Below are 72,089 nucleotides of genomic sequence, written 5' to 3' on the forward strand. Positions count from 1 at the left end.
AGAGGATAAGATGGTTGGATGGCATCACTGACTCAATGGACATGGGTTTGAGTAAACTCCAGGAGTTGGTGATGGACAGGGAGGCCTGGCATGCTGCCATCCATGGGGTCGCAAAGAGTCTGACACGACTGAGCAACTGAACTGAACTGAACTGAACTGAGATTAGTTCTCTTTCTTTTTGTCATCTCCAGAGATAGTCATTATTATTATTAATTTCTAGTGTTTCCTTCCCATGTATTCTATACATATCTAAATAGAAATGTGTACTGTTATACAGATCCTTATTTAAGACACAACACATTTATTGACAGTTACATATTGTGCTTTTTTTAACTTAACAATGAATCTTGGAGATCATTTCACAGTGGCACATATAGATCTACCTCATTCTTTTTAACAGCTGCATACTATTCCATTTTGTCCAAATGCCCCCATACTGAGGCCTATTTAGATTGTTTGCAGTTTTGTGCTGTTGCCAACAATTCTGCAACAAATATCCTTGTATGAATTTATTTGTACATATCAAGCTGCTTTGACAAATACTTGAAAAGTAATTAGAACCATATAAGAACAAGAGCTTTATTTATTTATTTATTTTGGCCACACCACATGGCATGTGAGATCTTAGTTCCCCCGCCAGGAAAGGAACCTTCACCCCCTGCAGTGGAAGCTCCGAGTCTTAACCCCTGGAGCCCCAGCGAAGTCCCAAGAGCTTTTATAATTGGGATGATTGCATTTATCTTCTTTCATCCCTGCCTTCTACTTTATCGAACCTGAACTCCAGACCATCAGTGCTTTTTAGTGGGCCGGAAAGTTCTTCATCACTTGCTCATCACTCAAACAGGCCATGACCTGGGCTAAGGGAGGCTGAGTGTAATGATTGTAAACCCATCAGGACAGTGCTGTCCACGCCAAGCCAGAGGTTCCCAGGAGATGTTCTATTCCAACTGCTAGAGCAAGTGGTGATGTGCAGCACCCTGATGACTGCAGGGGTAGCCAAAAGTCCTGATTCTGGGATGACCTTGGCCAATCACGATGTGACTGATGTGCTGTTTAGCTAGATCAGAACTGCCCTGTTCTGACCAGGAGAGGGCAGTAGTAAGCTGCCTTGCGTTTCTGCCAGGCTCATGGAAGGTTCCCCTCCCTGAACAAGGAGCTTCTGTCTGGAGCAGCTCCACAGAGCCGGGCAGCCAGGTATGTCTCCCTGTGCATGAAGAAGAAAGGCATATTAGAGGGAATCTGGTAGAATATGTGTTGAGGACAATAGAGGAGAAAATAAAATCAAGGTAACTCCCTCCCCTTATGAAAATAGCTTCATTTTTTCTCATAAATATCAACATAATATACACACATTATATACATTTCAAACAATACATGACAGTACAAAGAAGAAAAAAACACCTGAAATCCCATGACCTAGGATAACCATTGTTCACATTGTTGGCAATATTTTTGTAACCTGCTTTTTTTTTAAGCTCAGAAAATGATGTGAACATCCATCTTTGTCAATACCTCAAATGTTAGAGAGGCCTCAGAACTTGAACTTACATAAATGCTTCTTCAGTTTTCCCACCCAAGTTACCCCAAAGGCAGAGAAGATGAATGCATTGCTGGGCGAGTGGTGTGTGAGACAGTGTGTGTGATGCTGGGATGAGCAGGAGAATCTTCTTTGAAATATTGTGCTTTTACCTTAAACGTTCACATTTTGTGTTTTACATTATAATATTTGGCAAACTACTCCATGTTTATTTTAATTTAAAAAGATTGTGTCTTCTGTGCTTCTAGTCTTTATAATATTCTGTTGTATATATGTACTATCATCTATTAAACAAAACACAGTGTTGAACATGTCAGTCATTTCCAATTTTTTTCCCAATATAAACACTACTGCAATGAGCATTCTTATCCAAATGTATTTTTTTGGTCTGAATTATATCATTGGAATAGAGTTCAAGAATAGGCATTTACATACCCTTTTTTTAAAAAAATAATTAATTTCACTCTGTCAGGCCTTAGTTGCAGCACACAGAATCTTCCATTTCAGCACTTGGACTCTCTAGTTGTGGCGTGCTCAGTACTTGTGACATGTGGGCTTAGTTGCTCCTCAGCACGTGGGATCTTAGTTCCCTGATCAGGGATTAAACTCAAGTCCCCTGCATTGCAAGGCAGATTCTTAACCACTGGACCACCAAGGAAGTCCCCAGAACTGGCATTTTTAAAAATAAAGATGCACTTTGCCTCCTCAATGCTTTTGAAAATTGGGTACACATGATGAAAAGGGTGCTGATGGGAAGAAGCTTGTTCCCTTAAACTTTCTCTTGTAGTTCTTGTTGTTGTTGTTCAGTTGCTAAGTCGTGTCTGACCCTTTGTGACCCCATGGACTACAGCATGCCCCGTCTTTCACTATCTCATGTGCACTGAGACGGTGATGCTATCTAACCATCTCATCCTCTGCTGCCCCCTTCTCCTTTTGCCTTCAATCTTTCCTAGCATCAGGGTCTTTTCCAATGAGTTGGCTCTTCGCATCAGGTGGCCAAAGTACTGGAGCTTCAGCATCAATCCTGCCAACAAATATTCAGCATTGATTTCCTTTAGGATGGACTGGTTTGATCTCCTCGAAGTCCAAGGAACTCTCAAGAGTCTTCTCCAGCTGGCACCTTTTAGTGGCCTGGTTCTAGGCTTGGACCCAACCCCTCTTTTGCATTTGGCACAAAATGATTACATGGCTGCTTGGTGCCCAGCACTGTGCTAAGTAAGATCTTCTTTCCACCTTATCTCATTCAGTCTTAACTACCTGGTAGGGTAGGCATTATTATTCCTGTTTTATAGAGGAGGAAGCCAGTTCAGTGAATCCATGTGTTCTGGCCAAGGTTACACAGCTAATAATTGAATGTGTAGGTGTCTTGATTAGGAAGCCTAGTAAAGGGACTTTATCAGCCTAGTAAACAGGACACTTTGACTGCAGACTTGTTCCTAAGATGGTTGTCTAAAAAACATTTTAGGTATAAGGAAAAACAACCCCCACCCCACCCCCACAAACCACTAAAGCTATTTTAAGTTTGAGAAAAAGCAAGGAGGGTAATGGTGGAAGAGAGAATTATATGAACACAGAGAAATCTCTTGGAACCTAAAAGGAGAAGTAATTGGTCTCATGAGAAAAGAAGCAACTCTTCTGTCTCTCTCTTTTGTTCTCTCTTTCTCGGAGAGGTCACAGCCTCTGTTCCCATCTGAGTCAACCTCATTCTTCTTGAGTAGATCAGTTTCTCTGGTCCCCCATGAATGTGACTTTCTCCCAGCTCCCAACTTTATATCCCCTCAGTTTAAGCATGTAGTTCAGACAGAACTAGGATCTCTTCACTTCTAAACCCAAATCCCCAGGAGAGAGAATCTGATCTGATTATGCTGCAATACACATCTACTTCTGGTCCAACCAGTTGTATAGTTGGAGGGCAGGGTTCAGTACAAACACGGCTGTTAGGGAAGGGTAGGCGTCAGTTCTTACAGAAAGATCATTGTTGCTGGGCAGATTCCTATAAAGATATATGTTTATGTCTACTATGACTCTCTATCTATAGAATCCAAATATTAATCTGCTCTCCTTTGGATGTGTGACCAGAGCTCAACTCAAGGTGACTTAAACAAAAAAAGAGAATTTATTGTCTCTAAGAGAATAGGCAAGGGGTTAGATTTAGGTACATATAGATACACTTGCTCAAAAGTACCATTAGGAACCTATCTCTTTCTGTTCCTCAGGCCTTTTTCTGCTTTTGCTTCCTTTCTAGGCAAGCTTTCTCCTCTTGGCGGTGATGCAGCCACTAGCAGCTCTAGGCTTGTATTCTCATGACTTAGCTTCCTCTGAGGAAAGCAAATTTTTTCTTCCCAATCCTTTCAGCTCTGATTGGCTTTGATTGACTTACAAGCCCATCTTGAACCAATCACCGTGGCCTTGGGATAGTTGCCTCAGATTGGCTAGTCCTGGGCCACATGACCATTCCTAGAGTTCAGATGGGGAAGCCACCTTGAGTGGGGGAAGGACAGTTTCCCAAAGGAAAAATGGGAAGCTCTTAACAGAGATTCCAGAACCTACTAGTTTAAAACAGCAGATTGGATTTGCACCAATGACCTCCTAAGTATGTTAAAGAATCCTGGTAGAGGGGGAAGAGATGCCTTTCATTCTTTTATTCAATATATGTTTATTGAGGGTTCCATATGTGCTCAACATATACGTAAAAAACTAGGCTCAGGGGATCCAATAGTTAATGAGATGGACAAGGTCCTTGCTGTCACGGAGCTTAAATTCCAGCAGTGGACCAACAAATAAATGTATCTTGAGCACTCACTATGTACAAAATAGTTTCAACTACTTTCTTTCCCCTCCCTTCCATATAAAGAGAGAGAAAATGTGGCCTTTCCCTCTAAGAGGAGTTTACAATATAACAAGGCAGATGAAATAGTGATAAGTAATAAGGGGGGATGAGCATGGGGAACACATGTACACCCATGGCTGATTCATGTGAAGTATGGCAAAAAACCACTACAATATTGTAAAGTAATTAGCCTCCAATTAAAATAAATAAATTAAAAAAAAAAAGTAATAAGAACAAATGGTAAGCGCCCAGAGAGTTACACAAACAAGAAAGGGCTCTGAGACAGGGCTGTGCTGAGGCGGAATACTACTACAATGGCAATAATAATAATAACAATAATGGGTAGCACTCATTCAGTGTGTGCTGGATGCCAGGCACTATGCTAAGAGCGTTCTGAGCACTATCTCCTTTAACCCCAATAACAACCTTATGAAGAAAGTACCCTGTCTTACAAAGGAAGGAATTGGGGCCCAGAGAGGTGAAGTCAGTTTCCCAAGAGCACGCAGCCAGAGGTCACAGAGTCAGCACTTGAACCCAGGTCTCTCTGACTTCAGAGCCCATCACTTTAACTATCATATAGTTCTGGGCCTAGAAAGAAGGGCAGGGGGTTTAGGGCCAGGAAATGGGGGTCTGTAGTGTTCCTGGGGTGGGGGTCGGGGCAGAGGGCAAGGAGCCAGCAGGAGCAGGCTTTGTTCTTCCGGCTACACTGAGGGCTTCTCTGAGTCTCCATACATGGCAGAAAGTGGCCGTCCCCAGCTTTGGGGCTGGTGTCTGACTCCCTGGTGCTGATTACAAACTGGCAGCCCTGTAGGTCAAATATGATGCACAAGATATTCTTAGTCGGTGGCATTAAAAAATGAATTATTGCCCAATATTTGAAAATTGGGAAATCTCACATGAAAGTATGGAAAATCACAATATCTGACAAGTCTGGACCTGTATTCCCATGGCAACCATCTGTTCGAGTAGAGTAACAGCTGCTGTCATAGACAAGGCCCACAGTCTCCATGAGCCACCATCGCCCATTCCCTGTTGTCTCTCCTTGGGCTGTTCCACTCATTATCATTACTGATGTGACCCTGGGGTAGTGTTTGCACTACAGTCACTATGCCCCAGTTTCAGAGTCCCAGAAGACAGAATACAGCTCAGCTTGGGTCAAATGTACACCTCTGGTTCAAACACTGTGAGGATTTCAGGGCAGGCTTTAGTGAGATCGTGAGCCTAAGGGCACCTCTCCGTGAGGTCTGTGGGCAACAGTGGTCCTCAAGAAAAGAACTGCAGCTGGACAGACACTCCCAGACAAATCTAGTACAAAGGGGGAAGAAATGAAGCCTGAGAGCCTACTTGTGAGACATGTAATAATCTAGGCTGCAGGTCATGATGAAGACCTGAAGTGGAGCAGAAACAATGGGAATGGAGGAGAAAGGAGGCAATTGATGAGATGCTAAGGGTATGGTGATTTGTGGGCAGGGCAGGAAGATGGCAAAGACAACGTTTGAGCCTCTGGCTTGGATAACAGGGTAAAAAGTGGTGTCATTCATCAAGATGGGGAACCCAGGAGGAAGAGCAGGTTATCGGGGAAGTAGAGCTGGGTTTAGGGTGTGTTGAGCCTGCTGTGCCTGGGGTCATGCAAATAGAGCTGCTTGGTGGCATTTGGTAGAAGATCTAGGCTGAAGATATGATCTGGGAAAGTGTTAGTCGCTCAGTCGTGTCCGACTCTTTGCGACCCCTTGGACTGTAGCCTGCCAGGCTCCTCCGTCCATGGACTTTTCCAGGCAAGAATACTGGAGTAGGTTGCCATTTCCTTCTCCAGGGTATCTTCCTGACCATAGGGATTGAACCCTGGTCTTCCGCATTGCAGGCAGATTCTTTACTGTCTGAGCCACCAGGGAAGTGACCAGCGAAGAGGTGGAAGTTAAAGACCTGGGAACAGATTAAACCTGGGAAGGGGCTTGAAGATAGGAAGGGAAGACAGCTAAGAGCAGAGCCATGAGGAGCAAAGCTGAACAGGGAGAGCAGCCAATACCCAGAGTGCTGGTCTCAGGGGAAGGAGGAGAACCAGGGGGCTGTGGTCTGACAGAAGCCCCAGGAGGAAGAGTTTAAAGAAGGGGGTTGTCAAAGTGCCAAGTGGTCAGAATGTTTGCAGAGGGCAAGAAGGAATGGCCTGGAGACAGTGTTTGGGATTTGGCAACTAAGAAGCCACTGATGACTGACGGCAGTGGAGTGGTTGGGCTGAAGGCAAGGTGCAGGGGCTGAGAAATGATTGGGCAGGGAAGATGGGAGGCAGGGTGTCAGCTCTCCCTGGGACTGGGGCGTGCCAGCAAGGAGAGAGTTTGTCCCAGAGCGAAGAGTTTGTGTCAAACAAGATTCCATGGGAAGGCCTGGCGGCAGGCTAGAGACCCAGGTGTAGCTCTTGTCTTATTCTGAGTGCAGAAGGGTCTGGAAAGGACTCAGATGCCCCGCGCTGTCTTGTTTATGGAGCCTGAATGAAAGCCTCTCCTAGGGGCCAGCAGAGGGAAGTTGCCCTGAGAGGAGGCCCCGGTTTTGAGGTTGGGTTTTGCTGGGTTTCCCCCACTCTGCATCTAGTTTCCTTGATCCACTGATTATCTCGGGCCGGTTTTGCTGAATGACTCAGGAGTTTAAGCAAGCTTTGCTTACTCGGTTTCACAGCTCTGGGGGAGGGGCGGTCGGATGCTTTCCTGATAACTGGGAAACAGTCATTGGATACTGAAAGGAGGACAATTAGGCCTCAGCTTCAGGGGCACAGAGAGAGAGGGAGGGAGAGAGAGAAGAGGGGAAGAAAAAGAAAAAAAAAAAAAGGGAAGGCTCTCTAAACAGGAAAGAATTTCAGTGCCTGGGCCTGGAAGCGAACAGTTGATTTTGGGCTCCATTGCCTCTCTGCCTCCTGCTGTGTCTTAATGAAAATAACAATATGCAACAGGTAGCGGCGGCTTTCACCCTCACCAGACAGACACTGTTCTAAGGGCCTAGGGGCTTTATCTCTGAAGTCTATTACTTCGATGATTCTGTTTGACACAAGGAAGTTGAGAGTTAGGGAGGTGAAGTCACTTGCCTGGGGCACCCAGCCAGTAACTGGAAGTTCTGCGACGTGACTGCCAAAAACCTGTGTTCTCTACCCCATGCGACTCTGCACTTCTGAGGCTGTGACTAGGTGACCCACAAGGCGGTGGGATTGGCCAGGGGCCTCTGCAGTGAAGCTCTCAGCAAATGACTGGAAAACAAGCTTCTCTCCGGCTCCGGTTTCTACTGGGAAGAAAGGGACAGGATCCTCTCAGCTTGTTCTGAGGCTCCTTGTCACCTGAGACACCCTTCAGAGCTCCCTCCCCTGAGCGTCTAAGCTCAGGAATAAAGAGCCTATTCACTGGGCCTCCCATAGCTGGTCTGGAAGTGGCCAGGCAGCAGCCTGCGGTTAGTCCCCCTCCTCCAGCCTTGCCCCTCCCTCTGGACACCTGGTACCTCTTTCTTGCGTCCCTGAGCCCAGGGTGCCTGAGGCCCACACGCGGTATCGCTTTCTGTCTAAACTGTCCCCCAAGCAGGCAGTTTTGTGTGCTGCCTGCCCCCCTGTCAGTGCCCTGTTCCAAGGGTTCCTGTGGAATCCAGGCTCCGGTAAACACCCAAAGAGGAGGAAGTGGGCCAAGCCATGAGCCTACGATTGCATCAGGACTGACGCACTCCCTGCCTTTTCCCCCACCTCGGTCTCCAGAGGAGCCCTTGGGGCCAGGCCCAGGCCCTTTCCACCTTCATTCAGCCCAGGAGAGAGGCTCAGGCCAAGGTGAAGAAGGGGTTGCTGGGGAGGGAATGTAGATTAAACTGCCCTCTCCTTAGCTTGGGAGAGAAACAGCCAACACATGTGAAAGATAGAGGCGATGCAAAGGTGGAGTGGTCAGAGGAGAGGGTCCAAAGAGGCTGGGAAAGTAATGTTTACAGAGTTTCTACGGAGTGCCACGTAACAATAACAACAGTACTATCTGACTTAGGGACACATCAGGCACTAGATCAGGGGATTCCGTAATAAAAAGTAACTAGCACTTTTTGTCTGGAGGTGCTATATGGTTCATCTGTCTTATCCCATCTAATTCTCACATCACTTATGTGTTGTATGATTATAATGATTCTTTTTTTTTTTAAATCGGAGGATAATTGCTTTACAATGTTGTGTTGGTTTCTGCTATACAACAACGTGAATCAGCTGTAAGTATACATATGTCCCCTCCCTCTTGAGCCTCCCTCAAACCCACCCCCACCCCATCCCTCTAGGTCATCACAGAGCACCAAGCTGAGCTCCCTGTGCTATACAGCAACTTCCCACTAATTAGCTGTTTTACACATGGTAGCGTATATACATGTCTGTGCTACTCTCTCAATTCGTCCCACGTTCTTCTTCCCCCGCTGTGTTCACAGGTCCGTTCTCTACGTTCTCTATGTCTGCGTCTCTATTCCTGCCCTGCAAATAAGTTCATTGGCACCATTTTTCTAGATTCCATATATATGTGTTAATATACAATATTTTTCTCTTTTTGACTTACTTCACTCTGTATTTCAGAGTCTAGATTCATAGGATGATTCTTTTACACGTGAGGAAAGTAAGACTCAGAGGGTTTAAAGTCCAGAATTACGTCACAGTTGGGCACTGGAGCAACAGGCTTTGGATCTGGTTCTGTCTGTTCTTTCATTCATCATTCTATAGTAATTAATGTAATTTTTCTCAACAGGAGTAGGGCAGTTATTGTTAGCTTTGGTTTATAGATGGTGAAACTGAGGCTCAGATAAGTGAGTTGACATGTCTGAAACCCACAGTGCAAATCTCAACTCTTGTCACCCTTAATTTCAGGCCCTCATGCTGAATTCTTTGGGCCCAAGAAGAAGGAACTCTTGCTAGAGTGTCTCTAAGAGTCCTGGTCAATGCAGTGTGAGCTTGTTTCTGCCCTCCCTACAAGGTCACCTCTCTGGGCAGTGATAGAATCAACACCCGCCTTGGTGAAGTCACTTGTCACACTGGCTTGTGGTCATCTGCTGACCCAACTTTCCCTCTGGACTGCCAGCTCTCTGAGGGCCAATTCTGGCTATTCGGTCATCTCTCTGAACTGCTAGTGCCTGGTCCAGAGGAGGGTTTGTTGGAATGAATAAATGGATTCAATTGAGGGGCCGAGATTTGAACCTAGGTCTTTTGGGCTCTGGCAGAGCCATTCCCACACTCTCACCCTGCTGCAGGCTCCCTTCAGCAGTGAGGCCTCTTTACACAAGCCTAAAAGCAAATACCCAAGGCAAGAGGTCAGCTGATTTAGAATCCTTTCCCTCTCCTCCCCTTTCCTTTTCCAGAAGTCAAGGAGAAACATGAAAAACTCCAATGTGCCCTGAACCAGTCTCAACCCGCCAAGTCAAGGAATGTAAAGGTGAGGAGTTGCCATGGTAACATCAGAGCCAGGTGTGCTGGTGAATACTCAGTTCCTGCAGGGAAGTCATGCCCGGTGCTTGTCTGAGGATTTTATGATTTCTGGTTATAGGGGAGCCGCATTTCATTTGTTTCTCTTAATGGGACCTTACAGGAGACTTTTGTTTCTCATTGCTTCCATTTACTTCTAAGTGGAAAGGGAGAGGAAAGAAAAATCCCCTCCCCGCCTGCTCAGAGAAATGCCAAAAAACACCAGCAGTCCCATTAGAGGCTCTGCCACCGCTGGTCATGAAACTCCATCATCACTTAAATCGCTCTATTTTAAAGGTTTGTGAAAACTGCACCAAATTGATTTTTCCCATATCACTTCTATCTGTTATTTCTGTGGTTTCTCTTCTTCAGTGCTGCATTTCCTGGGAGCAAGAGAGCAAGTCTACATGGAAACTTGAGGTACTCTGATGTGGTTTGGGAACCAAAAAATAATTGTTTAAGAGGTTACCAAATTGTTTTTTTCCCCCCCGCCTTTTACTTACTGACATACTTATTTTATTTTATTTTTTAACCTTGGGTCTGTTGAAAGGGCTTTGGCTCACAGAGTGCAAACTTAACTTAGCTTCTGGTCATGATCACTGCTGAGCAGAGATCTTATAAACACAAGGATGGAAAGAGCCTTAGAAGTCACCTGGCTCAGAGGTCCCAGAAGTTTAAAAAGTGGGGAAGGGGATCCAGGTATGGTTGCTAGCTTTTAGTTTGTCCAAACAAAAACATTAAAGAAAAACAACTATCATTTACTACAACCACTACTTCATGAAAGGAAGGATATTTTATTACCAAAAAAGGTAGGAAGAGTATACTGTCAGAATGAAAGCCTGTTCCTTAAAATGAATAAATTTAGCATATGAAATTTACCTTTTATGTTTTTGAAATTTACCTTTTTATCCTTAATTTTCTGCAGTCTCCATCCACAAGCGCCAGTCTTAGCACAGACATTTGAGAAACCACTGGTTTGGTTTACTGTTTCTACCAGCAGTTCTTGGCGATAGTGTCTTGGGCTCTGCTTAGTTATTTCTAGTGGCTGGAGTGCTCATTACTTTCCCTTTTTGGATAACTGAACCTGTTTCTTCTTTTTCCTCTCCCCTCTCTTGCCTGCCCTTCTTCAGGTTGGTTATTCTCCTTCTTATATTCTCCCTTATCTCCCCTGCAGTTACCACTTTTGTAGCATTTATCTTATACTGTTGTACTCCCTGGGTGATACATCCATGGACAACTAGACTGTCAGTTCCTTGGGGGAAGGGTCTACATCAGTTTGCTGCTGGATCCTCTGGCTCATCACTGGTAGAAGCTCATTACTAATTGTTGACTGAAGAAATGAACTTCTACCCACCAGACTAATGATATCATGAAATAATGGTAATAATAATCATGAAAATAACACATTAATTGGGACTTCCCTGATGGTCCAGGGGTTAAGACTCTGCTCCCAATGCAGGGGGGCCAGTTCGATCCCTGGTCAAGGAACTAGATCCCACATGCCACAACTAAGAGTTTGCATGATGCAACTAAAGACCCAGTGTAGCCAAATAAATAAATGGTGGGTATGTTTGCATACTCATATGTGTCCGACTCTGTGACCACATGGATTGTAGCCCACCAGGCTCCTTTGTCCATGGAATTTTCCAGGCAAGAACACTGGAGTGGGTTGCCATTTCCTATTCCAGGAAATAAATATTTTAAATAAATATTTTAAAAAAGTGTACTATAGCCTAAGCGCTTTGTGTGATTTAAATCAGGGTCAGGCTTTTATGTTAGGGCATTTGGAATAAGATGAAAATGATCATCTATGCGGCATGGTGCTTTAAAAGGAACTGTTTCTCTCGGAATTTATCCTACAGAATTCCTCTAAGAGGAATCCAAGATGTATGTGCAGAAATATCCATTCCAGTACTGCTTGTGTTAGCAAAAAAATGGAAACAATCCAAGTACCTATCATTAAGGAACCTGTTAAATTATAGTTTAGCCATACTACATAGGCAGCCTTTAAAAGAATAATGTAGATCTAAATGCAACTGACATGGGAAACTGTCCAAGGCATATTGCTAAGAGAAACAATCTCATTTCTATTAAACACGCACACACGTGCGTGCATATAGGAATACACCAAAAAATATGAATGTACAGAGAAAGATAGGAACAATATAATACAAATTGTTAATGGTTTTCTTTCTTTAGGTATGATTATGGGGGACTTTTACTTTATTAAGCATTCATCTCTATAATTAAAAAAAATTTTTATAAGAAGCATATATTATTTTTTAACAGCCTTATTATTATTATTGACCACACCACTAAACTTGTAGGATCTTAGTTCCCTGATCAGAGATTGAACCTGGGCCCTGGCCATGAAAGCACTGCCTCCTAACCACTGGACTGCCAGGCAATTCCCTTAGCAGCCTTAAAGTAGAATTTACATATTATAAAAGGTGCATATAATTTTTAAGGCTGGGGTTGGGAGTTAGAACAAAGCTAGAAGGAAAGGCTTCTGACACTGAGGCTTATCTAATATTTAGTTCTTTTGCTTGTCCTGTTCCCTTCCCCACAATGGGTCCTCCCACCCTCCTCAGGCCCTCTGGTGGCTCAGTGGTAAAGAATCTGCCTACAATGCAGGAGACTTGGGTTCAGTCCCAATCCCTGGGTTGGGAAGATTTCCTGGAAACCCACTCCAGTATTCTTGCCTGGGAAATTTCATGGATAGAGGAGCCCAGTGGGCTCCAGACCATGGGGTAACAAAGAGTCAGACAGGACCAACTGACTAAACAATAACAACCTTCCTCAGGCCCTCAATATCTTTAAGTGGCCTGGGAAACTTGTTTTCTTTATCTGGGCCTATGAGAAGATACACTAGGTGACTTCTGAAGTTCTTTCCAATATTAACTCTGGTAAGTTTGTAGCCCTTCTGCCCTTTCTCTCTCTCCTACCAAAATTGATTTTTAGGGAGGGGCTGATAATCCCATTCTCATTATTTAATACATGCAAATGGCTGGTAAGACCCAGTTTTCCCTTCTTGTGATATTTGCATTGTAATAAAAGATAAGCTATAATTTTGGCTTTCAGCCAAGAAGAAACCTTCAATTGTGTAGTTTATATGTACACAAGTTGAGGACAGAGTAGGTGATATGTTGATGGAGGCAGGGCAGAAAGCCACTGTGAGGGCAAAAAGTCAAGATTCTGGCCATGGCACCTGACAGAACTAAGACAACTGTGCACCATCGAGGAAGGAATCCTCTCAGTTTCACGATGTGACTTTGGTGGTGGTGGTGGTTCAGTCACTAAGTCGTGTCTGACTCTTGCGACCCCATGGACTGTAGCTAGCCAGGCTCCTCTGCCCATGGGATTCTCCAGGCAAGAATTCTGGAGTGGGTTGCCATTTCCTTCTCCAAATGTGACCTTGATTACCCCATTTAACCTGGTACTTTGAAGTCTCAGTGTGTAGAAACATTATCATGGTCAGAGACCATATATGAAACATTTATACACAGGCTTCCCTGATAGCTCAGTTGGTAAAGAATCTGCCTGCAATGCAGGAGACCCCAGTTCGATTCCTGGGCCGGGAAGATTCCCTGGAGAAAGGATAGGCTACCCACTTCAGTATTCTTGGGCTTCCCTTGTGGCTCAGCTGGTAAAGAATCCGCCTGCAATGTGGGAGACCTGGATTCAATCCCTGGGTTGGGAAGATACCCTGGAGAAGGGAAAGGCTACCAAATCCAGTATTCTGGCCTGGAGAATTCCATGGACTGTATAGCCTATGGGGTCACAAAGAGTAGGACACGACTGAGTGACTGTCACTTTCACAGACAATCTAAGTCACTCTGAAAGAAGTTGCCATAATAAAAGTTTACACCGTTAAACCAACCTCCCTCATGGAGGTAGATCATAACCACATTTGATCTCATTTGAGAAGCAGATGGTGTAGAGGTTGAGGGTATGGGGCTCAGGACAGATACTCTTCCGGTTCAAATCCTGCCTCTATCACATACTCCCTGGGTGACTGGTCAAGTGGCCTCTCTGTCATTCACTTCAGATAATAATTTCCACCTTCTAGGACTGTTGTGAAATTAAACTACTAAAAACCTATAAGCCTTCCCAGGTGGCTCAGTGGTAAAGAATCCGCCTGCCAATGCAGATGCCGCAGGAGACCCAGGTTGGATCCCTGGGTGGGGAAGATCCCCTAGAGTAGGCAAACCCACTCCAGTATTCTTGCCTGGGAAATCCCATGGAGGTGCCTGGTGGGTTTGCAAAGAGTCAGACATGACTTAGTGATTGAGGACGCAATACCTATAAAGTGAAGTTGATCAGTCGTGTCTGACTCTGTGCAACACCATGGACTGTAGCCTACCAGGCTCCTCCGTCCATAGGATTTTCCAGGTAAGGATACTGGAGTGGGTTGCCATTTCCTTCTCCAGGGGATCTTCCCGACCCAGGGATCGAACTCCGGTCTTCTGCGTTGCAGGCATATGCTTTACCATCTGAGCCACCAGGGAAGCCCATACCTATAAAGGGCTTAATACAATGGTGCCTCAGACATAGTAAGTCTCAATAAGTGTTAGCTGTGAGCATCATTACCTCCCAATCACTGCGTTCGCTGTGTAGGGAAATTTGCTACACTACTTCCAACAGCACTTGTTTCACTTCTTAATAAATTCTTTGGTATTTTCCAACTGCCCATCGGGGAAACTAACTCTCGAGGTTATCAGGAAACGCTGTGAACTGAACCGAGCAGTCAGAGCAGCGCCAAACTTAAAGTGCTGGCTCAGAGTCCTCCCCTGACTCTCAGCACCCCGTTCCCGGGGCCTCAGTTGCCCCATCTTTACTAAGATAAAATAAGGAGGTTGAGCCATGTTTCTAAACTTTTCCCTCTCCCTCGCTGCCAATCCTGAAGTCCTTTTCTTTCTGGATTTCTGACTGAAATCCAGTAACACCTGACGGCGGTGGAGAGGGGGATCCTGACAGCTGATGGGCCGCGGAGAAGGATCCAGAAGGAGGCTGGGGCCTTGCAGAGCACCCAGACCCAGCCTTGATTCCGCGGCAGCTTTCCCGCTCTTACCCGCACCGGGGGAGGGAATTTCTGACCCGCGGACCCATCCCGGGAGCCAGCCTGGACATCTCCCGGAATTCATAGCTCCTCTCCCTCCACACCGCGCTCCCCCTAGCAGCACGCGCCCAAGCTCTTCTGCTAGGAGCGGCCGAAGGCCGACTGCAGTCCAAGGGCCGACTGCCAGGTCTGCGCTGCTCTCGGAGGCTTCCCGCAGAAGCTGACTGACAGGGGCAGGGGCTGGGGAGTAGGTGCCCGCAGCCTGCGGTAACCCGCGCCCTGCCCCCTCGGCCTCCGCCCCTGTAAAGAGGGCTGTAAAATTCCGGAAGAGAGATTAGAGGCAGGGGATGGGTGGGGCGGTGAATCAGTACATTCTTTCCTCCTCCTGCCTCCCCTTCCCCCGTTATCACTTTGGGGAGGGTTGAGTCCTCTCTTGGCCTTCTCCTGACCGGTCCATTGGCAGGGTCCAGACGCGCTAAGCAGTGCTGGGCAGGGACCTCCTAAGCTCAGCTGAATTTTCAGGAGCCCGGACCGCTCATTTTGCAGCTCATAACCCCGTTTGGTTTCGGGTTGGGAAATTGGTCGTTGCTTCCCACTGGGTCACCGGCCTATCTGCATTTGTCAGTAGCTCGCATGTATTATTAGGCAAGCCCCGGCTCTGTCTTTTCTCCCTAAAACTTAGCAGTGTAAGCATACTTTATCTCCCGATAGTTAGGCAGAGAGGTTAGGTAACTTGCCCAAGGTCACACAGTGGCAGAGTCAGGAATAATCCCAGCTCTGTTGGTTCCCTAGATTTCCTACCAAACCCTGTAGCTTCCTTAACTTGAAGATTTTGAAAGGCAACATCTATTAGGGGATAGGGAAGTAACATGTATGGACTACCTCCTACCATGCTGGGTACTTTAAATATGTCTTTAAGGACTGAAAGCCGTTCAGTCTGTTGGACTCTGCGACCCCATGAACTATACAGTCCATGGAATTCTCCAGGGCAGAATACTGGAGTGGGTAGCTGTTCCTTCTCCAGGGGATCTTCCCAACCCAGGGATCGAACCCAGGTCTCCCACATTGGAGGCAGATTCTTTACCAGCTGAGCCACCAGGGAAGCCTTTACTGCTGCTGCTAAGTCGCTTCAGTCGTGTCCGACTCGGTGCGACCCCATAGACGGCAGCCCACCAGGCTCCGCCATCCCTGGGATTCTCCAGGCAAGAACACTGGAGTGGGTTGCCATTTCCTTCTCCAATGCATGAAAGTGAAAAGTGAAAGTGAAGTCGCTCAGTCGTGTCCGACTCTAGCGACCCCATGGACTGCAGCCTACCAGGCTCCTCCGTCCATGGGATTTTCCAGGCAAGAGTACTGGAGTGGGGTGCCATTGCCTTCTCCGAGGGAAGCCTTTAGGATTTATTTTTTCACAGCAACCCCCTGAGATAGATGTGATCATCACTGCCCTATCACACAACAGGCAACTTTAAGTTTTTGTGTTTTTTTTTTTGATATGGATCATTTTTAAAGTCTTTATTGAATTTGTTACAATATTGATTCTATTTTATGTTTTGGGGTTTTGGCCAGGAGGCATGTGAGATCTTAGCTCCCTGACAAGGAATCAAACCTGCACCCTCTCCATTGGAAGGTGGGGTCTTAACCACTGGACCACCAGGGAAGCAACTTTAGAAGTTGGGAATTTGTGGGGCTGAGCTGGGATTCCTGTAGAGTAATAGTATAAAACCACAGTTAATGTCTGTGTAGTGCTTGGCAATTTACAGAGCACTTTCAAGATCTTCATTTCAGAGCTACCCCATTTCACAGATGAGGACAGAGGTTCATTCCTGAAGTTAAGTCATCTGTCCAAGATCACAAAACTGTAGAGCCTGCAGTTTTGAAATAAACTCCATAGAGTCAGTAGTAGCGAAGCTCATGCCTTTGGCTCATCCCACAGTTCCATGTACCACTCTAACAATTGTAATAATATCTAACGTTTATTGAACACTTACTATGTGTCCAGTATGGTGCTACCTGAATTATATACACTAGTCCTGTAATGCTCAAAACTAGGTCATGAGGTAAGTACTGTTGCCTTTTCCATTTTACAGATGGAGAAATTGAGACTAGATGAAGTAACTTCCCAAAGTTACACAGCAATAAAATGGCAATGCAAGGATGCCTGATGAAATAGTCTAGGGTCTCACGGTGGGAACCAGGCACCTGTGTTGTGCCCCCACTTCTATGTAAAACCACTTCCCTAAGGGTCTCGGTTTCTTCGCCACACTACCGTTATTTCTTTCTCTAACCCCTCTGTGTGGCAGGCCCACACGGCTCCTGCTCTCAAGGAGCTAATGCTTCATAAATTCATTTGAGAAGACCGCCAAATTTGCCTCACAGGGGCGCTGGAAGGATTAATAAACTAATGGCACTTGGAATGCTTCAGCAAAGGCGCTGAATAAACTCAGAGCACTTATTATGTGTAAAACTCACCCCAAGGGTGGTTCACACTGTAATAAGGGGCCTGCAGCCCAGTTCCTGATCTGTTTGAGGTGTGCAACTTTCCTTGGGAAACCATGTGCATAAGGTCATTCATGTTAGAGCATTTCCCTGCTGTCCTGAGAGTGTGGGGAGTTGGTGGTGCCATGGTCTCAGGCCTTTTGCTCCCAGAGTAGGGTGTTGCCAACATCTTAGAAGGGATTCCAGCTTAATTTGACACACACCAGTTATTGACTGGAGTCGGAGACTAACCTCATACTTATGTAGGCTTCAGAAACAGACACGGGCTGAATCCTGCTTCTGTCACTTTGTCTCTCTGAGCCTCCAATCCCTTTTTATTATTTGGCTGCACCACGCACCTTGCAGGATCTTTGTTCCCTGACCAGGGATTGAAGCCCTTGGTAGTGAAAGTGTGGAGTCCTAACCACTAGACTGCCAGGGAATTCTGTCCAATTCCTTTGAAAATGAGGATGACGACCACTTTCTCACAGGGTTATTTTGAAGAGTAAACTTGATAACATATTTTAAAACACCTTGTGCAGCTTTAGAATCGAGTAGATGCTTAATAAATAGTACCTGTTATGATGGCTATTAATATCTTTATGTTGTTATTACATTATTAACTGACATTTTAGGGCTGGACTGAAAGATGGACAGGGGGAAGATTCATTCGTTTACTCAACAGTCTGCTACACTGGCTCAAGTAACACAGTCTAAATATGGGAGAACATGAAAATAGGCATATACAGGCTATGATAAGGGATTGCATAAGGTGTTTTGGGACTTCAGCAGAAGAATCAATAACCAGGAGACTCAACAAAAGTTTTGCGGAGCAGGTAGTTCTCTGTTTCAAACCTGTGCTTTGAGGAAGTAGAAAATGCTGTCTGCTGGAGCCAGGTAGAATGTGAGAGCTGAACCTGTGTTCTTCACCCAAAGGGCCTGGATTCTGATCTGCAGCCCCTCTTGCTTCAAGGCCTCACAACTCCCACACAGCCCACAGAGCCATCTTTGCCCTGGAATACCTATCTCCTCCTTCCCTGGTGGCTCAGACAGTAAAGCGTCTGCCTACAATGCAGGAGACCCAGGTTCGATCCCTGGGTCGGGAAGATCCCCTGGAGAAGGAAATGGCAACCCACTCCAGTATTCTTGCCTGGAAAATCCCATGGACAGAGGAGCCTGGTAGGCTACAGTTCGTGGGGTCGCAAAGAGTTGGACTGAGTGACTTCACTTTCACTTTCACTTTTCCTGGGCCCCCTACTGGTGGTGAACATCCTGGGATCTATGCTGTGGTATGAGGTGGCTGAGTCATAAAACCTTTCCTTTTACTGCTAAACTGTAATGGACGCCTTCTTGTCAAGAGCAAAGCCCCAGGTCGACCTTGTGGGGAAGGTGTACTGACCATTGCTTCTCCCCACAGGGCCAAGTGAATATGTGTGTGGGGGTGAGGAGGTTGGGGAGAGGCAGCCCAAGGGGCAGGAGTACCTTCTAGATAGGTGTCTGACTGACTCACAAGCTGGAATCAAGTTTGCCAGGAGAAATATGGGCTTCTCTGGTTGCTCAGTGGTAGAGTCTGCCTGCAATGTGGGAGACACGGGTTCAATCCCTGGGTGAGGAAGTTCCCCTGGAGAAGGAAATAGCAACCCACTCCAGTATTCTTGCCTGGGAAGTCCTATGGACAGAGGAGCCTGGTGGGCTACAGACCATGGAGTCACAGAGAGTTGGGCATGACTGAGTGACTAACGCTTGCTTTTTATGGGAGAAATATCAACAACCTCAGATATGCAGATGATACCACTCTAATGGCAGAAAGCAAAGAGGAACTAAAGAGCCTCTTGATGAGGGTGAAAGAGGACAGTGAAAAAACTGGCTTAAAACTCAACATTCCAAAAACTAAGATCATGGCATCCAGTCCCATCACTTCATGGCAAATAGATGGGGAAAAAAGTGAAAAACAGTGACATTTTCTTGGGCTCCAAAATCACTGAGAACAGTGACTGCAGCCACGAAATTAAAAGACGCTTGCTTTTTAGAAGAAAGGCCATGACAAACCGGCACAGCATTTTAAAAAGCAGAGATGTCACTTTGCCAACAAAGGTCCGTATAGTCAATGCTATCGTTTTTCCAGTACAGATGTGAGAACTGGACCATAAAGAAGGCTGAGCACCAAAGAATGCTTTCAAACTATGGTGCTGGAGAAGAGTCTTGAGAGTCTTTTTGACTGCAAGGTGATCAAACCAGCCAATCCTAAAGGAAATCAACCCTGAATATTTATTGGAAGGACAGGTGGCAGAGCTGAAGCTCCCATACTTTGGCCACCTGATGTGAAGAGCTGACTCACTGGAAAAGATCATGATGCTAGGAAAGACTGAAGACAAAAGGAAAAGGGGACCACAGAGGATGAGATAGTTGGAGGGCATCACTGATTCAATGGACATGAGTTTGAGCAAACTCAGGGAGATGGTGAAGGACGGAGAAGCCTGGCATATTGCAGTTCATGGGGTTGCAAAGAGTAAGCCACTACGTAGCGTCTGAATGACAATTCTGAGAAGATGAGGCTTCCCAGGGTGAAGGAGGAGGACAGAGCCCCTTGCCCCTTTTCCCCAGCTCTCAAGAGTAAGCCTCCAGTGCTTCTTTCCTGCTGCCATCTGGCAGTGGCCCAGACCAATCTCCCAAGTCACTGCTGACCACATCTTCCAAACCAAAACTCCTAATGCATGGTCCGACAAAGATTTTTCTGCCCACCTTCTAAATGCAAGAGAGAATACTGAGAGCTCTAGAATAATCCCTGTCTTTAAATTCAGGGTCTCCTCTTTATCACGCATTTTTCATACATAATGAAAAGAGCCCCATGAGGTAGCTGATAATCATTTTCATTTAATAGTTGAAAATACGAAGAGAGGAAATAACTTGCCCAAGATGCTATCTCCCGGAAGTTTGAATTTTGATCTCCTACTCGGATTCCTAGGTGTGTGCGCGCGCGTGTGTGTATGTGTCGCGGGCGTGGGGGTGAGGGTAGGAGCATGCCGAAATATCCTGAGCAATTGCAGACGCACACGCCATTTATTTGGGGCCTCGAGAAAGGGCAGCCAAGAACTGAGCTGCCCCGGTTCTCACTTCTGGGTTGGAAATCCCCGAGCAAAGGGCTCGGTCTCCGCCTCGTCCCATCACGGTCTGGCCTCAGGCCTCACGGCCCGGTCGCGGAAAAACACCCTTCGACCTTGAGGGTCACCCCGCGGCCTCCGGCCCTTGCTCAGCCCAGGTGCGGATGGGCGGGCCACGGCGTGGGCAAATGACTCCCCGGTCAGGTTCTGCCCACCCCCCCTTCCCTGTCACATGGACGCGCCTTCCGCAGCCAGAAGTGCAGAACGGAACGAACCACGAGGAGGAGCGGGGGAGGCGCCTAGGGCAGTGGGTCAGCGCCCCGCGGGGCAGGTGGGCGGGCCCCACCGCCTCGAGCCGGCCCGCCAGCCAGTCAGCGGGCGCGGAGGGCGGGCCGGCGGGCGCGCGCGCTCGCGCCGCGCCCCGCAGCGCCCCCTGAGGGGCGGCGGCGGGAGCTGGTTCCGGCTGCGCGCGCAGCGGTGGTGGTGGCGGCGGCGCGATCGGCTGGGGCTGTAACCGTCGTCCGTCCGGTAGCGGCTGGAGCGGCAGCGGCGGCCGGTCACGGCGCGAGGCGACGCCACAGGGCAGCGGCGGCAGCGGGGACAGCGGCAGCAGCCGGAGACGCAGCGGCGGCCGTAGCAGCAGCAGCAGCAGCAGCAAGACGGACTCGTGGACACGCGCCGCCGCCGCCGCCGCCGCCGCCGCCGGGCCGGGCCGGGTGTCGCGCGCCGAGGCTGGGGGGGAGTCGTCGCCGCCACCGCTACCGCCGCCGCCGCCGCCGCCGAGGTGACTGAGGAGAGAGGCGCCTCCTCGCTCCCGCCGCCGCCAGACTTCAATGCCCAGTCCCCAGCTCGCCAGCGTGAGTTGCGCGGCTCCCGGGCGGCCCCCCGCGCCGCCTCCCGGGGGCCTCGGGGCAGGGGAGGGCGGGAGGCGCCGCAGCCATTAGTGCAGGCCCGAGACACGTCCCCGGAAGGAGGGCCGGGCCGGGGCCAGAGGCGGGGGGAGCGCGGCCGGGAAGCGTGGAGAGTGAGGGTGGGTGAGGAGGGGGGAGATCGCGCGTGTGGGAGGGGAGAGGAGCGAGTGCTGTGTGCAAGAATGTGGAGTGTGTGTGTGGGGGGGGAATGTGCGTGCGTGAAGGCGAGAGTGTGAGTTGGGGAACAGGGCTGAGTGTGCCTGTGGGGAGAGCGTGACGGGGGAAAAAGTGCAGATGGGGGAGTTGGGGGGCAGTGAGTGTGTGTGTGTGCGCTTGCAGTGGAGAGTGAGGGGGAGTGTGAGTTGGGGGGCGGTAGGGGGCACAGTGTCAGGAGGGTGGGAGGTGAGAGTAGGGGAGAGGGAGCGGGCAGCATGTGGGAACGAGTGAGTAGGGGGAGAATGCTTGTGCGGGGGAGAGTGGGGTAAATGGGGAGAGTGAGTAAGTGGGGGAGGGAGAGTTTGCGTGCTAGGGGTAGAGTGATGGGCGGGAGGACGTGAGAGCAGCGTGAGCGAGAGCTTGGGGAGAAGGTGAAGGGCAGGCGGATGAGGGAGCGTGGAAGTGTCTGCCTGCGATTGTCCAGTCTGTGAGCAAGCATCCTTGGGGGCCCTCCTTGATCGTTTTCTAGGGCTGTAGTGAACCTGGGTGTCCTGGGTTAGGGAGTTCTTTCCAGGAGCATCTTGTTCCTGGGTCCTTGGGTTCAAGTATGAGCAAAGGGTACAGAAGTCTATTCCAGTGGCAATACCATTTTCTGGCCCTGTGCCTCCCCCCCAGTCCCCCCCCTCAATATTTCAGGACATGGACATCAATTTCCAAATTTGTCGAGCACATGATTGGTTGGCATCCCACCCTAGTCTGGGTTCTGAAAGCTAACTAAAACAAGTTTGTGTATTGCCTGGGATCCTAGACTCTTGCCTTTTGAGTGTTGAGGTAGACTCTTTTGTAAAGTACTGCTAGTTTTTCAGGTGAGAGGTGTTTTATTGTTAGGTAAATATAAGAAATGTGTTTTAGGTTTTAGCTCTTTGCTACCCTTCTGGAGAGAAGCTTTTAAGAAATAATAATGGTGTAGCATGTTGATGATGAAGATCAATCATAGAGTAGTTTATTATTTTCTAGAATTTTTCAAGAAATGTATAAAATAGCGGTTCTAGCATCATTGTATGCATTCAGCAAATGCTTTTCTGTGTGGAGTCACCAAGTTGTAGCTACTGCTGGATTAAATCTGGTAGTTACTGGCTGCCTTGCTCTGTGTTACAGAGTCGTTTCAGACAGGAAGTCAGTGAAGTTATGCTTTATTCCATGTGCAGAAGGAAATTAAAGCTTCATCATCACTTGCCAGCATAATCATTGTGTTGGTGAAGATGGTGAAAAGTTGCTTGCTGGTATTCATTTTAAAAGTAGTTTATGTTGTATAGTGAATGGACTAATCATTGCATGGACTTTCCCAGATTCTTGTGTTGTAGAAGGAAGTAGGGGTTCTTGATGAAGAGTATCTTGATACGGATTTTATATTGAAATGATAGGCAGTCTCTTAGAAGTTGGAAGTCTTTTCAGTATATGCGAAGAGTAGTGTGGTCCTTTTGGTATTAAATGTGGTAGAACTACAAGCAAAAGCATTGGTGTGTAATTGGAAGTCAGAAATTGTATTTTTCTTATGCTGTCTTTTTCTTGATTATTAGCATGCTCTCTACTTTGAGAAATTGTGAGTAGTAGTGTTATCATTTGGTGGGTGACTGGATTAATTAGTATTAAGTGCCTACTGTGTACCAGGTGCTTTTTATACTCTTGTTCCGTTCTCACAGCTACTATTAAAAGGTGGTAGGTGTCCTCATTTGCATTCATTTGACGCATATGGTTTCCTTTTGCCAGACTTTAGGGATACAGTGATGAGCCCTCATTGACTTACAGTGATGAAATGAGGCAGTATGGAGACTCAGAGAGGTTAATTAACTTGTCCCAGGTCAGAAGGTAGTAAGAATGGGAGCTAGATTAAAAACCCAGGTCAGTCTGACTCCAAAGTCTTTGATTTTTCCACTATACCATTAACTTCCCTCACGCTAGGTTGTCTCTCTTTGAAGTTTCTCCTCCACACAGTGACCTAGCAGCTTGTACAGGTAAGAGGTGTTGAGGTTAATGCAGAAGACTAAATGGCTGGAGGCGAGTAGATCTTTAAGGAGATGCTGACTTGAGGCTCTTTGGGGCCTAAGTTAGGATAGGCTTTTATGTGGGTGGAGATTCTGCCTTGGAACTCACTTGGGGCCTTAGGGTGTGTGCTTTGAGACAGAGTTTTTATGAGGCACCTGGGATATGTCTGGGAGAGAAAAGTCTGATTAAAGAAACCCAATAGACTTTTATGTTTTTTATTTTGGGGGAAAGAAGAGTGTATTAATTGGGTCTAAGAGTCACAGAAGTTGTCTTTTGTAAAAAGCTTTCTGTTCAGCTTTGTGATATATTTGCTTCAGGAGACTGTGAGATTGTGAAGAAAATATATACGAAACTACTTTGTTAATTATATATTGGACTACAGATTCAAAGTGTTATCACTAAGACTTTATTACTGAGGTAACAGTTTGTTATATTTAGTAGCTGGAAGAGGCTGCTAGCATTTTAGACCACCTTACAAATGAAAAATTGTTTAGAACTGCTGAACCGGGTATATTCTGACTCAGAACAGCAAAAGTCAAACCACTCCCTCTATGAGTCAGGCAAGTAATATTTAATTTGAGCGAACCAAATTTATAGACAGAAACCATTTACAACATTGAACTTTGGTGGCACTAGGGAAGAGTAAATGTTTGAATGCTTTTGGACATACTTTTAAAAAAATCTGAAAGCTCCGTATTTATGTTTTACTTGAAAAGACCCTTGTATGAACCAGGAAAAACATTTATTTTTCTTATGATACAACTTTTTATTCACTTTGTCTTTAAAGACAGTATTCTATATGAAGTAGTTACAGAACACTTTATAGTTTTGAGACACAAAGTTGAAATTTAATGGAGATTTATTTTAGAGGGTTTGACTGTACTTTTGTTGTTGAAGTATGGGATTGGTAACCAGTGAAGCCTCTGGAAAAAGCATTTACAAATAAGATGCAGAGGAGCAATACATACATTTTTAGCTGTTGCTCTTGAGTGAAACTTAAGTTAGAGGGAAGCCCAAGTTAGGTTGATTTCTTCAAGTGCTGTCCCATCAGCTCTGCTACTTATAGAAGTTGGTGATCTTTAAAACTTTCAAGCAACTGGAAATCAAGACCCGTAGTTCTAACATACCAGACTTAGTTATGTTTATTGAATTTGGGTGGTGGTTTGAGATTTTGAGGTCTTGGAATACTTGTGAAGTCCAGCATGCTTTAGGTTTCAACATAATTGTCTCAAGAATCTTCTTTGTGCTGAATCACAAATCATATCATTTTAAATTCATAATAACCCTGGGAGTAAGTAATGGCATCCTTCCAGTTTTGTAGATGAGAAAATTGGTTTAGAGATCAATTGTTGAATCCTAGTTAAAGAGTATCAGTAAATAGATGGCAGTGGATTAAAAAAAATTTTCCCCTTGGGGCTTAAAGTACTTAAGTTTCTTTATAACTCTCCCCCCACCCTCCTCAGTTAACTCTAGTCATTTACATGAGTTGTGTAGGAATTAGTAGACCTTAAGGAAATTACCTTTTCTTTGCTTGAAACTTTCTTTCTTTCTTTTTTTTTTTTTTAAGGATACTTCAGTTACTTTTTTAGCTCTTTGGAGCATGTTGTTGCTTTGAGATTTTTCTCAAGATACTAGTTGGGTTATGTAGAAACTAATGATTATTCTCTAAATTTGTAAAGCAAGAGTCCTTGATGTTACAGTTCAGGTAATTTTGTATCTTGGGTTTGTTAAACAGATGCCACCAACTAAAATTACTTGGGAAATGGTGATTTGAATCTGTTACTTTGGAATATTATCCATTTTCAGTTTCAGAACTAGTGTATATGTAGAGGTGTCTGGTTGCTTTCTCTGGTTATCCCTTCATTTTATTGACTGAAGCACATTCTCTGGCTCCTTTGACTTCAACTTGAAGCCTTACAGGATTGCTTGATACAGAGCTCAAGTGGATGTTGTATCGGAAATCTCTCCCTCCTTGAAGTTGTAGAGGTTTAGGCTAAACTAGAAACTGTCTCTACGTTGACACCTTCATGGGAGAAACGGCACAGCACTGCAAGCTCTGTCCACTTTCAGTAGTTACCCTGTGGAGTTCCTAGAACCTGTATGAGAATATAACCTATCTCCTGCACATGTTGAGGTGGTTTTTCTTGCCCTATTTGTTTAGTCAGTGTAGATTTACAGTGCATAAACTCTTTGCCAAAAAAATGGCTGAGGGGTTGACAGATTATAGCAACAGCTTTATGTGACTTGAATACAAATGTGTTTTGCTTGCCTGCGCTGATTTTTCACCCGTAGATTCTGTAACACAGCATCCACTCCATTTTAAGTGGCGTAGAAACTAAATTTCATCATTTAAATATAAATTTACATTGCACAACATTCCTCTTTAAACTGTAGAGAATTTTAAGATTAAGCTTTTCTGTGACCCTTTCCTTGCTAGTTGAGCCTGTTTTGAAAAAATATTTTGACCATTAGAACAGTCTTTACCTTTTAGAAAATCAGTGTATTTAATTTTCTTCGTAGTATTTTTGGGTTGAAATTTCATTCTTCTCAGAAAATGTTAATTCTTTTGGCATAAAATGCACACATGATATATTTGCTTTAGCAGATCAGATAAATTACTTTATATTTTTATTTCTGCAGTGGTCAGAAATGTTGGCTCTTAACTAATGTATTGTTTGACAAGATTTCAAATTCACAACCAAGTCTGCTTTCTTCTGGTTGTCTTTTAGTTTTGAGATTTGAGCATAACTTTTTTTTTGCAGTCTTTCACTGAAAACATTCACCATGTTGTACCACCATAATCTTTGTAGATTGGATTTATATACACATATTGATATTTACTGTTTTTAATAGTAAAACAAATTGGTGAGTTTCCTTCTTTCCATTATCAGTGAAAGCCTATCACGAGGGAACAGAGTGACTGGTTGGTTAGTGCAGAAGGATATGAGTCATCAGCAGGATTGGTCAGCAAATTGAGAAGGATATGATGGAAAAACAATAGATTCTAGTGACATTCTTCATTCCACACATGTGGTTACAAACAGGTTTCCTCTTGGTAATTGGTTTAAATCATTCAAATAATTTAGATCTTCCTGGATGAAGAGCACATCAAATTTAAGCCATAGCCTTAACTCTGAACTGTTTTTCTAGTGAGATGAGATATTCATTTAGAGGTCATCAACAAGTAGAATTTAGTTAAATTTGTATCTGTTTACTAGGAAAAGAATTCAACTGTCAGGTAGATTTTAGTAAGCTGAGAGGCTATTTTTGTGAAGCTTGCTGGTAATTATGGAGCTGCTTAGTAGATCAGGAGATGCCCACCAATATGGCAATATTTGTTTTCTCTCAGTGAGCAAAGAGTTACTACTACTCTACTTTTAAAATCCCTAAGAGCTTTTATTGCGTTTGAATTGGTGTGAAATTCTCAGCATGGTCAAGGCCTCCTGAGAGCTATTTAACCCGAGACTTAGTTCCTTTCTCAAGTTGTGCTACCATGGCCTGTCACTATTTTTGTCAGTCTTGTCATAAAAGTTTTATCTTTCCTCATAAGTCTTAATTAATCCCACTCCATTCTACTCATGCTTATTTTGTGTTTTCAAAGTATGTAGCATTAATAATGAAATTGTAATACCCACCATCAAATATTTTTCACCCACATTTATTCTTCTGGGATCCTGATTAATATGCACACAGAGGCCCACAAATGCTTTTGTTGTAAGATTAGATGACTGCGTTTTAGTATCATTCAGAACTGGTGTATTGTCTCTCACTTCAGTAAGCATTTGGAGGAAGAGGACATGAAAGATGAAATTTTGCATTCTTTAAGTGAGAAGAGAGGGAAGGTGAATCCATGTTGAACTAAGCTGGTGAGCAAAGAATAATAACCCCTTGGCATTATAGAGAGATTTTACCCTTTTTACTTCACATTTACATGTAATGTGAAACAGCTGCCTTCGCTGTATGGTTTCTGAAGATTTTTGAATGTTGCATTTTATGAAAATAAACATCAAGTCATTATTGGGCAATTAGTGGATAGACAGTATGTTTTAAAAGGCCACCAGCAGATCCAAATTGAATGATTTGGGTTCTTGTCTGTTTATCTTGTACTATACTCAGTGCACAGAGAGATGGCTAAGAAGTATAATCTGATTTATAAGAAGCAAGTTTAGGAGAGGAAGTGAAGTGTAACTTACTTAGGGGAAACTTGGACCAAAATGTCCTAACAGCAGAAAAATTTCTGGGGCTCAAACAAAACTTATGCTGACAAGATGTAATTTGGAATGTTTTTATTCCGTATCCTGTGCATAGAGAGCTTCCTTCCCCCCTTCTGGTGGTGGATACTTGAAGAGGACCTTTAAATATGCTCAATAGGTTAGACAGAATGGGGAAATGAAAGAGTTAAGCTAACCCATAAACTGCTAAGCTCTGAAACATATATTTTAAATAATGCTAACAATAGCCTGGAAGTTTTTGCTTTGCATGCTGCTCCTGTACTGTAGGTTATTTTGAAAGGTGATTCAAGTAACCTTTTCCCAAGTATCTGTTTTGCAACCTCAGGGAACTTGCAGCTGTTATAGTCGTTCTAACTGTCCTGATATAGCTCAGAAAACATTTCAGAGTGGTGTTGACAGGGTGAATTCAGGTGCCCTTTTGGATTTTTACTTCTGAGTTTGCTTTATTACAAGTGAAGTTCAGACTCTCAAATACATTTCTTTATTAATGAAATAATTCAGTGGTTCTTGGGTTAATGTATGTATAGTGATAAACTAAAGTAAAATGATTAAGACTTAAATTGTTCTCCAGGAAAACTATTTAGCCTTTTGAGATGAAAGAAAGAAAGATGAAAGGAAAGAAGAAAACAAATACTAATATTTAATTTTATGAGAATGCAGCTGAATTTGAAATAGTTCTCTATTCCATATAGGAGGGTACTACAGTTTTTTAGAAAAAGAAGGTGCTTAAATTTTTTAATAATAAAGAGGTTTGGGAGTCTTGTACATAAACTGAAGTCTTTAAACATAAAGCCCGTGAAGAGTATAGTCATGATACCTTTGCCTGGAAATGGAAGAGAATGAATAGAATCAATTTAATAGAGTTATTTAATTTAATCTTTAAAAGAGTCACTGAAAAACATAAGCTAATGTCCAGTACTAGAATGATGTTTTAGGATGTTAATGTTTTTGCTGGTATTCAAATAATTTTTTCGAAAAAGTGAAAATTTGCCATAGTGTTGTTACCTCCATTTAAATTTTATTTCTGAAAGGAAGAATATTTAACGTATTTGGACAACGATTCAGCTAGAGAATTGCTAATCTTTAGAGGAACAATGAAGTACAAAGTTGAAAAGTAAATATTTTCAAGTGTGGCATGAAAATAATTTAATGCAATTTTTGTATTACAGTCATTTGTAGAGGTAGGAATTACCAGAAAAGGACAACTGCTTCTAATCACCAGAGAACATACAAATTTGAAAACCACTCCCTTTTCATTTGAGTGGAAACAGAGCCCACAGGACTCAAGAAAATAACTGTCACTGTTCTCAGAAGCGGGTGTGATTGTTGGTTAATTGCTTTCCTTTCCTTTCTGAGTGGCAGGCCATGTATGTCCTGCTGGTTCTGAAATGTTAAGATATTTTCCCACCAACAAGGTCATAATTTCTTTTTATAGAACTGATTATTGATTTGTGTACTGGAACTTGATTCTCAAGTTCCCTCCTTAAATGAGGAAGTAGAAAAGTGGGAATAACCAAGGGAGTAACTACAAAACTTTTTTTTTTTTTAATCAGTAAGAAGCATGTTGCTATTTTTAGCTTGTTTACAGATATTTTGGATCCTAATTTGTGTAGAATTTAGTGATACCTCTTTATCAATTCCCCAGGACTGTAGTCAGTAGGGGAAGAGAACTAACATTAATTTGAATTGCCTTAAGTTTAGGTCACCAAATGGCATCTGCTTTTAGTTTGATAAATGCAACAATAGAGGGATGAACAAATATAAGTAGTACAGAGAGTAGAACTTTGTTTCTACAGGTCTCTGATGAGTTGGGTAGGTTATGAAAGATGAGTAAAAATTTCCAATTTGCGACCAGTTACCCAGAAGATTTTTTTTTTTTCTACTTGATGTTTAGTTGGTACAGTATGTTAGTTTCACGTGTATAATGTAGTGATTAGACATTTAAATACGTTATGAAATGATCACTTCTGTAAGTCTAGTAACCATCTGTCACCATAAAAAGTTATTATAGTATTATTCACTATATTCTTTATGCTGTGTATTATATCCCCAGGACTGACTTAATTTATAACTGGAAGTTTGTGCCTCTAAATCCCCTTTACCTACTTCTCCCAGGCCCCTGCCCAGAAAATGAGAGTTTAATTAACAGAGTTAAGTCTTCTTTAGTTTACAGGTCTTAAGATACTTTTTATCTGAAATGGTTAAAATGCAGTAGATACAGTAGTTCTTTACAGAGGCATTTCTCTGCTTTTCTTCCTTGATGGGTGTGAAGATTTTATGGTCTGTTGTCTGAATAGTCAGCTTTCTGAGAGTTCTTAAGTTACTCAGGGCCTTGACTTTTTTCCCCAAGATACCGTATCCAATCTGTGGACGAGTCTTTTGGAGTTCTGCCTCAAGGTATATCTTGAAACTGATTCATATTCTCTCTACTGCTGCTGTTTTGGCCCAGGTTACCATTATCTAGCTCCTGGATTGTAGCATCAAGTTCCTACTGGATCTCACTGCTTTTCACCCTTACTGCTCTTATATTCTGCCTCCAGGTAGCATCTAGAATGATCCTTTTAAATATAAGTTGTCACTCTTGCTTGAAACCTCTTATTTTTCTCTGAATAAAAGTCAAATACTTTTGTTGGCCTACAAGGCCCTCTTTTTACTTCTCTGACCCTCTTCATTCCCCTGCCTTGCCTCTTCCAGTAGCGCTAGTCCCCCTTGCTGTTCCTCGAACGCTCCAAACATGGCTCCACCTCATAACCTTTGCAAGAGCTAATCCCTCTGCCTAGAGTGCTCCCTCAAATATCTGTCTGGCTCACAGGTCTAGGATAAAATGTCACTTTTTTCTTTGAGGCGTTTTCTGCTAGCCTTATTTAAAAGTGGAATCCCCTCTCCCTTCTGACATTGCAGGCTCCCTTGCTTTGCATTTTTCTCGATAGCAAAGGCATGTTTTATTTGTCTTTTTCTGCCTACTAAAATATAAGGTCCATCTTGAATTTTTGTTTTGCTTAGTGCTCTTGCTGTACCTTTAAGAATATATGATACACATTGTGTCCAATAAATACTTGAATTTATGAATTCTTAACTAGCTAAATTGCAGGAAAAATGTCTGATCTTTAATGAGAATGAATTACAGATTCATAAATTGACAGATTATTAACAGATTATTCATACTTATTTTAAGGGCAATGCAGATGTCTTCAATGAAGTGAAATAAATTTGTTTTAGGAAAAAATTGTTGCAAGGTTTTAGTCTTATATGGGGCTTCCCTGGGTGCTCAGACAGTAGAGAATCTGCCCGCAGTGCAGGAGACCTGGGTTTGATCCCTAGATTGGAAAGATCCCCTGGAGAAGGGAATGCTACCTACTCCAGTATTCTTGCATGGAGAATTATATACCATAAAACTTACCTGAGGTCTTACATACTATATTATGCTTTTATGTTGTCTGCTGTAGAAACAAGCTGACTCAAATTTGCATGACTTCGTGTAGAATTTCTGGTAAGAAAAGTAAACAGTAAATGTATACGAGTTCTTTATTATATATTTACTTATAACGTGCAGTTTTAATTTGGTGAACACTGGCATAACCTATCAAATGGTTCTTGTATCATTTACTTTAATTTGAAAATAGAGGTGATTTCTCAGTGGAAAGCTTGGTGTGAGTGGTTTGACAGGATTTTTAAAAGATAAATGCCCAGTAAGTTTGTTGTTTTTTCACTGAATCATGTCCGACTCTTCTGTGACCCGATGGACTGTAGCCTTCCAGGCTTCTCTGTCCATGGGATTTTCCAGGCAAGAATACTGTTGTGGGTTGCCATTTCCTTCTCTAGGGGATCTTCCTGACCCAGGGATTGAACCTGTGTCTCTTGCATTGGCAGGCGGGTTCTTTACCACTGAGCCACCAAGGAAACCCCCCAGTAAGTTTGGGTTACATTAAATGGGGCTGATTTTGTAGTTTCTCATGCACTTGAATTCTCTGTATTTTAACTTAGAATTAACAGTTGCCAAAGCAGGATCTGAATTTTACTTAATAGTATCTTTGACAAAGAAGAAAGCTGTTTTTCTGGAAATGTGAGGATACAGACTTGTTGGGGACAGAGGGACTAGCCCCCTTTTGAGGCTTTTTGTAATCCAGTGATCATAGCAGTTAAGGATGTAGTGGAATTGTAAATCATTGTAGAGTTCTTTATCACCCTAGCATTAAAAATTAAAGGGACTTCCCTGGTGGTCCAGTGGTTAAGATTCCGAGCTTCAAATGCAAGGGGCGCAGGTTTGATCCCTGATTCACATGCCCCGCATGGTGCAGCTAACAGAAGAAAAAAAATAAAATATTAAAATTTAAAAATTAAGGTAAAAAATCAGAAACTGTTCAGAAGACATATATTGTAAATCATGCTCCTTCAGCTTCAGTCGCCTCCACCCCGAGGCAATCACTGCTAGCCTCCTCTCTTTGTTACTGTCCAGATAGTCTGTAGGAATGAAAACATATTCAGTACTCACAAATATTTCTATATATACTGTTCATATCGTGAGCACCTTACTCTTTTCACTTGTTAGTGTCTCTTAGCCATCTTTCCTTATCAGTTTATGTTGATGTTTTGTTTTTTTTAACCTTTCTGTGGTTTTTTATCTTAACATTGTGCCATGATTAGATGATAATTTGTATTATTTCATGCATTTTGGCTTTTGGTTCTCATCTGGGTAGATGTTAGCAATAGAGTATTGACACTGGATATTTAAACTTGTGACATACCCTCTTCAGAGTTTTAAGTGGCCTCTGTTGTGTTACTGATTTAGTCTTACTGGCAGTGCACTATTCTAGCTTGGTAGGCCTCTGCTTACTTGCTCTTCTAGCCCCCTCTTTCTACATCCTTCTTTCTCTTTTCCCCTTCTCTCCCTCTATAATTTAAATGAGTTTCTCTGTCACAGACCATCCTTTCTAGTTCTTCAGTGAAGTTACATTCTTTTGTTCAAAATACCAGCTGGGAAATGGAAATATCCCAAATTCAACATTTAAAAAGTTAGCGTCTATAAAAGATAAAGGGTGGAGGGACTATTTGGATGTGTATTTGAATTTGATCACTGTCACGTAAACAAGCCTCTTCCGTCATTTGGTAAATTAAAACAAAAAAATCAATTTTTACTTAAGTAGGTAGAGCAGAATCGATCTTGAGAAAGTTTTCCAGTAAAGTCTGCAGTTGCTGAGTTTATGCTAAAATTTACAGCTTTGTAACTTCTGAGTACTTTGCAGCTGTGGTGGGTTGTTTATGATTTTTTTTTTTTTAACACTGTTTGCTTTGCATTCTTATGGGTGTCACAGGAACTAACATTAGTTTATCTGAATTGACAGGTGTAAGAGCTCTTAACAGTTAATGTGTAGTTGAACTGGTGGGGGAGGGGAAGCAACAGAAACTTGGCTTTTATCATGTATCTGTTAACTTTGATAGAACATACTGTTTCATTTGGCAGAAATTCCTTTGCTGGGGATCTCAGTATCCTATTAAGAATTGAAAATCGGGGAATTTCCTGGTGGTCCAATGGTTAGGACTCAGCGCTTTCACTGCTAAAGTCTGAGTTTGATTCCTGGATTCCTGGTTAGGTTACTGAGACTAAACTTGTGCAGCCAAAAAAGAAAAAAAAAGAATTGAAACTCTAATAATAAATTATCCTTATCCCTGGAAGTGGTCCTTTCAAAATGAGCTTGGAGGAATAAGATGGGATAAAGGTTGTTCTGTTTGCTGAGCGGACAAACACTATGACTTGGTAGAAAACTTAATGCTAGAGCTGTAACCTTTTCAGCCTGGCCATCACTACAATGCTGGTCTTTCAGTGCCTTTCTCAGCTGACACACATATTAGCTATGATAACATTAAAGGAAGGGATTCAAACAGGTTAGAATTTCCCTGTGTTTTGCTCTAAGCTGCACACAAACCATTGTTCTTTGAGTAGTTACTTAATAGTCTTTTCTCCCCTTATTAAAATGTCAAAGAATTGCAAATGAACATCCAAGTAAATATTTGAAGAACAGTTACATTGTCATGAATAAGACTAGGACTTAAAAAATAAGTGGGTACCTCCATTAGTCAAAATTGAAGGAAAAATAAGACTTGGCTTTTTGTCCTTGATCTGCTACTAATTAACAGTATGGTCTTACTTAAATCTTTTTAATCTCTCTGACTCCCAAACAGCATCTTTTTTCTTTCTTTTTTTTAAAGGTCAGTGTATTTGATCTCTTAAGTTTTGCTAGCTTTAAAATTCCTTGACTGTGCAAGGAATCCTCTCTGAAATGTATAATCTAAAGTGGCTGTGTTTTAGGGTTACAGATAGAATTATGAATGAGAGTGATGGTGTGTATTATGTTTTTCTTAGTTTGAAGGTAGTTTTGTTTTCACTATAGTGTATAACTCAGTTTGCTGAGGTATTGAAGTTTTTAAGATTCCTTTCTGAGTATCTTATATCTCTTTCATGTTTTAGGAATGTTTTCGTTTCATGCTTGTGTCTATGGTAATATGATCAGAAGTATGTAATTTACAAAATAAAATGTTATAGAATGTTATAAAAAGGAGACTTGAAGATAGAAGGTTAGGCTTGAAAGTTTGAGGCTTAGGTTCATTCTTATCTGTTTAAATTTCTCCCTTCAAGTGCCTCGGTAATCATCTTTCATCTGGTCACAGTGATCTTGTTTAGAGTTCTAAGTGAGCATTTATTGGTGGCTTAGGGAAGAGGCAGGTAAAAGAACTCAGACCTTGTTCCTATTTCCAGAGGAGTTTATGCTGATACACTGACTGAGCCAGCTATACAGATCACTGTTGTTTTGAAAATTCTGACACTTCTCTTGCCTTGTTTTTGCTGCTGCTGCTAAGTCACTTCAGTCGTGTCCGACTCTGTGCGACTCCATAGACAGCAGTAGGAATTAATATTTGGACAGAAGACTGCTGTGTGAATCAACCTTTAGGTGCCTTTGTACTCTTGAGGTAGTGATATGTGAAATAGTAAAAAGATAAATAGAACTAGAAATGAGAACAGGAGCTGTTCTCAACATTGGTTGAGTCAGCTGGCATTGTGGTACCTTTGAAAAAATGTAAGACTTAACAGAAGACTTGAGTTTGAATTTGGGCTCAACTAATTCATTCACCTTAGGCAAGTCAATTCACTTTTCTGAACCTCTTATGTCATTCTTCATAGGTAGTTAAAAACTACTCAGAGTTGTGAGGAAAAGAAGATAATTTCTTGAAAGTACTTTTTGAACTGATACCATATTGGGACCAGTGCATATATTTTGTATAGAAAGAATTAAATCCTCATATGGAATTTTGGTAAATATCCTTCATCCATTTACAGATATAGTTTTAATCAGAAATAGTTAACATCACAGCAGAAAAACAAGATCATTTTGAACTTTTTAATGAAGGAGGTTTAATGAAAGAGAGGTTTTAAGTATCTTTTAATCATTTAGAAATGATTTTTTAAAAACTCAATCATTTTAAAATGACTTGAGTTGGAAATCTTACTAGTACAGAACTTTATTGAACCTCATTTTGTAAAAAGAAAAGCATACTTTTGTGTGTGTGTGTGTGTGTGTTTGTGTACCACGTGGCAAGCATGATCCTAATTCCCTGACCAGGAATTGAACTTGTGTCCCCTGCAGTGAAAGGGGAGTGAAAGTGTGGAGTCTTAACCATTGGACCACCAGGGAAGTCGTTGGGCATACTTAACTTTTGAATCTCTGATTTTTAAAGTCTTGGTATGCGTACACTTTTATCCTTTTATTGATAGATGGCAATAGTTTAGAAGCGGCACCATTTCAGATGTCTTGGGCTCATAAAAAATATATTCTTGACTTTGGGCATTGGGTTTACTATGCTGTCAACCTCCAGGTCATTTTACTTATGCTTTTCTCTTCCAGGTTTTTCGTTGGAATATACGTTGCACATTTATGGCGATTCTGAGCGTGAGGGCAGACTTCTGCCAGGCTCAGCACAGCATTTCCGCTGACAAGTGAGCTTGGAGGTTCTATGTGCCATAATTAACATTGCCTTGAAGACTCTGGACACCGACATTGGCCTCAGAAATAGTTGGCTTCTTTTTTTTTTTTTTATTGCAAGCATATTTCTTTTAATGACTCCAGTAAAATTAAGCATCAAGTAAACAAAAGTGGAAAGCGACCTATACTTTTAACTTGTCTCACTAGTGCCTAAATGTAGTAAAGGCTGCTTGAGTTTTGTATGTAGTTGGATTTTTTTTGTAGTCCGAAGGTATCCATCAGCAGACATTGAGGCCCAAGTTGAATTTGGATTCAAGTGGATTCTAAATACTTCTGCTTATCTTGAAGAGAGAAGTTTCTGGAAGAATAAACAAGTTGAATAGAGAAAACACTGATTTAGGCATTTTAGTGGTCTTTTTAATGTTTTCTGCTGTGAAACATTTCAAGATTTATTGATTTTTTTTTTCTCATTTTCCCCATCACACTCACACACGCACGCTCACACTTTTTATTTGCCATAATGAACCGTCCAGCCCCTGTGGAGATCTCCTATGAGAACATGCGTTTTCTGATAACTCACAACCCTACCAATGCTACCCTCAACAAGTTCACAGAGGTAAGATTGTAGCATGGTCTACCTTTTGGATTGATTTATAGGTAAAGTTGCGTTAAAAATTAACACCACTGTAAAGAAATCTTTTACCACAAAGTCATTTATTTCTGTGGTTGGAGTATGGATGGTCTTTGTTTGAATTGAGCTGAATTAGTTGTTAGATTTTAAAAGAACATTTCGGAGAAGGCAATGGCACCCCACTCCAGTACTCTTGCCTGGGAAATCCCATGGACGGAGGAGCCTGGTAGGCTATAGTCCATGGGGTCGCTAGGAGTCAGACACGACTGAGCGACTTCACTTTCACTTTTCCCTTTCATGCACTGGAGAAGGAAATGGCAACCCACTCCAGTATTCTTGCCTGGAGAATCCCAGGGATGGCAGAGCCTGGTGGGCTGCCGTCTATGGGGTCGCACAGAGTCGGACACGACTGAAGGGACTTAGCAGCAGCAAAAGAACATTTATGGAATTTGGGGATATCTTAGAGATATCTAGTACTGTGTTTTTTACTGTATCCTTTCAACATTGTTAACAATTCTTTTGTTACACATTCAATAATAAAGATAATTAACATTTATTGAATACTTAGTATGTACGCAGCACTACAATAAGCAGTTCTATGCATTGTATCATTTACTCCTCACAATAACCCTGTGAGGTATAGGTACCATTGTTTTCCTCTTATAGTTGAGGAAACAGGTTCAGAGTGCTTTAGTAATTTAGCGATTTGCCTGAATGCACCCAAGTATGTGGTGGAATTATCTCTGACACTAAAACCCATTTCTACCTCAAATATTCTGACCACTTTTGATGAACAGCTACTCTCGAACAACTTAGGAATAGTAACCATCAAATACATGTGTCCAGGAATTTGGGGGAAGGAAAGGTTTTATAGGCAGCATTTTTATGTCAGATCCTGCATTTTTTTCTGTTGGTAGTGGTAGAGAAACTTTTTATACTTTATTCAACAGACATTTGAATGTAAGCTTTTAAATCATTCTCAGATTGTTCAATCCCAGTGTGATTTCTGATGATATATTTATAAAGTAGACTTGGAGAGCTAGATGAATGCCTAAGAATCCTAAATCTACCTCTGTCACTTTACAGATGGCAAAATTGAGTTCAGAAGAGGTGTTTTGACTTGCTGAAGGTCACAAATATTTACCATAAAAAATTTGTACTGGAACCTTTCAATGAACAGCTATTGTAGAGTTCATCTTAATGGGATTTTATTTGTGTTTTGAAATTTAAAAATTCCTGACTCAATATATAACACAACTTCCCTGAGTCTGTTTTATAAAGAGGCCTTTTTGTGAAAAATAAAGTCTTTTAACAATTAAAATAACTTTTCTCTTTAAATAACCAGATGATATCACTGTTCCTGCTTATTTATATTTTAATTTTCTGAGCTTCTTAACCTTGTGTACACAGTGTCCGAGTTGATTCCAAGCCTGTATGCCCTCAGGTTGTTCAGTCACCTTTAAGCCTGGCTGAATTACACGATACTATTTTCAGCCTGTGGATTCCTTGGTCATAGACTCCTGCAACTATAAAAAGATATTGGTGGCATTACTATAGGGAAACTTTTACATTGTTTTTTGGCCACACTGTGCAACACGTGGAATCTTAGTCCTCTGACCAGGGATCAAACCCGTGTCCCCTGCGTTGGAAGGAGGAGTCTTAATCACTGGATCACCGGGGAAGGCCCTATAGGAAAACTTTTAAAGAAGCAAGACTTCTGTCTATAATTATTTCTGTTACTTGACTTTGTAATATAAACCACTTTCTAAACTTAATTTCAAAATTACTGTTTCTTTAAATTACAAAAAGCAAAAAGCGCTTACTACATAAAAAATCCAAGATACAAATAAGCAAAAGACAATTTAAAAATACTTAAATGTTAGTGCCTGCTATCTAGACATTTTTCTCTGTATTTATGTGTATATTTATAAATACTCATATAGATAGGATCACACTGTGTATTTAAAACAAATTTTCCCCCAACCTTCTTAGTATAGCTGTTATAGTATTCTGTATGAATGTGCTATACTTTCTTTAACCATTTGCCTGTTTTTGGGCTATTAATGTTTCTAGTTTTTTACTGTCTCAAACAGCCTGTGCTGAACATGCTTGTACCTAAACCTTTCTGTATATCTTTAATTATTTCATTAGTATAAATTTCCAGAAGTAGAATTTCTAGGCAAAAGTGTATGTGTGTTTGTAAAGTTTTTGTGTTATGCTACCAAATTGCCCTTTAAAGTGGGTCTTATTATGCTTCCACTGTGAATACAAGAGTGTCCATTGTATATGTTGTTATAAGAAGAATGATTTTTATCTTTGTTTAATAATGAAGTCTCATTTCAATTTATACGCATATGTTTTTAAAGCTTTCCTTGCAGATTCTAAAAACAAATTTCCTTATATTTGTTTTTCTTTAAAGGAACTTAAGAAGTATGGAGTGACAACTTTGGTTCGAGTTTGTGATGCTACATATGATAAAGCACCAGTCGAAAAAGAAGGAATCCACGTTCTAGTGAGTGTGTAGTGTTTTAATTTTTCACTACAAACAAGTTGTACCTATCAAACATAGATATTTTTAAAACTTGGTGCTCATAGTTTGTTTTTTAAACTTACAGGAGATACAACAATCATAGCGATCTAGTAAATTTCCTTTGGGTTGGCAGTTTTTTTCATTTGTGCTCTTAAAGTCTACAGATGCAGAGTATTTTCAACAAATAAAAGGCAAAATTTAGTGTACATGTATATTAAAATCAGAAATTTCATTTTTCTCTAGGCAATTAATGTGATATTTAGCTTTTGTTTCTAGGCTACTGGTTTGAATCTAACTTTTCCATTAGACATTCTTAAATCACATGGAAATATTCTCTTTCACTTTGCAAGTACAAATTGGTTACTTCATATTTTATATTATAGGAGTCCAATTTATATTGGATGTATAATAACTTGTAGGAGACAGAAAGGGGGGAGAAAGGAAAAGAAGGAAAAGGGAAAAGCCATCTTGCTTTAGAGTAATTAACATACTCTTATGATATTTTTTGGTAGGTTTCTGACAAGCTTTTGTATGATTTGATTTCTTTCATAGTTCAGTTTGAATATAGTAATTGGATTATTTTAAATAAAGTTTCTCCTTGCCCCCTAAATATTTTATTTCATTAGTGGAAATAGGAACCTCAGATTAGGTAAAATTTTATACTTTATGCTCTAAAAACTTATCTATATTAGAGTAGCATGTATTTGATTGACTCTGTAGTCTTGGTGTCTTAGAGCTGTTTGACATGGTTGTGGGAAGGCATTGTAGTGCAAAGACAACTAGAGATTTTTGAAGTGGTTGGGTAGGAAGAAAGTACTAAGCAAGGTTAATGGTACAAGGTTATGTTCCTATTTTTTATTGCATTGCTTACTAGTTGAGAAGGCAGTTAATACAAAGAATATGAATGTCCTATTGGTAAGGCAGTTGTCTCACACCTGATCCATAAAGTTTCCTCACTTCCACTTTGGTGAAAACACAAAAACTAAAAAACCAAACATTATGGGTTTTTTTAGAAAATGTATTTTAATAGTAGGACATGGTAATAATACTTTGCTTGCATTCCTGTTTCCAAATGACTTTAAGGTCCTCTGGCTGGATCACTGGGGATAAGTATAAACATGGGTAAATGTAGCCCTATGTTTAAAAAAAACAAAAACAGAATTTTAACTGCTGAAATTAAACCAAAATACAAGTTCTTTTCCTGTAAGTATGTTCTTTAGTTGGGTAGATGAGAAATCAGTTTGTTTTGACAGTTGGCAGGGTGAGAAAATGAACTGCAGAGTGACCGTAGTCTGTTTGAATCAGTAATGCTGGTAAACACCTTTATGAAATAGAAAGAACTAAAGAACTTGAAGTAGTTTGTAGAAGATAATGGTAGATCTGAGATTTATTCCAAGCCTTTAAATCTAGGCTTTTGTTTTGAAGAGCTGTGATCAGGTAAAATTAAAGGTCTATAAGTAAATCTTGGGGAAAAAAAAAGGGACATTTAGAATTAAGCTTTGAATTTCTTTTTTTTCGTAGGCAGAAATTTTAATTTAAGTGTAATTGCTAATTTACTTTTGCTAGGTAAAGAGGGTTTGGAACACTTTACACGAGGATATTCAACATGAGACCTTTCAACACTTTGACCAGTGTTCTTGTAAATCAAAGGCTCATTAGAAAAGACTGATGTAATGGTGGTTTCAACCATGTCAGTTTGAAGTTCAGATGCTTCTAAATTACTACTTTAGTGATTTTTTGATAGAAACTGCTTGTATGAGTCAGTAAAGGCATGTTTCATATTACTGTTTCTTAACCAGATGCATTTCCAGGAGTTTTAGAGAAAGTAAGCTCTTGGTTGAGATACTAGTTTTACTGGTATTCACAGTTAAACTCGAGCGACATTTATGATAACAACACTGACAGCTCTTTAATTATTGAGTATAGCTGACAAATCAAACATAATGTGCTGTTGTGGCTAATGGACTACATGAAGTGTTTTAGTGGTGTCAATAGTAAGTGCAGAGTCACTTTCTTTCCTTCTCTAGTATCTTACAGTGTCCTTATCCAATCTCATTAGAAAAGTATTAAAAAAAAAATTTCCAGTGTCTTTGCATTTCTATCCTTGAAGCTAGATGGGAGAGAGGGTATATGACACATGAATCTCCCTTCTCTCCTTTCTTCAAAGGTGACTTGTGTTGATTTCTCAGAACCTTGTGTTTTGGTAACAAGGAAGATAAACTCCTGCCTGTATTACGAGTGCACATGGGGTTGGTCTTAATTGAAAAACGACTGAAATCAATGAATATTAAAGGAGAAAGGAATACTTGAGAAAATGGTCTTTTCTTCTCAGGATTATATCATGTGGCACTGTGCTTATAAAATGGGATATGTATAATTTAGCCAGAGCTTTAAAAATACTTGCTGCTTGACTTTTACCAAATAACATATGTAACCACAAAGATGGTAGTCCGTTTCTGTTATGGTATGCCATTGGAAATTACTTATCAGAGAGTTTTGCTCTGAAGAAAAGATACTTGTAACTTAGAGCTACTTAGAGGATAATCTTCAAAAATATTTATATTTGTAGAGACCAATGAGATACCAGTTGGTACACTTCTTTGCCAGAATGGACTTCTAAATCTTATTGACAGGTGTTGTGTCCTCTCTTATTTTGTCTCAGTTTTAATTTAAATTTTCTCTATTATGTCTAATTACTGGTCTATTCAGATAAAATGTTTGAAGAATGCTAGCCTCTTGTCAATATGATAAGAGGTATTTCCAAAGATAAAGTTTGATGCTTTTGATGCTGGCTATGCTTCATTGAGAAGGCTGAGTTGTTTGGCATGCTTGAATTTTGATCTTGATTATTTTTCAGAAGTGATCAGAATTGTGTGATTAAGAATAGAGTACATGTTAGTACAGTTAGTGCAGTTAGGCCTCTCATGTGTACTGTGTAGCTGTTGTGCGTTAGGATGTTCATCCTGGAGAAAATATCAATTTAATTTCAAAGATCTTTTCCTCCTAGGATTGGCCTTTTGACGATGGAGCGCCACCCCCTAATCAGATAGTAGATGATTGGCTAAACCTACTAAAAACCAAATTTCGTGAAGAACCTGGTTGCTGTGTTGCAGTGCATTGTGTTGCAGGATTGGGAAGGTAAGCTCTTCCCCTTTTGTCTGTGAATTCGTTATCAAAACTTTCACTTTGGTAGAAATTTGTATTTGTTACACTAAATATTAAATTGCCTGAAAGGAAATGAGAGTAAAAGCTGGTGTCATGATTTCTCAAAGTAACTTACGTTTCATTGTTTGAGTCTGATACCATACCAGATTTAGTGGGTGATGGTTCTAAAGTTGTTTTGAAACTGTTTTAATGTAATTCTTTTATCTTTGAGCCAAAAATACAGCTTTAATTCAATATGTTAGTTTTTCCTCTCCATTTCCAGTAATCAAAGGTTTAGGTCTTTTAAATTGACAACAAAGTTAAAGTATCTTTAGATTTGAAGAATTTATACATGGTTCATTTTGGTTTGAGATGAATGGGAAATGAACAGATGAAGAGCAGATGGTTGAACCTTAAACTCTTCTAAGGAAATGTATGGAGAATGAAAATTGACTTTGATTTTAAAAACTTTTCCCTTGAGCATTTCATGAAATGGTGTTGCAACACTCATCGACAGTAGATTAAATGTCAATTGATGAACTGCACTTGGACTCAAAACATTAATGAAGGCTGCTGTTGCCTCATGGTGGTGGTGACTCAGGCCGTTACCTCTGCTCAACCCTTTTGTTTGCTGTTTTCCTTTTTGCAGTTTAGTACAGTTTCTTCTTCAGTGTCAAGAAGTTTCAGTCCTTATCCTGACTCGGGGCAATTTTTTAAACTAATAGCTGTCTTAGTTAGGTAGCCAGTCCAAAGTTAGTGCTCTGTAATGGACTTTTTAAAAACATCGTTTCATTTGTTATATTAAAAAAATATATATGCTGATATATATATATATATACTGATATAGAAAGCAAATCCTAATTACCAGTTCTCTGACAGTCCTCTAGCTCATGGGAAGGATTTTATTGAGGAAATCTAGCACTGTTTTCGTATTTGGTGAAGAGATGATAATAAAATTGATTTGTAACGAAAATTCTGAGACACTCAGGATAATACATCTGGTCATTTACTATGATAATGCTTAAAGATCAATGGATTTTTGGTGATATACAATGATGTGATGATATTTTAAAGAGTAAAGATCTCTAAATAAAGGTTTAAATTTTTGTGCTTTTTACTAAAAATAGAAAATAACCTAGAATCTATAATTTAGATATTTTTACTATGCAGGAAAATATCTGATATTTTAGTATATAGGAATAAGGAAAGCTCAAGCTTTAAATAATTTTGATAATATGTAACCCTGGGTTTTAAAAAATCCTTTAATTGGATTCCAAAGACCTGTAGTTAATTTACAAATGAGTTTTTCTCTGCAGGGCACCTGTACTAGTTGCACTTGCTTTGATTGAATGTGGAATGAAGTACGAAGATGCAGTTCAGTTTATAAGACAGTGAGTATGAAGTTTTATTTTCAGAAATACATAAAGCAAAATCATACAAGAGGGAGCAATTATAAAAAGTATCCAATTATAGTACAGAGTAATTTGCTGTCTTTGGCTTAGAATGTTGTTTGAAGATACCAAAAATAGCAAGTGATAAAAAGACTCATAGTAACACTTTGGCTCCCAGATTTAAATATTTTCTCATTTAGATGGGAAATTTGGACATTGTAGAATATGTCCAGTATATGACTTGAATATCTAGAAATCTTTAAAATGAATAGCTAGGTAATGGAGTTTCAGCGATCTAGTGCCTCTTTTAATAGATGTCCAAAATGCCTTCCAGATGTAACTCTGACAGAGAGGAAAGGAAGAAACCATAGAGGGAGTAGTGAATCACCTAGGACTCGTGAAGTGACCTGTTCAGTCACAGAATCAGGGTGGTAGTGCCCAAACAGAACCTTGACATCAGTCTGGAATAACAGGCTATTTTGTTGTTTCTTTGGCAATTATTGTCTTGCCCTTTCTCTATTTAGCCTTTTCTTACAAAACAAAAAAAAAAGAAAAAAGTGACACTTTGTGACAAAGGGCATGAAATGTATGTAGCAGCTCCTGGAAGGTAACATATTTCAAGGGATGTCATCTGTGTCTGCTGCTTTATATAAATACTTGCTCATTTATCCTAAATACTTGCTGCGAATTCTAATATGAAGAATATATTAATTGGGAAGAATATAGTCAGATGTCTTTGGATAAACCATTCTGATATTTATTAACAATTAATAGACTCTAATGAGAGCAAATAAAATTTGTCTATTTTTCATTTAAGAAAGCACAGAAATTTCATGTTTCACTTCAGCCCTTTCGCTTAGGAAGTGATATATGGGAAATATGCTGGTTTTCAGCTGTGTAGAGTTAGAAAGGCCATAGGCCATAAATACGCATGTCAGGCAGCTCTTTTTTTACATAATAAAGTTTGCCATTCTTGTATTTTCAGAAAAAGAAGGGGAGCATTCAATTCCAAACAGCTGCTTTACCTGGAGAAATACCGACCTAAGATGCGATTACGTTTCAGAGATACCAACGGGCATTGCTGTGTTCAGTAAAAAAAAAAATGTATACGAAGGCTGACTTGATTGTAGCATTTAGAGGGAACTCTTGGTACCTGGAAATGTGAATCTGGAATCTTAACTGTGTCGTCAAAGTAGTGATGGATTCAGTACTCCTCAACCACTCTCCTAATGATTGGAAAAAAGCAAACACAAATCCCTCTATAACGTGAATAAAATGTTTAAGAAAAGAAAAAGAGAAAGAAAATAGGGATTAATTTAGTGAAGGATGATTTTGCTTCTAGTGTTGGAGTTTGAATTTCTGCCAGGATTGAATTTATTTCAAAATCTCCTGTCTTTTTTAACTTTCTCAAAATAGATCTCTAAGGAAAACCAGCAGAACATGAGCCTCTGCAGAACCATCTGTTTGGGGAGCACACTCTTCCATTATGCTTGGCACATAGATATCCCTGTTGTGGGATTTCTTTCTTCCTTGGGGGAGGGGGGTGGGGAGAGATTGGTATATTTTTCCCTTCTTCTCACTTTCTCCTATCCCTGTTTTTTCCCCTGATACAAGTTGTAGGTGGAATAGGAGAAGCCCATGTTGCTATAGGTGTGTGTGCAGTCTGGCAGCCTTAAGCCCACCTGGGCACTTTTAGGAAAAAACAAACAAACAACACCAAAAAAAAAAAAATGAGGCAGTGACATATATATTGTATGATCCAGATGGTTCTTAGTCTTTACTGATGATGGGGTATTCATGTTAGTTTCTTTTCTTGAAAACCCTATTCAGCATTAGGCAAAGTAGCCAGGAACCTTTTGTTTTGATAAATTTGTAGGGAAATGGCATTTTAAGAGGAGTCTCTCTTCTCAAAGAACTTAGCTGAGAGTCAAATTCATCTCTTTTTCCAACCAATGAAGCTAAGTGGATGTCCCAGAGATGTTTGTTTCGGAAGGGGAGTACTCCAGGCCATCACTGAAGATGTGTCCAGGAAGAGCCTTAGTACACTTTCTACACCTTGTAGAATTGTGGGCTGTAGCATTACTCTGGTTTTCTGTCTAATGATGTCAGAGAATGCTGGTAGTGTAAAGTTTTTTATTTTAGGACTTATTTGTACTCTGAATTTTCAGGAACAGTCAAAGGAGTAGCAGCAAAGACACAGTATTTTAGACTTGAGAAATGCCTGTAATGGGTATTTTCCAAACTGCTCCCTATATGTACAGTTCAGTTTAACCACTGATTGCCTTGTTATTTTCTTACTAGGTTCTTTAAGAGACTTAAAAAATTTTTTTTTTGCTGGTTCAAAACCAACAATGCCTAGTGAGTATGTGTCCACAGGCCATAACAGGGGAGGAGAGAGACATAGAGCAGCTCAGTGCATAGCAAAGGGACTGTGGCTAGTGCAGTGGTGTAGTGTCATTTCTGCAGATTCTTTGCTGGGTTTAATGTACTGATCTAGAAAAGCTGTTTTTCTGCTCCTTTGCTGTTGTGACCAGGCTGCATGGACAGAGCAAGTTGGAAGGTACCATCAGGGGCTCTTGCACTCTCCATCTGAATATTGCATAATTAATAGTGCTCTGCTTCTAAGGATTTGAATGGAGTCTTAGGGTCATCTTGTCCTGTTGGAATTTGCTATGCAGAGCCTTAAACTTCCCATTTTGTTAGGATCAGCTAAGCCAGTAGGAATGGACCAGGACCTTGTCTCACACTGACGATACCTCAGATGTTGGCTGGCTATGTGAACTGCCTGTTTCCTATGCCGAGCTGTTTTTGACTTTTAAATAAATGAAAATCTGTAGATTCTCTCCTCCCCTGTCCCAGAAAACAAAGCAAAATAATGCTTTTTGAAATTGTCTCTAGGATTTTAAAGTGGAAAATGATGGTACTATCCAAAATTCTTTATTTCAGAATCCGACAGTAGATTCCTTTAACATAGGCTCAAGATCAAAACAGCATACCCTCTAAGCTCAGATAGACTGTTGACTCCAAGGGTTTTGATCAATATCATAACAACCCTTTTTCCTTTGACATGCTCTGATTTTTGTTGTTTGGAGGGAGAGAAGAAGGGAGGGGAAGAGGAAGGGGGAAGAGAGAGAGAGTGTGTGTGTGTGTGTGTGTGTGTGTGTGAGAGAGAGAGTGAGCGAGCGAGTGTGCAGTACCCACCAGTAACAGTGCCTGCCTGAGTTAGGAAAATTACATTCCTGGTTCTGTATGAGGAGAAGGGTATGTAAAATAACATGAAACATTAGCCCTCATATTGTTTTAAATTACAGAATAATGTTAATTGTTCTCAGAACTGGATTTTCTTCAAAATTAAAAAAAAATTTTTTTCTTTTGGATTTAATGAAGTATTGCTAGCTGAAGCCAGTTTGACATGATGAGAGAGATGTCAGACTGATGAAAGGTGTGCAGCCTGATTTAAAACCAAACCCTGAGCCCTTTTAAAGAACAATAAAACGTATTTTACATGCTCTTTGTCTGTGCATTTGTTCTCTATCCTCAGGTTGAATTTCATTTATGTCTCCTTAGAAATCTTAGTATTCTCAAGGCTTCTTTTGGGTCCTGCTTATAATTACTATAAAGAGGTGAAATAATCAGAGGTTGGCAAGTTTGAAGATTTCTTGCCTCCTGGGTGTTCAGTAAGGGCAGACTTAACAGTAGTTGGGATACATGAGGTTCACTTTCTGGTTCAGTTCTTGAAGGTGGTGCTGTAGGAATTCAGCATCTCATCTCATCTCAAAGGATTGGTTTATTCCATAGAGTTTTGATGAAGCACTGAAACTTTTTACTGGAAAGCTTCAAGAACAGTGAGAAAGGAGGAACTTTATGTATCATAGGATTTGGGGGTGGGAAATTTCCCTTAAACTATGGGTGAACATCTCTCCATCTATCTGGATAACAAAGTCATGGGTGAGGTATTGAGAATGAAAAGATAAGACACTGATCCCACTTCGGAGGACCTCTGTCCAGAAAAGGAGCCAGATATGTAGACTGGTTAGTAGTGAGTGGTTACAGAGCTATGTGACTTACAGTTCACTGATCTTTCACTTCATATTCTTCATTATGCAGCTTAGATTCTGTGGTCCAGTGTTAGAATCACTCTTACCTACATAGTCAATTGCCTTGCCCCATCTCTTGCTTCATTATACTTGCCTGGCTGAACTCCATTTTTGGTTAAGGTCAGTATGGCACCTCTGCAGTTATGCAACTGAACTTGCTGGCACAGTTGCTGTGTTTTAAAGTCACAATCTCAAGTAGACCTTAGTATCGTCTGACAATCCTATTGCATTTCTCTGTCCCATTTACTCTTTTGGTCCCCTTGAAAACTTTTTAACATTTTTTTAACTCTTGACATTTTTTTTTTTTAAACCTAGAAAACAGAAACAAATTTCACAGCCTCCTACCGTCACATCCTTGTCGGGAGTACTTTTGAGTAGTTCCTTAATAGTAGAGCATTGACTTGAAGGGATTATACAAATAGCATGTTAAAGTGCTGTGACTATAGCACCTGTAGGAAGAGTGATTTACTAGTAAGTATTTGAGCACCTGCCACATACTTCATACTATTCTAAGTGCTTAAGATATGGTGGCAAATAAAAGCCCTTACAGGGTTTAAATTCTAGTGAAGATAGAGAATAAATACAAAGATAAGTAATACACTTTCAGATAGTGGTTAGTAACTATGAAGATAAGAAAGTAAAAGGGGTTATTGATGGGGTTATGTATGGAGTTAGATGGGAGGGTCAGGGAAGGTCTCTGATGAAGGTAAGGGAGCCTACTATGTGTAAATGCTGTGTGAAGGCAGTGGAAGTACTTTCCAAGCAGTGTAACAGTGTGTTTCAACTTGAAACACAACTTGCATGTTCAGGAAATAGCAGTGGGTGGTATGGCTGAAGTCTAGCAAGGAGTAATGGTGAAATTCAGGCAGAGATCAAATAGTGTGGATTTGAGGAGGCTGGAAAGATTGAGGTCATATTGTAGAGGATATTGTATATCATAGCAAGAAATTTGAAAGTCTATTTTTTAATCAGGAGGAAACATCAGATTCAACTATGTGGTTTATTAAAAATGTCCATGTCCAGACATCACTAAGGTCATTCTCAATCAGTCTTGGGAATCTCTGTGGGTAATGAGGAGCCTTTGAAGGTTGGTAAACAGCAATTATGTAGTCAGATCTGTGCTCAAAAAGCTTATTCAATAAATCTTTATATTAGGGTTTCCCTAGTAGCTCAGTGGTAAAGAATCTACCTGCCAATGCCGGAGGCAAGGGTTTGATCCCTAGTCGGGGAAGATCCCACCTACTGTGGAACAACTAAGCTTGTGTGCCAAAACTATTGAGCCTATGCTCTGGAGCCAAAGAGGTGCAACTATTGAGCCCATGTGCCACAACTCCTGAAGCCTGTGCACCCTAGATCCCATGCTCCACAATAAGAGAAGGCACCGAAATGAGAAGCATGTGCAGAGCATCTAGACAGTAAACCCCTCTCACTGCAACTAGAGAAAAGCCCACACAGCATTGAAGACCCAGCACAGCCATAAAATTCTGTAAAAAAAGAAATCCTTAAATTAGAGGCCATACCTCTTACAAAACTCAGTTGCTGATTTATACTATGCATGCAATAAATAACAGCTGAAGGGATGACAATGTATTGGAGAGAGTAGAAGCTGAGAGACCATTTATGGGTGGTAGGCTTCCTGCTTCATTGACTACACTAAAGCCTTTGACTCGATCACAACAAACTGTGGGAAATTCTTAAAAGAGTTGGGAATACCAGACCACCTTACCTGCCTGATGAGAAACCTGTGTGTAGGTCAAGAAGCAACAGTTAGAACTGGACATGGAACAACGGACTGGTTCAAAATTAGAAAAGGAGTATGGCAAGGCTGTATGTTGTCACCCTGCTTATTTAACTTACATGCAAAGTACATCATGAGAAATGCTGGGCTGGATGAAGCACAAGCTGGAATCAAGATTGCTGGGAGAAATACCAATAACCTCAGATACACAGATGACACCACGCTTATGGCAGAAAGTAAAGGGGAACTAAAGAGCCTCTTGAAAGTGAACGAGCAAAGTGGAAAAGCCGGCTTAAAACTCAACATTCAGAAAACTAAGATCATGGCATCCGGTCCCACCACTTCATGGCAAATAGATGGGGAAACGATGGAAACAGTGACAGACTTTATTTTCTTAGGCTCCAAGATCACTGCAGATGGTGACTGCAGCCATGAAATTAAAAGACGCTCCTTGGAAGAAAAGCTATGATGAACCCAGACAGCATATTAAAAGCAGAGACATTACTTAACCGACAAAAGTTCATCTAGTCTAAGCTATGGTTTTCCCAGTAGTCATGTATGGATGTGAGAGTTGGACCATAAGGAAAGCTGAGCGCAGAAGAATTGATGCTTTTGAACTGTGGTGTTGGAGAAGACTCTTGAGAGTCCCTTGGACTGCAAGGAGATCAAACCAGTCAATCCTAAAGGAAATCAATCCTAAAAGTTGATTGAAACAACTGGTGTTGAAGCTAAAGCTCCAATACTTTGGCTACCTCATGCAAAGAGCTGACTCATTGGAAAGGACCCTGATCCTGGGAAAGATTGAAGACAGGAGGAGAAGGGGATGACAGAGGACGAGATTGTTGGATGGCATCACCGACTCAATGGACATGAGTTTGCGCAAACTCCAGGAGATGTTGAAGGACAAGGGAAGCCTGATATGCTGCAATCTATGGGGTTGCAAAGAGTCGGACACGACTGAGTGACTGAACAACAACGAGGTTGATGATGGCTTATAGTAGGCCAGGAGAGGTGTTTGTAGTTTTGGGGCCTTTGTCTCCTTTGCTGCTTTGGGGTTGAGGCAGTCAGGAAGAAGGAACAAGAGGATGAAACTAGCCAATATCTGCTGAGTATAACTGGCTTCAGAATTTCACAGGCATTATCATTTAACCTTCCTAGGCTTCCACTCCTTGCTAACTGCTTGATTGTACTGCTGTAGTAGAATGGGATGTTTATGATCATGTGTATTCTCACTCAGTGAATCCCTATTAATTGAGCTGCATCTTTATAATAAGTGTGAGGAGTGAGACAGAGAGGAGTGCAAGTGTCTATGTGAACAGCAGTTCTGTCTAGTCAGTGGATTCAACTTGTGCAAATTGTGTGTAATGGGCCCTACCAGTAACAAACCAGGACATTTGAGCAGAGTGGTTTATAATTTATAATTGGCTTCCTATTACTGTTGGCCGATTCTCCTGCACAGAGAGTATTACTCCAGGATTGATATTTGATTTAAGAAATTTTCAAATTGATTTTATCTTCAGTGCATTAATGCGTGGCCTAAATTCTTGCAGAAGCGTTAGATAACCAGCCTGGACATGCTTTAGCAATCGTAACTGAATCTGAGCTGGCCATGCTACAGCTTTTATTCAGCATAGATAAATCACTTTTCTGAAAATGCTTTCCTACCTAAGCCCTGCGACTTACATTTTTTAGGACATGGCAAGTTTAGGCCCCTTGAAATTGGAATATATTGCCCAAATCATGCTAAGACACACAAACAGAAATTTGTTAACACAAGTAGATTTAATCTCTATCTTCCTGTTGTAACAGAATACATAAATATACAAGGAATGATGTAGAAATCAGCCTAATTTTCAAGGGTGTGCAATTGCAATGCCTTTTGAAATCCAGAAATATGAAATGTGATTCCAGTAATGAAAATGCTATAAATGTAACCGAGTACATGGAAACATGGAGGATGTTCTGCAGTTTCATGAGGATTAGCATAGGTAAATGTTTTTAGTGAAACATTTTTTTTTCACCTGAGAAGTACAGAATAGATCACAGCTGCACAAAAATACCAATTAATCATCTAATGCTTTTATGTAAATGATTATATTTGACTTTCGCTTAGAGTTGCCATTAACACCTGAAACCCTAAGATTGATAACAGGTAAAATTTTAATGAATACATAAATTAGAGATTTGAATCATATTTAGATTAATTTGTAACACCTTTATTCATCACTGCAAGTCCTCTTGAAATCTAAAAATCAAAGGATGAGACAGAAAATAGAGAAGAGATAGCCTTTGAGCTTATCAATTTTTTTAGAGGTGGGAAAGAATGACTAGGAAATGCTAAACCCTCAAGTGTTTTTTCTGCCCTTTGCAATAATTTGCCCAGATGCTAGGCCAGTGTGTCCTGTGGAAGACTTATTTTCTCATGCCCTGAGACAACACTGATCTTTTTTTCTTTACTTTTCTTTTTTAAATGAAGATTTTTCTTCTTATGCACATTCCTAGCTTTAGAAATTTTTTTTTTGCAGAATCAAAGTCAAAATCAGCTTACTGTAGAAACTTTGGGAAATACAGAGGATGTGAAGTTAAAAAAAAAAAACCCTAATTGTCCCACCATCCAGGGACAACCATTATTATGAGATATTTCTTTCATTTCACCTCCTTACCTCCATGTATTAATATAAGTGTATTTATGTAATTATGTGCCTTCCATTTTTAGTTATATAGCCAAAGTAGTATTTACAATTTATTGAAAGTTTACCATGTTCCTGGCACTGCGCTTAGTGTTTTAAGTGAGTGGTAGATCACGTTACTTTCATTTTACAGAGCAGGACATGGAAGCTCAGAAAGGGTGAGTACCTTGCCCAGTAGCACACATTTAGTCAGTGGCAGCGCTAGAATTCTAACTTGAAATGTCTAACTCAGAAACCCTGATCATATCACTGTGCTACACTCCCCTTGCTTTCAATAAGTGAAGCTGTTATTAACTGAAACCAAGTTGTCCCCTGAGGATAACTGTTTTCTCTGCAACCTCAAAAAACAGAAGTTACTCATTCTCCCATGACCTGTGTACTACAAAGGTCACTGGGAGATGAGGGGTCGGCCCTCCATGGCCACATCTAGATTGTTGTTCTGCCCTTGGGTAATACCAGTTGAGACAGTCAGGCTGTTACAACCACTGCCGCTTATTGCTGCTCTCTGTCGCCGTCCTCATCACTCAGTGCAAGGAATTCCTTGGGCCTTGAAAGCCCACCCCTCATTATTCTCTCATCCTTGGCTGATTCAGTGCCTCTTCCAGCCCCTCGGCATCAAAGGCCTTTACTACCTTAAATCCAAAGGCCCATTTCCTTGGTAATGAGACCGCTCTGCTTCTAATGCAGTGAGGAGGTTGAACAATATCTGGGGGAAAACAATTGTATGTATATATGTATGTGGGTATATGTACCCACATATATGTATATATACATATGCACATATATGTTTACTGTACATTTTACTGATGAAAAGAATGTGTGAAGGGCTTCCCTGGTGGTTCAGCTGGTAAAGAATCCACCTACAATGTGGGAGACCTGGGTTCAATCCCTGGGTTGGGAAGATGCCCTGGAGAAGGGAATGGCTACCCCCTCCAGTATTCTGGCCTGGAGAATTCCATGGACTCTATGTGTGTGTGCATATATATATATATATACATATGCACATATGTGTTTACTGTACATTTTACTGATATAAAGGATGTATAACAAACAATTTAAAAAAAAGTTAGATTTGTTCTATCAGGTTCAGAGTATGTTGGGAATTATAGAATCCCTCTTGTACCCTGAATGTCTTGTGATCGTTTGTTATGCCTTATTCTGAAAGCCTAGACAGCATATTAAAAAGCAGAGACATTACTTTGCCAACAAAGGTCCATCTAGTCAAAGCTATGGTTTTTCCAGTAGTCATGTATGCATGTGAGAGTTGGACTATAAAGAAAGCTGAGTGCCGAAGTATTGAACTGTGGTGTTGGAGAAGACTCTTGAGAGTCCCTTGGACTGCAAGGAGATCCAACCAGTCCATCCTAAAGGAGATCGGTTCTGAGTGTTCATTGGAAGGACTGATGTTGAAGCTGAAACTCCAATACTTTGTCTACCTGATGTGAAGAGCTGACTCATTGGAAAGGACCCTGATACTGGGAAAGATTGAGGGCAGGAGGAGAAGGGGACAACAGAGTGTGAGATGGTTGGATGGCATCACCGACTCAATGGAGATGAGTTTGGGTAAACTCCAGGAGTTGGTGATGGACAGGGAGGCTTGGCGTGCTGCAGTCCATGGGGTTGCAAAGAGTCAGACACAATTGAGTGACTGAACGAAACTGATTCTGAAATCATGTCTCAAACTGGAATGCTTTTGAGGACAGATACTTCTGTAGAGGTCCTTTGACCTGAATAGTTCAGTGTTTGAATTAAGTTTTATTTCAGTGTCTGTTCTGAATCCTAACCCGTAAGAAACAATGTGACTTTAATATTGGACTTTACTCATGTGCTTGAATGTGTGCTAGTTTTTTTTTCTTTAAATCATAGCCATAGGATGAATTTTCTACTTTGTTATGATTGCCTTTTATTGGTAGGCAGGCAGTAGGTGTTTCTTGGAAATGGCCAATTTTTATTAAGATATTTCTGGAAGAAAATTAAAAGAAACACGCAATTTTAAAATAATAAAATATGCATTAATCTTTACTGTAAATTCCATACAGTCAATTAATTCTCACAGAATGCTTTTGTTGATTTTTCCCCAATTCTTATATCCTAGCCAACCTATTGGAGAAAGCAATGGCACCCCACTCCAGTGTTCTTGCCTGGAGAATCCCAAGGACAGAGGAGCCTGGTGTGCTGCCGTCTATGGGGTCGCATAGAGTCGGACACAACTGCAGCGACTTAGCAGCAGCAGCAGCAGCAGCCAACCTATGGTTGCAACTGACAAACCCAGCATAAATGATCGTCAATATTTTCCTTTTTGTTACAGACATGAAAGTAGAACAATGAAGACTTAGGTTAGAACTTTACTCATTCATCAGTGATGTGATTTGTTTATGGAACTGGAAAACAGTTTCTGAATACTGGAGGACTATTTCCTCGATTTTTTTTTGATGCTGCTTAAAATGTAATGGCTACAGACAGGATGCACTTTAAAGTTTGATATCCATTACTAACATTTTCTCCATTAATTTCTTAAATGTACACAATCACAAAAACAAGCCCTGTCTGTAGCATTTTCCAGTTTCCATGGTATAAATACTCCTGCCATGGCCCATTTCAAGCTACCAGTAGACGTCACTGAACATAGATTTTGGAAAACGTGCAATGGCACACCATTTTAATATTTCCACCAAACAGATACCATAATAGTAAATAATAATAATAGTAAAAGAAAGTGAAGAATTTTAAGAGTGCATAAGCTTTGTCTTTATTATTTAATTATGTTTTTACAACTAGTTTTTTAGAATTTTATTTTATTGAGGTATAGTTGATTTATAATGATGTGTTAATTTCTCATCGACAGCAGACTGGTTTAGTTATACATGTATATTCTTTCTCATATTATTTTCCATTTTGATTTATCACAGGACGTTGAATGTAGTTCCCTGTGCTATATAGTGGGATGGTGTTGTTAATCACTTAATTTTTAATAATGGCTGTATTTAACAACCAGCTTGCAAAATTCCTAAAATCTAACAATCACTTGGCATGAGTGACTTCAACACACCACTGTGTATAGTTGCCTCTGCACCTGTTCGCTGTCCCAGTCATCATCCGCCTGTCTCACCTGCAGCACGTATGCGTTCTGTTCACTCCTCAACCCACCGCAACCTGACTTTTGTCCTTTCCATGACAGACCCGGTGCTAGTAAGGTAAGACTCTTCTTCCTCCACTGGCTCCCTGAATTCCAGGTTTCCCCGAAGCTCTGTCATAGGTGGTCTGCTTTTCTCTTCCTGCACTTTTTGCTTTGGTGATCTCACCCAAACCCCTGACATGAAGCACACTGAAGGCTCCCAGATCTATAATTACAACCGACGTCTTTCTCTGGAGCTCCAGATCCATTTGTCCAGCAGACTACAGGACATCCCATTTGCTCGTCCCATTGAAGTTCAAACTCAGCATTTCAAGAAATGTATTAACTGTTTCTCCAGCTTTCGGCCGCCACCTCTGAATCTGACTTTGCCCCTCTTTTTCCTGCCTCAGTAAATGGCGACGCCTTATTTACAAAGTCTTCCAAGTAAGGTATCTGGGCTTCATCCTTGATTTCTCTCTCTTCTTCATCACTTCCACCTTTCCCCCTGGTAACAAATCTAGATTTACTCAATAATTCATTCATTCTTCCTTCCGTTGAACTTTCAGTAAATATGTCTTAGAATGGCTGCATAGTATATCAAGTAAGAACACTAGAGCTTGGAGTCAGTCTGCCAAGCACGAAATTCTGGCTCTGCCATTTCCCCAGCTTTGTAGCCTTGAGAAACTTACTCGACTACTCTGTGTTTCAGTTTTCTTTTTATAAAAAAATAATTTTATTTATTTATTGATTTTTGGCTGTACTGGGTCTTCGTTGTCTTCCTGGGCTTTTCTCTAGTTGCAGAGAGCCAGGGGCTACTCTTTAGTTGCAGCGTTCAGGCCTCTCATGGCAGTGGCTTCTCTTGTTGCAGAGCCTGGGCTCTAGAGCACACGAGTTTCGTTATTTGTGGCACATGTGCTCAATAGTTGTGGCTCCCAGGCTCTAGAGCACAGGCTAACAGCTGTGGTATACCAGCCTAGTTGCTCCACCTCATGTGGGATCTTCCTGGACCAGGGGTCAAACCCGTGTCTCCTGCATTGGCAGACAGATTCTTTACCAGTGAGCCACCAGAGAAGCCCTGGTTTCAGTTTTCTTAAGTATAAAGTGGAAATAATAATAGAATCTTTTTTCACCAGGAACTGAGAGGTTGAAATGATGGCTCTGAGTAAAGCACTTAAAACCCAGCCTGCGACAGAGTAACCACTCTAGAAACGTTAGCTGTTACTGACTGGGGCCACGGTCCCTCTGAAATCTGTAGGAGAAACTTTCTTTGCCTTTTCCTAACTTCAGGTGGTTTTCTGGCAATCTCGCACACTCCTTGGCTTGCAGCTACCTCACTCCAATCTCTGCCTTTGTCATCACATGGAGTTTTCCCTGTGTGTCTCTGTCTTAACTACAGTATGACCTCATCTTAATGAATTACATCTGCACTGACCCTGTTTCCAAAGAAGGTCACATTCTCAAGTGTTGGGGATTAGGACTTCAATATATATATTTTGGGGGAACACAGTCTAATTCATGACAGGCAGGAAGTATGATATAGGGATCATATCTAATCCCTGACCTTCTTAGCTCTTCTCCCTAGAGCCACGTCTTAGTTCATTCTGTCTTATAACTCTTCCTAACTAGACCCCAGTCTGGCCCCATCATCACCAGTTCTCCATGTGGCTGTCAGAGTAATTTTTCCAAAACATAAAGTTCATCACGTTGCCTCCTTCTGAAGCCCTCTGAGGTTTCAGGTAAAGGTTTAGCACAAAAGACTGTTCTTGCTCCAGCTCCTTCCTGCTTCTCTATACTGAACCTTTGACAAAAGCACCGACCAAAAAACTCTTTGTAGTTCCCCAACTGTGTCATTCTCTTTTGCATCTCTGGACATGTGCCATTCCTCTGCTTTGCATATAATCACTCTCATATTTCTTCATTTGTCTGGGGAAGATGTCCCCGACACTCTCCCCACCCCTCTTCTGAGCTCCTTTCGTACCCTGTGCACACCCTGAACATGGATTTTACTGAATTTATTGTGTTTTTTTGACAGGACAGAATGCCCCTTAAGGGCTGGGACTGTTTTTTATATCCCCTATTGTTATAGATTAGTGTCACTTTGAATTTTTTCACCACTGTAAATAATACTGTGATGTTTATGTTTAAACAGTTTTCCCATTTAAAATTATTTCCTCAGGCACAACTCAACAGCAAAAAGACAAACAACCCAATTTTAAAAAAGGACAAGGACATTTTCCCGAAGAAGATATAAAGATTGTTGATAAGCACAAGATGTTCAACATCATAATCATTAGGAAAATGCAAATCAAAACTCTCACAATGAGATATGATTTCATACCCACTAGGATGGCCACCACCACCACAACAACAAAATAAGCAGTAGGAGGGTGTAAAGATGGAGAAATTGGAACATCCCTGGGGGAATGTAAAAATGGTAGTCACTGTAGAAAATTGTTTGGTGGTACCTCAAAAAGTTAATCTTAGAATTAGCATATGACCCTTTGGGACTTCCCTGGTGGTCTAGGTTAAGCCTCTGTGCTTCCACTTCAAGGGTCATGGGTTTGATCCCTTGTCAGGAAACTGAGATCCTGCCTAACATATGGCATGACCAAAAAAAATATCAATTTTCAAGAATTACCATATGACCTAGCAATTCTAATCTTAGGTATATACCTGAAAGAATTGAAAATAGGTGTTCAAACAGAAACTTGTACACAAATGTCCATAGCAGCACTATTTACAATAACCGAAAGGTGGCAATGATCCAAATGTCCATTAATGGGTGAATGGATAAGCAAAATGTAGTACATCCATACAGTGAAATATTACTCAACCATAGAAAGGTATGAAATACTGACACATACTACAATGTAGGCAACCCTTAAAAAAGTCATGTTTATAAGAGAAGCCAAACACAAAAGTTATATAAGTATATATATGAGTCCATTTATATATAATATATATATGATTTATACATCATATATATGATCATATATCATATATATATGATTCCATTTATATAAAATATTCAGAATAGATAAATCCATAGAGAAAGAAAGCAGATTGATTGATGGTTGTCAGGGGAGGAGGAGAGAATGGGAATTAACAGTCTAATGAGGATGGGTTTAATTTTTGGATGATGAATATGTTTTGGAATTAGATAGGATGGTAGTTGCACAACATTGTGACTTCAAATTGTCACTGAATTGTACACTTTAAAATGTTTTATTTCATGTTATATGGATTTTACCTAAAAAGGTAAAACAAAGAAGGAATACAGTACTGATATATGCTACAAAATGGATGAACCTTAAAGACAATATGCTTGTAAAAGAAGTCATACACAGAAGGTCACTCTATTTATGTTAAATATCCAAATAGATAAATACATAGATACAGAAAGCAGATTAGTGGTTGTCAGAGGCTGGGGCAGAGGGGAATGGGGAGTGACTACTGAATGGTTATGAAGTTATGAGATTTCTTTTTGGTGTAATAAACTGTTCCAGAACTAGATAGCAGTGATAGTTACACAACAATATTGTGAATGTACTAAATGCTACTGAATTACACACTTAAAAATGGTTAAAATGGTAAATTTTATATTATGTGTATTTTACCACTTCCCTTAGAAGAAATGGAGTAACCCTCATAGTCAACAAAAGAGTCTGAAATGCAGTACTTGAGTGCAGTCTCAAAAATGACAGAATGATCTCTGTTTGTTTCCAAGGCAAACCACTCAATATCACAGCAATCCAAGTCTATGCCCCAACCACTAATGCTGAAGAAGCTGAAATTGAACGGTTCTATGAAGATCTACAAGACCTAGAACAAACACCAAAAAAAGATGTCCTTTTCATCATAGGGGACTGGAATTCAAAAATAGGAAGTCAAGAGATACCTGGAATAACAGGCAAATTTGGCCTTGGAGTACAAAATGAAGCAGGGCAAAGGCTAACAGAGTTTCTCCAAGAGAATGCACTGGTCATAGCAAACACCCTCTTCCAACAACGCAAGAGAAGACTCTACACATGGACATCACCAGATGGTCAATACCAAAGTCAGATTGATTATATTCTTTGCAGCCAAAGATGGAGAAGCTCCATACAGTCAGCAAAAACAAGACCGGGAGCTGACTGTGGCTCAGATCATGAACTCCTTATTGCCAAATTCAGACTTAAATTGAAGAAGGTGGGGAAAACCACTAGACCATTCAGGTATGACCTAAATCAAATCCCTTATGATTATACAGTGGAAGTGAAAAATAGATTTAAGGGACTAGATCTGATAGACAGAGTGCCTGATGAACTATGGACAGAGGTTCATGACATTGTACAGGAGACAGGGATCAAGACCATCCCCCAAAAAAGAAATGCAAAAAAGCAAAATGGCTGTCTGAGGAGGCCTTGAAAATAGCTGTGAAAAGAAGAGAAGCGAAAAGCAAAGGAGAAAAGGAAAGATATACCCATATGAATGCAGAGTTCCAAAGAATAGCAAGGAGAGATACGAAAGCCTTCCTCAGCAATCAATGCAAAGAAATAGAGGAAAACAATAGAACAGGAAAGACTAGAGATCTCTTCAAGAAAATTAGAGATATCAAGGGAACATTTCATGCAAAGATGGGCTCAATAAAGGACAGACATGGTCTGGATCTAACAGAAGCAGAAGATATTAAGGAGAGGTGGCAAGAATACACAGAAGAACTATACAAAAAAGATCTTCATGACCCAGATGAAGATGGTCATCTTCATGACCATCATCACGCGATGGTGTGATCAGTCACCTGGAGCCAGACACCCTGGAATGTGAAGTCAAATGGGCCTTAGGAAGCATCACTATAAACAAAGCTAGTGAAGGTGATGGAATTTCAGTTGAGCTATTTCAAATCCTGAAAGATGATGCTGTGTAAGTGCTGCACTCAATATGCCAGCAAATTTGGAAAACTCGTCAGTGGCCATAGGACTGGAAAAGGTCAGTTTTCATTCCAATCTGAAAGAAGGGCAATGTCAAAGAATGTTCAAACTACCACACAATTGCAGTCATCTCATATGCTAGCAAAGTAATGCCCCAAATTCTCCAAGCCAGGATTCAACTGTATGTTAACCGTGAACTTCCAGATGTTCAAGCTGGTTTTAGAAAAGGCAGAGGAACCAGAGATCAAATTGCCAACATCCGTTGAATCATCAAAAAAGCAAGAGAATTCCAGAAAAACATCTACTTCTGCTTCATTGTAGATCACAACAAACTGTGGAAAATTCTTCAAGAGATGGGAATACCAGACCACCTTACCTGCCTCCTGAGAAATATGTATGCAGGTCAAGAAGCAACAGTTGTTAGAACTGAACATGGAATAATAGACTGGTTCCAAATTGGGAAAGGAGTACATCAAGGCTGTATATTGTCACCCTGCTTATTTAACTTATATGCAGAGTAAATCATGCAAAATGCTGGACTGGATGAAGCACAAGCTGGAATCAAGATTGCCAGAAGGAACATCAATAACCTCAGATATGCAGATGACACCACCGTTATGAAGAGGAACTGAAGAGCTTCTTGAAGACAGTGAAAAAGGAGAGTGAAAAAGCTGGCTTAAAACTCAACATTCAAAAAATGAAGATCATGGCATTCAGTCCCATCACTCCATGGTGAATAGATGGGGAAACAATGGAAACAGTGAGAGACTTTATTTTGGGGGGCTCTAAAATCACTGCAGATGGTGACTGCAGCCATGAAATTAAAAGACGCTTGCTCCTTGAAAGAAAAGCTATGACCAACCTAGACAGCATATTACAAAGCAGAGACATTACTTTGCCAACAAAGGTCTGTCTAGTCAGAACTATGGTTTTCCATTAGTCATGTATGGGTGTGAGTGTTGGACTAATAAAGAAAGCTGAGCGCCGAAGAATTGATGCTTTTGAACTGTGGTGTTGGGGAAGACTCTTGAGAGTCCCTTGGACTGCAAGGAGATCCAACCAGTTCATCCTAAAGGAAATCAGTCCCGAATATTCATTGGAAGGACTGATGCTGAAGCTGAAACTCCAAGATTTTGGCCACCTAATGTGAAGAACTGACTCACTGGAAAGGACCCTGATGCTGGGAAAGATTGAAGGCAGGAGGAGAAGGGGACGATAGTGGATGAGATGGTTGGATGGCACCACTGACTCAATGGACATGAGTTTGAGCAAGCTTCAGGAGATGGTGAAGGACAGGGGAAGCCTGGCGTACTGCAATCCATGGGGTCACAAAGAGTTGGACATGACTGAGCAACAGAACAACAACAACAAACCACATTAAAAACATATTTCCTTAGGAAAGATTTTCTGAATGAAGTCAGAGTCAAAGGATATGGTATTTTGACTTCCTTGGTGGGTCAGATGGTAAAGCGTCTGCCTACAATGCGGGAGACCTGGGTTCAATCCCTGGGTGGGGAAGATCTCCTGGAAAAGGAAACGGCAACCCACTCCAGTATTCTTGCCTGGAAAATCCCATGGACAGAGGAGCCTGGTAGGCTACAGTCCAAGGGGTTGCAAAGAGTTGGACACGACTGAGCGACTTCACTTTCTGTTGAGAAGTAGTCACTCATTGCCCTCTCATCAGCAATGTTTGAGAGAGTCTGTATAGTGTCCTCACTAGACGTTGTGATTGTTTTTAAAAAGCTAAAGATGTCACTGATTTGACATTACACTCTTCCTCTTCAGAGAAGTTCCTCACGCTTCCAAGTATAAGGCTAAACTGAACAGGAAAAGTTGTTTAGGAACACAGCCAGAGTAAATAAATTCTAGAACTGGGAGAGACCCAGGGCATCTAGACCATTGAATCTCATCCTCATCACCATTATTTAGTAACAACCTTACCAGTCACTCAGTCATGTCTGACTCTATGCAACCCCAGGGTTTATAGCCCACAAATCTCCTCAGTCCATGGGATAATTTTTAAAGGCAAGAATACCGGAGTAGGTTTCCATTCCCTTCTCCAGGGTATCTTCCTGACCTAGGGGTTGAATCCACATTTCTTGAGGCTCCTGCATTGGCAGGCAGATTCTTTACCACTAGTGCCACCTGGGAAGCCCCTAACAGCCTTCCTAGCCTGAAATAAAATTTGTGGGGTATTTAAGGTAGCCTAAAGACTCTAGGTTTTTAGGCTTAAAGTCTATGTGATGTAGTGCTAAAGTCTATATGATGTAGTGCTTCAGACAAAATGATTTTTGGAGTAAATGTCCTGGGTTCAAATTCCTTCTCTGCTGCTTATTAGCTGTGTGAACTGGGGTACTGTTTTGTGCCACAGTTTTTCATCTATAAAATGGGGCCAATGACAGTATATATCTCATATGATTGCTTGAGAACTAAATTAGTATATTAGTATATATATTCATATATATATTGTAATCCTAATGGCGGAATATATATATATATATATATATATATATATATATTATTAGGATTGCAGTTTCCTACCCATAAGAAAAAAGAAGTAATTTATAATAAGATATATTTTACATCTGTAAATACCTAGGTGTGATAACCCTAGAGACTGCAATAGATGTTTGCAACTACACATAGAATCGCCTTCAGAGCCATGGCTGTAAATGTGGTCTGACGGCTGCAGCTGCTGCCACTGCTGTTAAGTCGTTTCAGCCGTCTAACTATTTGTGACCCCATGGACTGTAGCCTGCCAGGCTCCTCTGTCCTTGGAATTCTCCAGGCAAGAATTCTGGAGTGGGGTGCCATTTCCTCCTCTAAGGTATCTCCCCTACCCAGGGATCGAACCCGGTCTCCTTCGGCTCTTGCATCGCAGGGGGATTCTTTATTGCTGAGCCACCGGGGAAGCCCCAGTGGCTTATGTGTTGCAATTCAAACGCTATAAGCATTGCGACTGGTGACAGCTCTTCCAAAAGCAGTTCTCTAAATAGATCAAATTTGTTGATTTTCATTTGCGTTGACCTCCTGGGAAATATTTTTAAAAACCATGCTTGTATGTAGAATGGACGTAGATTCTAGGCTCAGATAAACTTACAGGTTTTTCATCTTTATGTGCAGTGAGACCCTTGAAAGTGGATCATGGAAGCATTCTTTATTGTTGGAATATTTACATTTTCTACATATCTAGAATCCCTGGCCTCTTTCTCTAAAGGTCAGCATTCTGTAATGGGTATTTCCTCACTGAGAACCACTGAAATTATTCCAACCATCTCATTTTTCAGATCAGGTACTGGGGCTTAGAAAAAGTTTCCTTTTTTTTTTTTTTTTATACCTGGGGCTTAAGACATAAAGCTTAGAAAGTACTGACAGCTGAATGTTCTGCCTTTTGGGCCAAAGAACTGGAAAGGAATCAATCTGTGGGAAGGTGAGAGAGAGGCATATGAAGAGCTAGAGATGAGAAAGAGAGAGAGAGAGGAGAAAGAGAGTATATTTGCAGCAGTGGCAGGTGGGCACCAGATGTTTTTGGGGTCCAGCTGCTAACCTGGTCTCTCTGCGTGGATGTGCCCATGTGTATGTCCTGTTTATTAAAAATCAATTTCATTGAGGTATAATTCACGTGCAACAAAAATCATTGCTTTTAAGTATTTAGATTCAAAGAAATTTGGTGAACTTTATTGTCGTAGACAGTCATGTAATTACCACCACAATCAAAATCTAGAATATTTCCTTCAATCCTCAAAGCATAACCTGTAGAACTTGAGTTCCACATGATACTCCTTGATCCTTTTTGTTAAAAAAAAAGCTTTGTTGAGCTTATAGACAATAAAGCTGCATGTATTTAAAGTGTGTAACTGGATATTTTGACATATGTGTATACCCATGAAACCATCACTCTAATCAAGATAGTGAACACCTCTATTACCCCCAAAATTTCTTCCACTTTTTTGTAATCCTTCCCTCCCATCCCTCTTTACCTCAACCAGAGCAACCACTGATCTGCTTTGTGTAACTATAGATTAGCCTGCATTGTCTAGGGATTTTTATAAATGAAATCATGCACTCCTTTTTTGGTCTGCCTCTTTTCATTCAGCAATTTATTATTTTTTTTACATTCATCCATGTTGTTTGTTGCAAGTATCAGTAGTTAAATGCTGAGTAGTATTCCGTTGGGTGGATATGCCACAATTTGTTGGACATTTTGGGTTGTTTCCAGCTTGAGATTATTACAAATAAAGTTGCTATGAGCATTCATGTACAGGTCTTCATGTGAACACAATATTTCTTTTTCTCTTGGGAAAATACCTAGGAGTGGAGTGGTTGAATCCTATGTTATCCTTATGTTATTACTTTTTTAAAACTTCGGCGTGTTTGCAAAATATCCACTCACAGCATTATCTTATTTTATTTCTTTGGCTGCATGGCTTGTAGGATCTTAGTTCCCCAACCAGGGATCAAACCTGGACCCCCAGCAGTGGAAGCACAGAGTTCTAACCACTGGACCACCAGGGAATTCCCACCCTTCTGTTATTCTTTTTTTAATTTTTTTAAAAATTATTTATTTATTTATGTTATTTTTGGCTCTGCTGGGATCTTCATTGCTGCATGGGTTTTCTCTGCTTGTGGGTTTTCTCTATTCTCTAGTGGTAGTGCACAGGCTTCTCTTGTCGTGGAGCCTGGGCTGTGGAGTGCAGGCTCAGTAGTTGTGGCACGTGGGCTTAGTTGCTCTGCGGCACGTGGGATCTTCCCAGACCAGGGATTGAACCCATGTCTCCTACATTGGCAGGTGGTTTCTTTACCACTGAGCCACCCGGGAAGCCCCACCTTACGTTATTCTTAATCATCTAGTTTCCTTTTTGGCTGAAACTGATCAATTTAGGATTGGTCAAGGCCCCTCAGCAGGAGAGGGACTCAGTTCCTTCCCTCTTGAATGTCTCCGAGCTGCCTCTGGTCCTGTGTGAGCCACAGTGCATGTCTTCCTGAGCACGTCTCAATGGAGAAGCTATGTCGGCTTACATAAGCACACTGACCTCTTGCCTCTTGCCAGAGTCTAAAATCATGAAATCTTTTGCAAGCATGCTTTCACTGCCTCTGGACTGGAATGTTAAGTGCCAGTGGAGTTGTCTGGCTTAACAGTCTGATCAAAATACGCCTGTGGATGGACAAGGTCAGTGATTGACTCTGTGGAAGGAGAGCCTTAGATGAAAAGACGGTTTGAGAAACAGGGAGCCATAGGGATGAGCCGAGAACGAGGCTCATGCATTCAGAGCAGCTTCAAGACAGTGGCAGCATGCTTTCACATTTGAGTTTATTTCTGAAAAAGGAATGCATTCAGATGGCTCAAAAATTCAAGAGCTCGGGTGGGTATACAGCATTGTGAAAAGTCTGTCTCTTACCCACATCCCCACTTCCTCTTCCCGGAGGCAAACCACAACTCCTCCCTCCCCAGTTCTTGTTTATCCTTCCAGAGATTTGCATATATTAAAATTTGCATACACAGATACATATGTGTATATCTTGTGTGTGTGTAGCACTTTTACACAAGTGCTAACAGGCAAAGCACATTGTTGTATATTTTGATTTTTTTCACTTTGCTTATCTTAGAACTTGTACAGAGTACAGTGAAAAGAGTCTGCTCATTTTTGTTTTTAATATTTACATAGAATTCTACTGTGCTGGATTTAACCTGTTGAGGCAGCATTTGACCACCCAAATTGGTATGACAACAGTTGACAGGGTGAATAATTTTAGTTTGCACAGCAAATAATGTCAAAGTTATAGGTGGATTCTCTAAGCCTGCTGGGCTGTGATGTCATCTCAGGGAAGGCAGACTAAGGGGAAGGTAACATTTCTGAGCACTTGATATGCCGAAGGGTTCATAAAGCAGTGATTCTTCTACTTTGGTGTCTTGGAGAATTACCAGGGGAGCTAATTAAAAGTGAGGCCAAGCAGGCGCCCCCCTCCTTCACAGCCCCAGAAGTTCTGATTCATTGGAGCTGGCAGTGGAGGGAAGCACAGATTTTCATAACGGTGGTCCTCAGACTCGGCTTTGAGGAAAGCCTGGCTCTGCAGAGGGAAAAGCAGAAGAAGTCACTGAGGAATTCATTAATTCAAATTATTAAAATCATTTCATTCCTATATTTTTAAACCCGAGAAGAATTCATGAAGGAGAAAATAATTTTTTCAAACAGTTTGGAAGGCTCTGCAGTCCCGCCACCCCTGCCTCCCAGTTCTTTCTCCTTAGAGACAATTTCTTCCAGTTATTATTTTTGTAGAGACATAAAGTTCCTATTGGGCTTCCGTGGTGGCTCAGTGGCAAAGAATCTGCCTGCCAATGCAAGAGATGCAGAAGACACGGGTTCAATCCCTGGGTCGGGAAGATCCCCTGGAGGAGGAAATGAAAACCCACTCCAGTATTCTTGCTTGAAAAATTCCATGGACAGAGGAGGCTGACCGGCTAGAGTCCATGGGGTCACAGAGAGTCAGACTGAGCAATTGGGCACACATGCAAAGTTCCTACAGCACTTCAGGGAGCACCTCTGGGACTGAGGAAGTAGGCTTTGTTCCTCGTCAGAGGCAGTGAGAAGAGCACTTTTCTCACTGTTTGAGAAGGGCAACAACCTTGGATTTGGGAGTGCTGGGTCAAATGCCTTAAATATCAGTGATTCCCTGTAGGCCAGGAACCAAGCTCAGGATTTTACATGCGTTATTTTCCCTAAGGAGAAGACTCTTGAGAGTTCCTTGGACAGCAAGGAGATCAAACCAGTCAATCCTAAAGGAAATCAACCCTGAAGATTCATTGGAAGGACTGATGCTGAAGCTGAAGCTCTTATACTTTGGCCACTTAATTCGAAGAGCTGACTCATTGGAAAAGACCCTGATGCTGGGAAAGATTGAGGGCAGGAGGAGAAGAGGGCAACAGGATGAGATGGTTGGATGGCATCGCTGACTCAATGGACGTGAGTCTGAGCATACTCTGAGAGATAGTGAAGGACAGGGAAGCCTGGCGTGCTACAGTTCACGGGGTTGCAGAGAGTTGGACACGACTGAGTGACCGAACAACAACAACAGTCTCAGTTAATCTTTCAACAAACCTTTTTACAGAGAGCAACACCAGGCCGAGAGATTTAGTTATTACCTGAGGTGGGGGTGGCGTGAGGCTCACACAGCTAAAGGAACGAAACTAGGGTTTTGAGTTCAGGTTTCAAACCTTTGGTCTTAAACTTAAACACTTAGTCACAGGGCATTTGGAGAAAAGCTCTTCACCACCTACATTTCTCAGGCCTCCATCACACTTGATGGAAACCACACATTCGTTGTCTTTTCCTGCCTTGGGAGCTTTGTGAGGACATTTCTGCATCTTGTTCTCCGCAGTAGATGGAGCACCTGCCCTTGGGACGGACAGCAAGCGCCCAAAAAAGGACTCCTCTGTTGGGGTTTGGGTAGAATCCAGGGAAGGTGAAACCCCATAAATGTTGCAGTTCCTCAGCCCAGTAATTTTTTTAGAATTGTTTTAATTTTTGAAAATTTATTTATGCATTTATTTATGGCTGTGCTGGGTTTTTGTTACTACATGGGCTTTCTCTAGTTGGGGCCAGTGGAGGCTACTCTCTAGCTGCAATGCGTAGGCTTCTTATCCTGGGGGCTTCTCTTGGTGGGGAGCATGGGCTCCAGAGTGTGTGGGCTTCAGTAGTTGCTGTTCATAGGTCTACTTGCCCCATGGCACAGGAAACCCTCCCAGACCAGAGAGGAACCTGCGTCCCATAAATTGGCAGGCAGACGCTCAACCACTGGACTATCAGTGAAGTCCCTAGAATTGTTTCAATTTTTAGTAAGTGTTTCCTAATTACAGATGGATGTATGCTCAATACAGTTCAGAAAATAATTTTTAAAAATCTAAATATCCATAATTGCATCACCAGGAAAAAAATCCTTGACCTTTCCTTCATCTTTTCTGCCCATTTTATATACACATATGTATACACACACACACACACACACACATATATGTACATATTATATGTTATAAATAACATCATATGGACTTCCTGGGTGGTGCTAGTGGTAAAAAACCTGCCTGCCAATGCAGGAGACATAAGAGATGTGGGTTCGATCCCTGGGTTGGGAAGATCTCCTGGAGGAGGGCATGGCAATCCACTCCAGTATTCTTGCGTGGAGAATCCCATGGACAGAGGAGCCTGGTGGGCTACGGCCCTTATGGGTCTCACAGTCAGACACCACTGAAGCGATTTAACATACACGCATGTATATTACATCATATATATAAAATTCAGGCAGGCAAGATCATTGTATATAAATATGTGTAATAATATATGATGTATATATATAAAATATGTATCTACCTATCTATCTGTATATCGCTGTCCATTGCTCTCCTATTTCCCCCTGTTATATAGGCTGAATAATCTCCACTTATAGGGCTCCAAGGAGGTCCTGGGGGATTTTTGCCAGCATAGTGCCAGACACACACTGGCTTGCTTTTTCTACATGAAAGGAAAAAGATGGCAGTATTTCAGGGAATTCTGGAGGCCAGGCCTGCCTTGTGTTTTACCACACAGGAGCCTCCAGCCTTATCTATTACTCTGCGGTGCTGATTGCAGGGTCCCCAGTGACCGCCGGGGCACAGCAGGATCCTCAGGAGCCCTCACTCTGCAAGAGACACGGTGTTCCCAAGGGACCCACGTGTCTGCTCCCTGTGGCCTTTCTAATCTCACAGTAAACAAACATCTTGACCTCCTGTTTCTCTACAGTTTCCCTTGATTTTGGTTACTGTGGGTCAGTCCTCTGGAGATAGAACACTTCTGGGGCACTTACAGACTTTAGCTTTTACTTTCGCAGGGTGGACTCAGCCTGAACACCTGCCAGCTTCCCTGACAGATTTACTTTCTTCTCTCTGAGCCCCAGGAGCATCCGCAGCTGTAAGGCTGCAGTAGATTACATTTCTGTTTAAACTATTCACTGTCCATCCTGGAGGAGGGTTATACTACTACATCTCTGTTCTGCTGAATTCAGGAGTGGCCATAAGATTTGATTTGGTCAATAAAACGTTGGTGCCAATGGCCATGTCACCTGTAAACAGATATTTTCAGCCAGCTTGTGGTCTGCTGTCTTTTTCTTTCTCTCTACCATGAGTCCAGCAATGTCTCTGAGAGGGTCTGCCCCTTCAGCCTGGACTGACAATAACATGGAGTAGGCACAAGCTGACCTAAGATGACATTTGACTTGAGTGAGAAGTCATTATTTGTCAGAGAAAAAAGAAACTGTCCCTGACATCTTGAGGTCATTTGTTACTACAGCGTAATCGAGTCCATTCTGCATCTCTGTTACACTGGCCTTGGGCATGTTACTCGATCTCTTTGAACTTGACCATCCCCATCTGTAAAATGGGGAAAATTGTGCTTACTTCATTTACAGGGTTTTTTGAGGGTTTTATAAGCAATGGGTTGAAAGCACCTGGCTTAGATCCTGGAACTCAGTAACTGGTTATTAAATGCTAGGTAAATCTCAATGTGATCAGCAACTGGAGAGAGACCAGACATAGACTGATGTTTGGTGGCCTTCCCTGAAAAAGCCAGATAAAACACTGATTTCACAGTAGCACTATTCACAATAGCTAAAAGATAGGACAAGCCAAATATCCATAAATGGATGAATAAGTAAACAAAGTGTGATGTAGAAGTACAATGGCATATTTTTCAGCCTAAAACAGAAGGAAATTCTAACACAGGCTGCAGTGTGTATGAACCTTGAAGACATTGTGCTAAGTGAAATAAACCAGACACAAAAGACCAAATAATGTAGGAGTCAAGTTATGTGACTACTAGAGTAGTCAATTTATAGAGATAGAAAGTAAAGTGGAGGTTACTGGGGGTTGGAAGGAGGGGGTTGGGGAAATTTAATGGGTGTAGAGTTAGAGCTTGTGAAGATGAAAAAGTTCTGGACATGGAAGGCGGTGGTGGTTGCTCAACAATGTGAGTGCACTTAATACCACTGAATGAATGAGTGAGTGAAAGTCGCTCAGTCATGTCTGACTCTTTGCGACCCCATGGACTATACAGTCCATGGAATTCTCCAGGCCAGAATACTGGAGTGGGTATCCTTTCCCTTCTCCAGGGGATCTTCCCAACCCAGGGATCAAACACAGGTCTCCTGCATTACAGCAGGATTCTTTACCAGCTGATCCACAAGGGAAGCCCTAATACCACTGAACTATACACTTAAAATGGTTAAAATGGTAAATTTTGTTATGTGTATTTTATCACAATTTTATTTACTTTCTAAAAATTGAATCATTTGTTATGTATTATTGAGTTGTAGAATTCCTTATATATCTGAATATGATATGATATAGACCCTTATCAGACATATGATTTGCAGTTATTTTTTCCCATTCCGTGTATCGTCTTTTCCACCTGAACTCTTGTTTAATCAATATATATATTTTTAATTTTAATCAGTATTTTTTAATTGGAGTATAATGTTCTTGCCTGGAAAATCCCATGGACAGAGGAGCCTGGCAGGTTCCAGTCCACAAGGTCACAGAGAGTCGGACTCAATGGAGACTGAGCACCACCTATAGTTGACTTACAATGTTGTGTTAATTTCTGCTGTACCGCAAAATGATTCAGTTATACAAATATATACATTGTCTTTTAAATATTCTTTCCCATTTTGGTTTATCACAGAGTATTGAATATAGCCCCTGGCGCTATAGAGTAGGACCTTGTTGGTTTATCCATTCTATATGTAATAGTTTGCATCTGCTAACTTCAATCTCTTACTCCATCCTTCCCCCAACTCCCTCCTGCTTGACAACCACCAGTCTGTCCTCTATGTCCGTAATTCTGTTTATATTTCATAGATAGATTCATTTGTGTAATATTTTACTTTCATTTATTTTTAAATTGGAGTATAATTGCTTTACAATATTGTATTAGTTTCTGCAGTACAACAGTGTGAATCAGCTATATGTATGATGTTGTATTTTAGATTTCCCATATAAGTATTTTATCACAATTCTATAAAGCTGGATAAAGCTTCCTTTTCCTTAAAAAAAACAAAACCCCTCATTCCTTTTTTTAGTCTGCTTTGTGTTGGGCAGACCTCATTTGGAGTCTTCTCTTGCTCTGGGCCACACAATTTTATCTTTTCCTTTATTATTATTTTTATTACACACATTACACATGGTCATCATTAAAAAAATTAAAATGCAGATAAGCAGAAAGAAGAAATTTACTCATATACTCACCCTGCAAGGATAACCACTGTTAACAGTTTGGTATATCTCATTCCAAACAGTTTTCTAAGCACTTACACATATAATTACACATGCATCTATATGCATTTACACAAACTTACATTTAAACATAAAATCAGGTCACATTACGTATACTGACATAAAACCTGCTTTTTTTTAATACACGATAATAAATACATGAAGAGTTTTCCACATTAACAAGTATAGATATGCATTATAATTTTGTTTTTACTATTAACTTTTTGCATTGAATTTTATTTATTTTTAAATTTAATTTTACTTTAAAAAATCATTTATTTTGGCTGCATTGGGTCTTCATTGCTGTGCAGGGGCTTTCTCTAGTTGCAGTGAGTAGTGGATACTCTCTAGTTGCAATTTGCAGGTTTCTCGTTGGGGTGGCTTATCTTGTTGCAGAGCATGGGCTCTAAGGCACTTAGGCTTCAGTAGTTGTAGCACGTGGACTCAGTAGTTGTGGCTCGCTGTGCCTGGGCTTAGTTGCTCTGTGGCAGGTGGTATCTTTCCGGGCCAGGGATAGAATCACTGTCTCCTCCATTGGCAGGTGGATTCTTTACCACTGAGCCACCAGGGAAGCCATGGATGTAACATCTTTATGTAACCAATTCCCCACTGATTGACATTAGGTTGTTCCCATTTGTTTTGTTATTATAAGCAAACCTGTGGCAAATGTAATAATAATGGTATAGCTTATTATTTCCTACACTAGATTTTATGCTAAACTCTTTACAAGTTATTATTTAATCTTCACAAGAATCCTAGAAAGTAATACAGTTATAAT

General features: G+C 41.2%; 1 protein-coding gene and 1 long non-coding RNA gene across 3 annotated transcripts; one reads left to right on the forward strand and one right to left on the reverse strand.

Annotated features, from left to right (window-relative positions):
• Positions 1-565: 565 nt before the first annotated feature.
• On the reverse strand, positions 566-7,920 carry LOC145543678 (uncharacterized). The gene is made up of 3 exons (XR_014080955.1): positions 7,845-7,920; positions 7,441-7,634; positions 566-1,204 (listed from the first exon to the last, which is right to left on the reverse strand). It is a non-coding gene; the product is annotated as an uncharacterized LOC145543678 (long non-coding RNA).
• A 12,986-nt stretch (positions 7,921-20,906) lies between these two features.
• PTP4A2 (protein tyrosine phosphatase 4A2) lies at positions 20,907-46,973 on the forward strand. 2 transcript variants are annotated; one of them, XM_081585968.1, is made up of 6 exons: positions 20,907-21,302; positions 35,689-36,382; positions 38,817-38,909; positions 41,935-42,065; positions 43,388-43,462; positions 44,448-46,973. In XM_081585968.1, exons 2-6 carry the CDS (start codon positions 36,287-36,289, stop codon positions 44,554-44,556), a joined length of 504 nt encoding a protein of 167 aa, XP_081442094.1. In that variant the 5' UTR covers positions 20,907-21,302; positions 35,689-36,286; the 3' UTR covers positions 44,557-46,973. The 2 variants fall into 2 exon arrangements, with proteins under 2 accessions (XP_081442094.1, XP_081442095.1); XM_081585969.1 differs by lacking the exon at positions 43,388-43,462.
• Positions 46,974-72,089: the final 25,116 nt, after the last annotated feature.

Source organism: Giraffa tippelskirchi, chromosome 3, assembly GCF_054371585.1.
Source record: "Giraffa tippelskirchi isolate mGirTip1 chromosome 3, T2T-mGirTip1v1.2.pri, whole genome shotgun sequence".
Lineage (NCBI taxonomy): Eukaryota > Metazoa > Chordata > Mammalia > Artiodactyla > Giraffidae > Giraffa > Giraffa tippelskirchi.

Excerpts from the sequence above, each read along its gene's own strand:
- PTP4A2 (XM_081585968.1), top strand. The coding sequence starts at position 36,287 with ATGAACCGTCCAGCCCCTGTGGAGATCTCCTATGAGAACATGCGTTTT. Across the intron at positions 42,066-43,387 it reads TGTGTTGCAGGATTGGGAAG|GGCACCTGTACTAGTTGCAC; the intron begins GTAAGCTCTTCC and ends TTTTCTCTGCAG. Across the intron at positions 43,463-44,447 it reads GCAGTTCAGTTTATAAGACA|AAAAAGAAGGGGAGCATTCA; the intron begins GTGAGTATGAAG and ends TTGTATTTTCAG.